The sequence below is a fragment of the Pan paniscus genome, chromosome 4 (genome assembly GCF_029289425.2).
Source record: "Pan paniscus chromosome 4, NHGRI_mPanPan1-v2.0_pri, whole genome shotgun sequence".
In the NCBI taxonomy this organism is placed as follows: Eukaryota; Metazoa; Chordata; class Mammalia; order Primates; family Hominidae; genus Pan; species Pan paniscus.
The window spans coordinates 80,400,201-80,472,289 of record NC_073253.2 but is presented as its reverse complement, the minus strand read 5'-3'; the positions used below and the strand labels follow the sequence as shown (position 1 = coordinate 80,472,289).

General features: G+C 34.2%; 2 pseudogenes; both read right to left on the bottom strand.

Moving 5' to 3' along the window:
• Positions 1-28,005: 28,005 nt before the first annotated feature.
• LOC100971129 (zinc finger CCHC domain-containing protein 10-like) lies at positions 28,006-28,589 on the bottom strand (annotated as a pseudogene).
• Positions 28,590-59,345: 30,756 nt separating this feature from the next.
• Positions 59,346-60,605, bottom strand: LOC134730478 (piggyBac transposable element-derived protein 3-like; annotated as a pseudogene).
• Between the last annotated feature and the right edge of the window lie 11,484 nt (positions 60,606-72,089).

Sequence of the window (72,089 nt, the reverse complement as noted above, 5' to 3'; positions counted from 1 at the left end):
AATTGTTTTCTTAATTTCTTTTTCAATTATGTATTGTTATGTATAGAATTGCAACAGATTCTGTGTGTTTATTTTATATCCTGCAAATTTACTTAATTCATTTATTAGTTCTAATACTATTTTGGAGGAGTCTTTTGGGTTTCTTACATATAAAATAATATCATTCGTGAAAATAGATCATATTATTTATTTCTAATCTACATTCCTTTTATTTCATTTTCTTGCCTAACTGCTCTAGTTGGGACTTCTATTATCATGCTAAATAGAAGTGGTGAAAGAAGTCATCCTTGTCCTTTTTTAATATTAGAGAAAAAGCTTTCATTTTTCACTATTGAACATCAAGATAGCTGTAAGTTTTTCATATATGACCTTATTCATATCGAAGTAATTTTCTTTTGCTTCTAGTTTGTTGAATGCTTTTATTTTGAAAGGGTATTGAATGTTGTGAAATATTTTTTCTGCATCAATTGAGATTTTTATGTGTTTTTTAAATTCATTCTCATTATATAGGATATTACTCTGATTTATTTTCATATACTCAACCATCCTTACATTCCAGAAATAAGTCCTACTTGGTCATGGTATAAGTAGATAGAATTTTTAAGGAAATGAAATATAAAAGTTTTTAAATTATGAAAAACTTCCAACATTTACCAAAGAAGTTCAATAACACTTATGAATTAATAACCCAGTTTTAACAAACACTTACGTTTTGCCAGAAGTTTTAAATATACTTTCTGAAATCTATTCTTTAGAACAAAGAATTTTTAAGTTAATGTAAACTTTTTTTTTTTTTTTTTTTTTTTTTTTTTTTACAGAGTCTCACTCTGTCACCTAGGCGCAATCTCGGCTCACTGCAACCTCCGCCTCGGGGGTTCAGGCAATTTGCCTGTGCAACCTCCGCCTCCCAGGTTCAAGCAATTCTTCTGTCTCTGCCTCCCGAGTAGCAGGGACTACAGAGTATCTCCTCTGTCGCCCAGGCTGAAGTGCAGTGGCATTATCTCTGGTCACTGCAACCTCTATCTCCTGGGTTCAAGTGATTCTCCTGCCTCAGCCTCCCAAGTACCTGGGATTACAGGCATGTGCCACCACACCCGGTTAATTTTTGTATTTTTAGTGAAGATGAGGTTTCAAATGTTGGTCAAGCTGGTATCGAACTCTTGACCTCAGGTGTTTATATAATGTCTAAGAACAGATAATCCTTAGAGCTATTTGACTCTCTCGTAAATAGTTACTACAAGAAAGACAATAAAATAATTACTTATTTATCTTGATTTTCAGACTAATGAGTTGATGCTTTAGCAAACTCAAATGATTTTATTATTTTTATTGGTTACTTTTTTCTTCTTTTTCTGAATATATTTGTAAACTCACTTTCTATATTTAAAGAACTTGAATCAACTGTAGCTATTAAAAAAAAATCAAAATGCCTTGTCAGTGGTCTACAGGATTTTATTAAACCTGACTCTTGAGTTCTCTTACAAGTCTCTGTTATTTCCTGGTAGCTTATCCCTTCCAGGCACTACAGCATGCATGAAATTCATCTTGTACATTTCCTGCATCAAATACAGAACCAGCCATTTTCCTAAGCCAAATCTCAGGCCCTTTTAATTGGGTGAATTGTATTAGAGACAACAATCTTGGCATTGGGACACCTGTTACGCCATTGTAAAAAGTGCTATTCCCTGCTTCTTCACAAAAATTGCATTTCAAAATCTGACAAACTAGAACAAGTAAAATGACTGAATACAGTCTTCTCTGATATCATTATATTATTTTATGTAATTTGGATGTATTTTTTTCTTTTGACCCTCACAGAACTTTCAGTTCTAACGAGATACAGAAGCCAATCTTTTCATTTTAAAGAGAGATGGATTAATACATTGGTTTAAAAATCTGACACATCTTCTATTATTCAGCAACACAGAGAAAAATACCTTCTGAACTTACTAAATGTATGTAACCATATGTAGTGATACGTGCAAATTTTGTGTGTGTGTCTCTAATATTTATACACAATTCATTCTGTATTCATGGCTGAATAAATAGATATCATCACGGTTTGGCTGCAAGTTATTGTACCCTTATTTCTAATGACAAATCCTGTAACAAGAAAAAAATGAAGGATATTTCTGCCACGTAAAGCCTGTAGCGTTTTTCCAAAAATCTTCCCCTCTAGCGTTACATTGTTCAGAGTATGCCAGCATTCTGTATGAAATGATTTTCTCAGCTGTAAATTCAGAGAAAGAAAAATTTTACTTTCAGTTGATGAAAATTAAAAGGATTATCTTAGATAATCATCTCTGGAGTTGCATTCAGTATTCTAGACCCTTCACTTCATCCCCTGCCTATTATTCAAGCAAGAAAGCTGACTGACGTGGAGGCTTGTGATGGCAGCCCTGGTGAACTCTTTCAGTTTCATACACAGCAATTACTTCTACTTAGAATCTGTGGCATTGGACAGTGAGTGCCTGTCATGTCTGTCATCTAGCTTGCCTTAATTGGAAAAAATGATGGATCGATGGAAAGACAGGAGGCAGGAAGATGGACAGAAAGATGGAAAGCACCAAATAAAAACAGCAGTGCACAGATTAAAATATATGTTAAGCTTTGCAAACACTGCAAGCGTCCAGACAGCTTGAAAGATGCTTATGTTCAGTTTACAGATTTATGACTTGCTTTCTCCAATATTCATGAACATGGAGAGTATTTGCTTAAGGCATGATACAGTGGCAAAGCATTAAAACTGACAATAATTGCCTAACACAATGAACAACATAATTATAAACTTTTGGTTGTTTTATCCAGTGAATTAAAGATATATCCACTACTCTTAAATGTATTCATTTAAAACAAAAGTCAGTTGCCTACAAGATTTTTAAATCTTTTTGTCTCTTAACCAATGCTATTGCATTCTTTTCATTTTGTTTGCAGCATATAAATTGCAGTTTTACTTAATTCAAAAGAATCTTGACTAACTGGCTGTCAATTCCATTGTAAATGCTATATTCAATAAACTATAATTATAAATCCTTCAGAGTCTTATTATTCAAAGTAAGGTGTAAACAAAGTAACATAAACTTTCATATTCAACAAAGAATGTGGTACTTTGCAGCAAAGTTTTCAGATAATATAAAAGTAACTGAAACCATTTTATTTATTTCCATATATTTTTACAGGGCAAGGACAATGCTCTATTATTCTTTTGGCCAGTCAATTTCCTTGCAGATGTGAAAGCATATTTTACTTTAAAAAAAGGAAGCAATTATTATTGACTATACATCTTTTTCCAGGTAGATTGTACTTTTCCCTTCTAGTTAATGACCAAACTTCTTGAATAAGTTATCTACATATACTTTTTTTCAAATCATTGCCCCAAAACAATTCAATCAAATACAATTTGACATCCTCCTCTTTACACTGCTAAAACTGCTCGTTGGAGGACTCCAAAAAACCCTGTGTTGTGAAATCTAGGACCATTTCTGTGTCAATATTTTACTGCATATAATCTCAGTCTTAGTACTTGATCTTTATCAAATCATTCTCTTCCTTTGGTTTCTGGGTCACTGCAGGAACTAGGGCTTCCTTCTTCCTCCAATCTGTGGGATAGCTGTAATAAATACTTTTACTTAACTGGTACTGGTGATTTTTTCCTCTCTTTTTTTTTTCTATCTCTTTTCTTAAAGTCTTATTAGAAGTCTATCCATTTTATTTTTTTCCCAAAATGACATTTGTCTCTGTTAATTTTATGTACATTGAATATTTTCTATTTTATAGCTTTCAATTCATTTTCATTGCTTGAGAACAGTTATGTATTGCAATTATTTTGGCTTAATGTAGAGAGTTCAACCAAATTAAAAGCAAGGGAAGTTTTACTTGGCTTTTCAAAAAATAATTAAAATCACTCTTTTTGTTTTGTTCCTCCCTGTACATACGAGTTCCACTGTATGACATTTTCCTTCAGCTTGAAGAACACCCTTTGTATTTCTGTTAACACTATCACTGCTGACGAGAAAATCTCTCTGCTTCTATTTTTCTGAATTCACCTCTAATTTGCATTTATTCTTGTTGTATATTTTATCTGGCTGTAGTGTTCTGAATTGACAAGCCTTTGTTTGATACTTGGTTTGTGCTGTATTATGTGTCAAAACCTACGTGCCTTCAGGAACCATTCTTTTGTCTTGGCTAGTTGAGGGAACCCACCAACAATAACCTAACCCCAGATAAGGAAATGGAAGTCTCTTACAAGATCACAGATGGAGTGAAGCTTGGATGTAGATAAGGAAGGAGTTATCTTTCTCCCTAATCAGACCATACCCCACTAAAGGGACCAAAGATAATGGACCCAGATGTAAAATTCTTGGCTTTTAGGGCCAACCTTGTCTACTCTCTACCCAATGGGCTGTGTCCCAGTGCCGGGCTACCATGATGCATGTTGTGGAAGTTGAGCTAGTTCTAGGAAACATGTTATGACTTTTGGCCTATTGTCAGGCCCATGCTACACTCTACCACCTTTTCCAGCACTAGAACAGTTCCCTCCCTGTCCCTGCGACTTTCTGGTACATAAGCTTCTCATCATAACCAATAAAAAGTTTCTGGTTTGTAGAAAAACAAGCAAGCAAAGAGAAACTTTCCTAGTGGCATTAAGTTTACAGCAAAATGCCAAAAATTAATTAATTTTTCAAATTTGAATCACATTGAATTTTAATATAATTTTGGCAGAATTGACATTTTTACAAACATTTATGTTTTCACCAAATAATAGAATATATCCTTCCCATTGTTCTGATCTCGTTTTATGTTCTTCAACAAAACTGCATTGCCTTTTCATAAAAATCAAGTACTTTTTCTTCAAGTTTATTCCAAATTATCTTACCTACTTTCTATTACTTTGAATGCTTTTGTAAAATTATAGCACTTCTAACAGGGAAGATCTAATTATATATTATTTTTGCATCTATTTACTTTTCCTAGGTGCCTTAACATACTTTTAAGGAATTTACTTGAGACCTTAGTTATTTTATGTATAAAAATAATACAATCAAAATGATATATTTCATCCATGCATTTTTATATGACTATAAAGACTACTTTATGTTATCTTATTAATTGTAATGGAAAACTTATACTGCATGATATTGTAGATTCCATTCTTGCCTGTCTAATCTATTTCTCTTGGTTTTCCATGATGATGGCTTTAGAGTTCCAATTCTGAAGTGGTGTTTGCTATTATAATTTTATAAATTATCCTTTTTATACATTTCTATTTTGCTTAGATATTTTATTACAAATTTCAAATGACAACAGGAACTTTGCCCGATACACTGAAATGTATTAATGTCTTATTTTACTGATATGAGATGTATTGGTAGTATTCCTGTTATTGAGCTAACTCTTCATTCTTGCAATAAGTCCTACTTTGGCATAACACACTGTGATCTTGATACATAGCTATAGTTTACTATAGTATAGGTGAACGTATTCATTATAATCTGATGTAGGACTGAGCTTTAACCATAACCATTTTCATGTTGTAATATTTTTATTTTACAAAATGAGTTTTAAAACTCTACATTTTGTTTCATGGCCTAGAATGACTATTATCATTACATATTATTTAAAGCTTAGACAAAAGTTTACTATACACATATGTTTACGTAACTCATTTTTTGTTGTTATTTTTAATAGCAGGTATTTTAATCTTTTCTCTCTGCTTATGGATCCATTCAAGTTTCCCACTTGATTTTAAATCAAGATTGGTATTTTATCAAAAAAAGTACATTATTACATTTCCAAGCTTATTGTAAAAGAGTTCTAGATATTATTTTATTGTAATTTTAAATTGTTTTCTGTGGAGTTTTGCCTTATTTTTCCTGTAGAGTATAGCTCCTGTTGTTCAACAATAGCAGATTCCAATATACGGTTTTTAAACAGAGGTGTATGGCTCTAAAAGGATATTTATGTGTGGCATAAGATATTTACTCTCTAATCTTTTATGGAAAACATTTGCTGATCTTTTTAATAAACAAATATATAGAAAAAATAATCATTATCATTTTATTATATTTATTTTAGTTTCTTCCCTTGAAATTTTCAGGTAGAAAATAATTGTATCAGCCAATAAATCTATCCTGTTTCTCTTTGATTCTAATTATACCAAATTTCACTTTCTTTTTTTAAATTAAACATTCTTTTTCTTTTTCATAAACATTGCTCCACCATTTTTACCCAGTTATACACATCAGAAAACTGAGTGTCAACTTAGATACATTCTCCTCCTACACACACTAGCAAGTATGTTGTTTGTATATTAATTTATTAAACAAGTATTGTTGAATTTAACTATGATTTAGATGTTGAGAAAAATACTGTGGAAAAACATAATTTCCTATATCAGACTTTTTCAATATGTGAAGTGGTTACTACACTCATAACTAATCTATAACTGACACACTGCCAATGTAATCCAAGTTTTTACACATTCAGAATCCCTGTTTCTTCAGCTTTATCTTGTGTTTCTTCCTTCTTCCATGCACAGCATCTTTCTTCCAGTTTCTCTAGTGCAAAAAGCTCGTTCCTAAATTTAGGCATCTGTGAAGAATGTTTCTTCTCCCTGAAAAGCCCACTCTTCTCTACAAATTGTTCTTTAAACTTTATTAAAAACATTAGTTTCCCATAAAGGACTTTTTCTTACTGCAAAACACATAATTGTTTCCCATTTTTATTTTTTAATGGAATACTACACATTTTTGGGTAATATTTATCACACAAAAATGCAATTGTGGGATTTTCTATCATGTCTCTCTTCACTACTGTGATAATGGAGACTGAATTACTTAATGAATACTGAAAGTTTAGCCTAAAACACGAGGCACCATGCACAAGGTAAAAACTAAAATGATATTTGATTGAATGCTACTGATTTATGAATAAAATATCCATAAAAGCATGACAGATAGAAGCAAAGAACTTTAAAGAAATGGTTCTGGGAATATGGCAGAGTAGGAAGCACTAGGAATCTATCTCTTTACCTAGACAATTGGATTGGCAGAATCTGGCTAATATATCTTTTCTTTGTTTTGGAACTCTGATGTCTATTGAAGACTGGCAACTTCTAGGGGAAGGCTTAGATAGATAAATTGTGGTAAATTTTGTTCAAATTTAGATCTTAGCACAGTAGCAGCTACCTATCCCTCACCCCCTGCTGATGGCAGGCAGCTGTGCATATTCTCCTGCAGCAGCTTGCACAAAAGCTTGCTGGGGCCAGGGTAGACCCATATCACCCTGTACTACAAATATTGGGACTCTGTGCTCTGATCATTAATCAGGTGTACCTGATCACGAGGGGCAGAAAAAAAAGCAAGTGGCATTTTATGTTACGCCTGACCCCACTGTTGCAAACCTCTCTCCCTCTAACTGAAGTAAATTTCAGGTGATTTAAAGGGCTGGTATCCTTTAAAAAAAAAAAAAAAACTTTTAATTTTTTTCTTTTTCCCCTTGTGAAGGCCACGTATTAAAGCATAAAACATTCAAAAGGAATCATATATATGGAAAAAATTAGAAAGTACTCAAACTTGCATAGGAAAAGGTATAAGTACATGGTCAAAGGAGACCTGAAAAGGCCTTAAATTTTCCCTTCAGACTGATCCTTACTTATTTATATTTATTGATGTAGGTTTTCACGGGAAAAAATAAATAAATAAAACAAACAAAAACAATCAAAAAAATAACAAACCCTGGAGGAAAAAGGAAAGCCTCATTTTCAGAGTTATCATATTAGTAGATTGAAATATGCAGATTTTAAAAAAGTATAAGGCATACAAAAAACAGAAAAGTATTGCCTAGTCAAAGGAAAAAATATTAATAGAAATTATCCCTAAAAATACACGATGGCAGATCTACTAGTAGACGATAACGTTAAAGCAACTCTCTTAAAGATGCACAAAGAACTGATGAAATACCTGCAGAGTCAAGAAAACAATGTAAGAAAAAAATAGATGTATCAATAAAGAGATAGAAAATCTGAAAATAAATCAGAAAGAAATTCTCAGGCTGAAAAGTACAATAAATAAATGAAAATTTTACTAGAAAAAATCGACAGTAGATTTAATTAGGCATCATCAAGAATAAGTGGACTCAAAATAGGACAATACAGGTTACAGAGACTGACAAATATTAAAAAAAAAGATTAAAGAAAAATGAACAGAGTCTAAAAGACTTGTGGAACACTATTAGGCAAACTAAGATACATGTATTTTGGGAATCCCAAAAGAAGAAGAAAAAGGAAAGCAGATACACAGAATGCCATTAGCCCTCGGGGATCTTTTGGGTTCATTTTTAGATTGCTGCATTAAAACAACTATTGTAATAAAGCAAGTAACAGAAATCATTTGGTTTCATAGTACTTATAGGAGTTATAGTTAGATAATACTATGGTCTACTAAGTGTGAAATGGCATTACATCTACAATACAAAGTACATACCTGAGCTAAAAAATAATTTATTGGTAAAAAAAATACTAATGGTCATCTGAGCCTTCAGTCAGTTAATGGTGGAGGAATTTGCCTCAATGTTGATGTTTGTTGACTCATCAGAGTGGTGATTGCTGAAAGTTGGGGTGGCTGTGGCAATTTCATAAAGTAGGACAATCATAACATTTTCTGCATTGATTAATTTTTCTTTTCATGAAATATTTCTTTGTGGTATGCTGTGTTTTTTCATAGCATTTTACTCTCAGTAGAACTTCTTTCAAATCTAGAACCACTCAAACTCTGCCACTCACTGCTTTATCAACTAAGTTTGTGTAATATTCTAAATTTTTTGTTGTCGTTTTATCAGTGTTCATGGCATCTTCATCAGGAGTAGATTTTCCCTCAAGAAAACAATTTATATGGTCATCCATAAGAAGCCACACCTCATCTGTTCAAGTTTTATCATGAGATTGCATCAATTAAGTCATATCTTCAGGCTGCAGTTCTAATTCTACTTCTTTTGTTACTTCTACCACATTGGCCATTACTTCCTCCACTGAAGTCTTGAAGCCCTCAAGGTCATTCAGGGAGGTTCAAATCCACTTACTCAAAATTCATATCAATATTTATATTTTGACCTATGCCCATGAATCATGATTGTTCTTAATGACATCTATAACAATGAATTGCTTCCAAAAAGTCTTAATTTTAACTAAATCCATCAAAATAATTAGTCCTATGTCAGATATGCTGTTATAAGATGTACTTCCGAAATACAAATCCTTGAAAGTCAAAATTATTACTTGATTCATGAACTACAGAATGGATGTTGTGTGAGTAGACATGAAGACAACACTAATCTCTTTGTATCTTGCTACGTGAGCTACGTAGATGGCTAGGTTCATTCTAAATGTGCAGTGTTAGTATTATTTTGAAAGGAATCCTTTTTCTCTTAAAAGTAGGCCTGAACAGTGAGTTTTTGTTTTGTTTATTGTAGCCACCTTCATCAATGATCTTAGCTAGATAGTCTGGATAACTTGCTGCAGCTTCTCCAACAGCATTTGCTGCTTCACCTTTCATTTTTATGCTATGGAGATGGTTTCCGTCCTTAAATCTCATGAACTAACCTCTGCTAGCTTCAAACTTTTTTTTTTTTCTGCAGCTTCTTTACCTCATTCAATCTTCATAGAATTGAAGAGAGTTAGGGTCTTCCTCTGGATTAGGCTTTAGCTTAAGGGACTGTTTTGCCTGGTTTAATTTTTCTGTACGGACCATTCAAACATTCTCTATATTAGAAATAAGGCTGTTTCAACTTCTTATCATTTGTCTGTCACTGGAGTAGCATCCTTAATTTCTTTCAAGAACTTTTTCTTTGCATTCACAACCTGGCTAACTGTTTGGCATAAGAGGCCTGGCTTTCAACTTTTCTCAGCTTTCAACATACCATTCTCACTAACCTTAATCATTTCTAACTTTTGATTTCAAGTGAGAAACATACAACTCTTTCTTTCACTTGAACACTCAGAGGCCACCTCATGGTTATTAAGTAACCTAATTTCAATTTTGTTATGTGTTTCAGGGAATAGGGACATCAAAGAAGAGGAAACAAGATGGAGAAACAGCCAGATGGTGGAGCAGTTAGAACACATAAAATATTTGTTAATTAAATTTGCCATGTTATGTTGAAACAGTTTGTGGCACTCCAAAACAATTACAATAGTAACAAGTATCAAGATCATGGATCATGATTACAGATACAATAATAATGAAAATATTTGAAATATTATGAGAATTAATAAAGTAATACACAGAGATATGATGCAAGCACATGCTGCTGGAAAAATGAAAAATGATTCCAATAAAAATATCTCAACAGAGGATTGTTGCAAACCCTCAATTTGTAAAACATGCAGTATCTAGAAAGCATAATAAAGAAAAGGACAATTCAATTAGGAATGCCTGTGTTCAATAAAATAATGCTGAAAACTTTCCAAATTTTATTAAAAACATGAACGTAAGCATCCAAAAAGCTCAATGATGTACATATAAGATGAACTGAAAGAGAAACACATGGAGACACATTATAATCAAACTTTCAAATGACAAAGACAAAAGAGAATTTTGAAGGTAGCAAGACAAAAACAACACATTATGTACAGGAGAATTCAACAATATTATCAAAGATTTCTCCTTAGAAACTTTAACACCCAGGCAGCAGTGGGCTGATATATTCAAATTACTACAATAAACAATAACAAAAACAATACAAAAACAACAACAGCAACAAAACTGTCAACCCAGAATTCTATCCAGCAAAACTGTTCTACAAAATGGAGGGAGAAAAAAAGACATTCCTAGATAAACAACACCTTAAGGAGTCTGTGATCACTAAACTTGCCCTGTAAGAAATGCTCATGGAAGTCCTTCATGTTGAAATAAAAGAGCACTAGACTGTGACTTGAAGCCATATGAAGAAACAAAGAATAACAGCATTATTATTTTCATATATGAGAAAATGTTATATTGTTTTGGTTATTAATGTCCTCTCAATAGACAACTCTATTAACAAACATAAAATGAAATAAAAAATTCTGTCATGGTCTCTCCAGACATTGAAATAAATACACAGTCTAGTTTTTGCTCTTCATGGAAATCTGAATTCACATGGCTAAGTATATGAAAGTCCAAAATGGGGTCCAGGCATGTCCATACCAGCTTGTTTTGTGAGAGATCATCAGATAAGTGGACAGGATAAAATAAAAAGTACTAGTTATCCTGCAACAGTGGACCACTAAGATGTCAGATATGTGGAACAACTGTGGATGCACCTGGAAAATTAACTTGTGTAGAATTTCTTTACAACAACCCTCTGGGTTTCCCAGAAGCAATAAACAGAGGGAAATATATATTATTTAATTTGTTTGGCTTAATAATAGGAAGCCTAATTTAAACTTGCTAAAACAATGAGAAAATTTATTCTCTCAAAGAACTAGAAATAGAGCAAGTTTCTAAACTCATTGAAGAGATGGTGATGAGGTCATCACAGTCATTGGTTTTATCTGTCTCTTGACTCTTCTATCCTCAAGATTGTCTTATTCTAAGACTAGTTGCCCTCAGGGTTACCAGGGGACTGCCACTAGCGATCAGTATTATAGGTTTACTCATATTCCTAAGGGCCCTTACTAAAGAGCAAGAAAGAACTCTCCCATAAGCTCCCAGCAGACTTCTCAAATCATATGATTGTGAATAAATCCCATGTCTATTTTCCAATCAATCACTGACAAGTGAAAAGATAAATACTATTATCGATTTAGACTAAACAGCTAACTTAGTTTCTACTAAGTTATATAAACTGCACAGAAAGGGGTATATATTTAGAAAAAATTGGTTCATTTCTACTAAGAAAATGGCAGAAGGAATATGAAAGGTGGCTGGCTGAGCAACTATCAAAATCCAATGTTATAAGCTTTTTGATTATCCAAGAACTTATTTCATATTTATCTATCTACCTATATGTGGATGTGGAATAAGCACTTCAGTATCTCTCTCTCTCTCTCTCTCTCTCTCTCTCTATATATATATATATATATATGTATGTGTGTGTGTATATGTATATATATGTGTATATATATACACATATGTGTGTGTGTGTGTATATATATATATACACACACACACACACACACACACACACACACAATTGCTACCTGAGCTATGTAGACGGCTAGGTTCATTCCTAATGTGCAGTGTTAGTATTATTTTGAAAGGAATCCTTTTTTTCTTAAAAGTAGGTCTGAACAGTGGGTTTTTGTTTCGTTTTTTGTAGCCACCTTCATCAATGATCTTAGCAAGACAGCATGATCACAAAATATATAGCATGTATATATTTTAATATATACATATATACACACAGTTTGGAAACATGATTCTCATATAATTATATATATACACATATATTCACATGCATACAGTTTGGCAATATAATTCTTTTAAAACTAATTGTCTAGTCTACTTGTTTTCAATCAAGTCTATAACTAAAAATACACAATCAGAAATTGTTTAGGGCTATGAATATGGAAGGTTCTGGTTTATCATGACAATTGCTGTGCTCTGTTTGGGTCATGAGACCTTAATTTAATACCTTGCTTTTCTCTTGGTCTCACCTACCAGGTGATTTTACCATTTGCCTCTGGAAGAAACACACTTGGTTTTTAGAGAGCTGTATTCTGGTTGTCCATTTTTTTTTCAGTTACATAACACTTTAGAGGAGGTACTTGAGAGAGCTTTGTGGATTAGTACTTTTTTGTTGTTTCAATCTTATTTTACTCCAATTCCTAAACTTTTGTATGGCTCTTGAAAGCTTTTCTGAATCCTCCTAGCTCCTGGTGACTACACTTTAAATTTGCTTTACTATAATCCATAGGTAAAGACAGCTTATCTTAAGAGAAACATATTTTTTCTCTCTCGGATTTCAAATGAGACATATGCAGATCAAAGTTTTCTTCACATTTAAAAATGTTATATAATGCCATAGAAAGGATTCAAATTGGTCTAATGTTTTATTTTCTCTGCTACGATTCCTGATGATTCAGCCATTGTCAGAAGTTGATATATCTCAATGTAAAACAACAAAAAAATTATAGAATACTAGTATTCCTAAATTCCTATGACAGAAAAAGGGGAACCTTATTGTCTGACATCAATTTTACTCAAGTAATTTTATATCCTAGAATGTTATTTTCAGGTTTCCATTTCTGATACAAACATCTGACTTATTAGGATGGTGCCTCAAGAAACCCTGGCTCAAATAGCTTAAACATGGTGGTGGTGGCTTTGTAAAAGTGTAGGGAAAGTCTAGGAGAAAGGCTGTCTTCTCGGTTGTCAATTCAGTAGTTCATTAACATTACAAAGGGTCAGGTGTCTCTAACTCCAAGCTCTGCTGGCCACAGTATTGTCATTATCCTAAAATTAGCTCTATATGTAGCTGTAGAGTTACTGCTAAAAATTATTTGGATTACTTGCTTTCTTCTTCACATTAATGGTAGAACAAGAAATGTACCTGCAAAGCATTGTTGAATACAGAGGAAGAAATTTTCCAAAAGCAAATTTCTTTTTGTATCTGTATACTCTGATTTTTATTATATTCTTATTCCCCCACCCCTGCAAAAAAAAAAAAAAATCACTGGCAAGTAGAACAACTTAGCTCAACCAGGATTTCCAATGAAGAATGTATAGTTTCCAGTCTGCCACACATAATCCTGTGGGATATCCATATTTCCTATGGTAAAGTTCAACCTAATCAAAATTGGAGTTATTTGAAATAAAAGGAAGGCACACTATAGTTTAACCAAACAACTGTATTTACTGTAGGAATGCTAGGAAGTTATTGGATTTCTTGATAGAATAATTGAGGAAGACTCATTGCATGAAGGTCAATTGAATTCCTGAAAATATAACATACCAGTACTACCTAGTGAGTGGGGCCAGGAGTCAGAGACTCCATATATAGTCTTCATGATTACAAGACTGTAAGAAATTTCAAGCATATATAGATATATTTTTCTTTGAAAAATTATGTTGTATTTTCTCCTTCACCATTTCATTATATTTTTATTAAACTTAAAATAGTTATGTGGTAAAAACATACCTTTTGAAAAATACTGTTTTTATTATAAAGTATAATTAAGTCAGTTTCTGAAAGGATGCATTCTATAATACAACTAGAGACAAGATAAAATGCAATCAACATAAGGGTTAATATATTGCTAAGATTGCAATAAAATAAGGTAAGGGACTAAGTGCCCCTGCCAAAGAAATAGAACATAAGACAACAAAAACAGCTAAAGGTGACTCATAATCAAAGAAGTGATATTACTCAAGGAAGAAAGTTGATTTTGTTTTCTAGGCAAATTCATTATCAGTTTAGGAAAAATCAGATAAATTATGCACTTCTCTTAAGTTGTGGAACTGAATCTGAGACACATATTAAGTGTAGACTCTCACTGGGAGCCAAACGCTTAATAAAACAAGAGTCAAAAAATATACCTATCAGCAAAAGGAGGTTACAAGAAATCATTGTATTCTGCTATGGCCATTGGTTAATAATAACAAATCCAGAGTATTTAAAATTATGGATTCCACTGGGATCTGAAATTCAAATTAGTAGTAGATATTTAATGATAGAAATCATATAATGATGAACAAAAGTAAAGTTTAAGATAGTTTCCCAAGTTAGCAATGTTGCTTGTAACTTAGCAGGTGCAACTGAAGCCCATTTTAAAGGAAATTGTTCTGTGTTCAAGCCCTCAGGATTTCAGCAGATTAAATTGAAAAAAAAAAAAAAAGAAAAATGATCTCGGTATCGAAAATGAACTACTGTATATAAAAAGAAGTCAAATGTAAGGAAAAGTCAGCAGAAAAAAAGTAGGAACTAATATACATACCCAGTCCATCAATAAATCCAATGATTTTTTGAATTATCAGTTCCAAAATACAGAGAAATTATTTTAAATAATTTTAAATCAAAAGGCAAAAATCTATGAAAGTCTTTACCTGTTTGCAAAGATCCAATACACTTTTTGGATAGTGGAAATATAAATGTTAAAATTACAATTACAATAAGTACATTAAACATAAAATTTAACTTAGCTAAAGAGACAATTAATGAATCATTTGTTATTTATTCTTAACTGACACAGTTTATGAGTACATGAAAGAATAAGCACCAGAAAATATCCAAGGGAAGCATATTGATTTAGAAAACTGATTTAGTTATATTAGTATTAGCAAATTAAGTATGATCAGGGTTTGAAAATGTAGCTAATTGATAAAATTTTTAACTATTAAGACAACCTAATCACTCTAATTTAAAAATTTTCCATAAATGTAGCCAAACAATCATCACTACGAAAACATAAAAAAATCACAAATTGGAACATTTTCTTACACTTCTTTCACAAAGAGAGATGCAGGTGTGTGTGTGTGCATGTGTATATGCGTGTGTGTGTATGTTACTAGCTCTTTAAATCGGAAACTGGAATTTTGAGTCTAAAACTGACCTACAATAAATGAGTGGAGGTATAAGAATACCCATGACATTGTATTGGAGAATATACAAGAAAATTTAGGGCTGCTGTAATGTGGCAATCAACAGTTCATGCTCAAACACCTAATTTAGGCAATAATGAAATGCAGTGGAAATGACAATAAAGATCTACTGTGAGATGACTTAGCAGTGCTTGACATCTTTTAAGCCAAAGTCAAAAATGAAGTGCACTCTCTTGGATTTGTGCTTTCAATTATCAGTGGATATGATAGAACCATAGAATAACAGAGGTCAGATAGTGCACTTAAAACCTAGAAGCAGAATAAATATAATTCTACAATTAGAGTGCCTTTGTTAATAGAGATATTTGGTGGTAAACCAGGGAATGTATGGAGTTGAGAGAGATAGAAAAACATCTTGTGTGTACCAAGTTTCAATTAACAGTAAAAACAATGAGAGTTAGCAAGTGAAATGAGACATCAGATATTTTAATGGAAAAACATAGCTAGTGTGTAGATCTGAACCAATTCACTGAATGCTTATTAATTTAATGGGAAGCAGGCTTCCCTTGAGGAGGGAACTTGAAACCTCATCAAAAATATGCCTAGTAAAATAGTTTGTTGATTCTTCCTCAAAAGAGTCTGCAGCCAATTGTCAGGGCAACTTCACAGAGGCAAAATAACTATTACTCAGACTCTTCAAGAATTTTTAGACAAAAGTATCAAAAATATCTACTAAGCAAGAATGATACCTTGTTAGGTGGTTCACTTGGGAAATACAGAGGTCAAACAGTTAAGTTGAGTTCTGGATCAAGCCAAACTCACAGTGTGTTCTTTGGGACCATAATGAACCCTGAAGATACTTCTTATTTTTCTAAATTTACTGAACATATAAGTGGAATAAACTTGTTTAGTGACAGAAGGTCCCCTGTCTGGTTTCCAGAATTATGGGGTAGATGCTGTTGCTATAGGAGGACCAAATGAAACAAAACTGAAACCGTTCCCCACTGTAATAAGCTTGAAATCAAAAGCAGTATTGCATTTCTGGAATTATTGAAGACATGACTTTCACCATGAAAGATATGAAAGATTTGGTATTGGTGTATCCCTACATATCTCCATTCAATTTTCTCTTTTCTTCCTTCCTTCCTTCTTTCCTCCCTCCCTTCCTTCCTTCTTTCCTCCCTCCCTTCCTTCCTTCCTTCCTTGCTTCCTCCCTCCCTTCCTTCCTTCTTTCCTCCCTCCCTTCCTTCCTTCCTTCCTTGCTTCCTCCCTCCCTTCCTTCTTTCCTGTCTTTTCTTTCCTTCTTTTCTTTCTTTCTTTTTTTCTTTCTTTCTTTCTTTCCTTCTCTCTCTTTTCTTTCTTTCTCTCTTTTTTCTTTCTTTCTTTGTTTCTTTCTTTCTTTCCTTCCTTCCTTCTTTCCTTCTTTCCTTCCTTCTTTCCTTCTTTCTTTTTTCATGCAGTCTCACTTTATTGCCCAGACTGGAGTGCAACGGTGCTATCTTGGCTCACTGCAACCTCCACCTCCTGGGTTCAAGTGATTCTCCTGACTCATCCTTCCAAGTAGCTGGGATTACAGGCATGCACCACTACACCAGGCTAATTTTTGTATTTTTAATAGAGACGAGGTTTCACTATGTTGGTCAGGCTGGTCTTGAACTCCTAACTTCAGGTGATCCACCCACCTTGGCTTCCCAAATTGCTGGGATTACAGGCATCAGCCACCATGGCTGGCCTCCATTCAATTATCTTAGATGGCTTTAGCAGAACCATGATGGAAAATGACAGATAAATATAAACCCTTGTGTGCTTAACCAGGTGGTAGCTTGGTTTTGAAACTGCTATTTCTACATGTGAGACCTTAACTTAAAAAGTGTATTGTAGCCATTGTCACTGGGACTTTGGGAATGCATTTTTTGGTTTCATTATTCATTAAAAAGAAACACACATACACACACATACATGCATGTGAACACACCATATTTCATATGGTTATATGGCAAGAACAACAATCCACCTTAATGGTTTTATTTCGGGTTTATGTCAATTTTCTCATGCCCTGCATAATAGTTTAGAGAGGAACATTTATGACCTTGACAATCAACAGCAGATACCAGAAATTTGTAACAGTGATGACTTCAAATTAAATAAATCTGTGAAATTGGAAGTGTCAGGTTCTCTAGACACCATGTAAGACACATGTATAATCTCAATAAAGTTTTTGTGTCATTTTATATGTCCTTCTACATGGACACTTTTTATCTAGCCATCAAGGACATGCTGGTACAAATCCTTTAAGATAAAGAGCAATTTCTTGCTCCTTGCACCTCCAATCACTGTGAATGAAACCTACGTCTTAGAAGACAACTCTAGATTTTGAAACAACATTGACTATACTTAAAATACTGCTCCAGCTTATTTACTGATTTACCTGGAATGTGGCCAAGTTCAAGTAATGTCCAGGGGAAAAGAGACCTCTGCCACAGTTCCAGGATATGGTAAAACTATTTTGTTCTTGTGTTGTATAACGTAGCATATTTAGTAAGATACCATGATATGTATATAATTGTCAAGGCCTAATGGGAATTACAGAGATTTTTAGAGTTTGGGGAAAAGTATATGCATTCCGTGTCAGAAAACTACTATTTCCTTATAGTATCTGCGATGCTACCAGGCCCTAGATGTTAATGACTTCCTAACCAGGATCATAAATTATTGCTGAGACCTAAAGCTGCTTATCACGAACTGAGTTTTAACTCATCAGCCATGTTATTAAGCTATATTTGTACAAAGGTAATTCATCATTTAACTCAAACTTAAGTAGTTCCAGAAAGCCCAGGAACAGATTCCCATGACAACTACCTCTGCCACACTGTTACCTAACTGTAGTCTATACCTAGAGCTTTAAGAATGCTCTCCTAAAGTCAATTTACATAAAAAGAAGAAACTTCGGGCTGGTTCACAAATGAGTCTTCACAATGTGTGTGTATTAATTAGATGATTAATGGAGATGCGTAGTAGTCTCTTTTACGAATGATCCAAAAATATAATACTTAAAAAAAAAACTTCACAATGAGAAGGGTTATGATGAATAGACTTTCTATCTACATTGTATGGATTACAGGTAGTTTAGGGTTTTCATTTACATTAATTTCTGTATTATGAATGATTTCAAGGCCATTTCATCAAGGTCTGGACTAAACAAGATGGAACAATTGAAAAATGTCAGAGAATAAATTTATTATGTACCTATGAGAGAGGTATGAACTATGAAGATTTTTATTTACAATAATGCCTCCGAGAAAGCATTTTCTGCAGAATCATCTGTGAGGATCACCTATACTTGAATGTCAAACAACCTCTATATCAAGCCTCTTACAACCCCATGAACAGAAGGTGGCAGTTAAGGAGAATATTTAGAGTCAAAAATATAAAATTTCCCCCAGTAAGGCTAATTTGGTTACTCCTATTGTTTAATTTCTAACATGATAGCAGAGACAGATACTGAATTTCAAAATGGCACCATTCTTACGGGACCAACTAGTCACCTGAAAAAGAGCAATTATATTAGACTAGTCCCAACACAGAAAAAGCAGTAATTTGTCCTTAACAGAGTTGTTATCTACTCCAAATACGGGTTTACCCTCTCTGTTTACAGTGTCTTCATCAGCACCAAAGTTTATTGCCTCCAAATGCCTGTTGTTACAATGTGGCTTTGTACAACTATTGACTGAGACAAATGTGTAGCACTGAACTCATCTGCACAAGTCTTAATATGAACCCCCTGTCTCGAAAACAGTTACCCTCATGGAACCTTAGAATAGAGAGTTAACCCTCACCTAAGTTACAAGTTCTTGGAAAGTACTGTCAGTTTATGGAATACTCTTCTTGGACCTGGTACATACCTTGAACAACAACAACAACAAAAAGCCTAACATATAGAACCATTTATTGTAGCTACAATACATGCCTTTGGGAGTCAAAGGAGTTGAGGAAGTATAGAATGTTTTCTATCAGAATCACCCTCAGATATCCATTTTTGACATCTTGTTCATTTTCCCCAATATTACATTAGTCTGGGTTAAGATTTCTGGTTCCCTTGAACCAGAAATGAGAAACATTTCTGCTAGGGAACATAATAGGATGCTCTATTAAATTGGAAGTTGTGTCTACAAATTAGGGACTTTGATTACCTCATGTCAATTGTCCTACAGGCCAAAAAGGAGTTATATTGGCTAGGGCAAACAATACAAAGAGTATGACTGTAATTTGGAGATTATTGAAACACACATATGGTAGTGACTACCCAAGATGCAACTAAAGGATCAGGATCCTTGGGAAAAATGATCTTGATTGCTCTACCAAACAAACAAAACAGACTAGCCAAAGCGATAGCTAATGATGAGACTCTTAATTACTAAGTTTCCTAGGCAATGACACTTGACCAGCAACTTGGGGAAGACTCTGATTTATTATACTTGTATTTCCCTTCTCAGTGATGAAGTGGGAGTGACTTTATTAACACAAGGAAAATATAGGTAGTATACAACTAAGATAAAATGAGAGGTCATAAAGGCATCCAAATGGCACAAGAAGTAGATTGAATTGGGCAAAGTTGTGTGTGTCTGTGTAGCTTCCATTCTTCTGAATGCCTTCTTCTTTAATTTTTCGTTGGGGCCCCACTCTGATACAGTCTTCTCTCCAGTCTTGGCCTTGAATGACATACTACCCTATTGGGCAACCAATAGGACTTCTTGATCAGAGAGACAGTGCAACCATTAAGTCTGGTGTTGTTGCTGCATCCTTGAACACTCAATGGTGATTAATCAGAAACAAGAAAAAGGAGGAAGTTGAGCATATAGTTTTATCCTCAGTTCTCTATTCTGTGGACAATTCTGAGATGAACTAGTCTCTCATGCCCAACCGAGCAGACGTCTACTAAGTAATTTGCTAGATTTTTAAAATGGATTATTGCTATAAACCTTTCCTTGCCTCATTTATTATTTTTTCCACACATCTTTACCACCCTCTATGTGTCCCCTTGAAATTCAGGGTCAGCTTTGTAATCTTTGTCTTAGGCTTGAAAAGCAAACCATATTCTTTTCTTTCAAGAAGTCTAATAAAATAGAAATACATCTCATGTAATCAATCAAGAATTTTACAGCACATATGAAAACTGATAAAACAAAAAGGAAGACACCTTTTTAGTCAGAGTTTTCCACAGACAGAAAACCCACAGTATATGGGTATATATATATATATATATATATATATATATATACCCACCGTATATGGGTATATATATATATATATATATATACCCACAGTATATGGGTATATATATATATATATATATATATATATATATACACACACACACACACATACTTATACACACACATATATACACATACATACATAATATATGTATTATATATGTAAATATATACTTTTTTTTAAGAAATTGGCTCATGCAATTGTGGAGTTTGGCAAGTCCAAAATCTCTATGGTGGGTAGGTAAGCTGGAGTTGTGGGGAGAGACAATGAAGACCATCTGCCATACAATTCCCTCTTGCTCAGGGAAGGACATTCTTTTGTTCTATTCAGGCTTTCAACTGATGGGGCCCACCTACATTATGGAAGGCAATCTGCTTTACCCATTCTACCAATTAAAATATCGATCTCACTCAAAAACACCCTCGCAGAAGCATCCAGAATAATGTCTGGGCACATATCTGAGCACTGTGGCCCAGCCTAGTTGACATATATAATTAACCACCACAACATTCTGAAGTTATGACCATATTTTTTTTATTATACTTTAAGTTCTAGGGTACATGTGCACAACGTGCCGGTTTGTTACATGTGTATACATGTGCCATGTTGGTGTGTTGCACCCACTAACTGGTCATTTACATTAGGTATATCTCCTAATGCTATCCCTCCCCCCTCTCCCCACCCCACGACGATATTTAAAATTATTTAAAAAAATAATTTAACAGTGGCCTTATTACACATAAAGCTATGAAGTTTATGCCAAAAAATGGAGAAACTTTGATAACATGGGCAATTTACTGGGAAATAACAATGAATATAACTGACTCAAAGATAATTAGAAATACTGAATAATATTCAACTACTGACGAAATTGAAGAAGCTGTAAAATCTCCTACAAATAAAATATTGTTAACAAATGGCTTTACAAAAAATGTATATTATTCCACTTATACCACAAACCTTATCTTTAATATTAAAATAACAAAAAGACAGAAGTAGGAAGGACATTTATGTCCATAACTCACTTATGAGCAAAAATGCAAAATTGCAAACAAAATATTAGCAAATTAAAACAAGAAAAGTGTTAGAAAATAAGGCACTTGAATAAAGCAATATGTTGTTCTCAAATTTGGTTTATGCCAAAATGATAGATTGGGTAAGCACACAGATTTTTAAAATGTCACTGAATTCATTAAGAAATTAAATGATTAAAGAAGTAGATAATTTTAATAGATACAGAAAAACAATATAGTAAAAATTAACATAAACTCATAACTAAAATAGTTCTGTGAGCAATATATACTTTAAAAATATATGCTTCATTTACAATGAGAAAGATTCAAATTAGGACCAAAATGAGACAAATTTTATAACCAAATTATTGTCAAATTAAAAATATGAAAATAGCAAATATTAACAAGCACTTAGAGATTCCATACAATATTTCTGAGAGTGTAACTTGCCTCATAATACAAAAATAATTTGAAATTTTTTAGTGTGCTTTGGCCGTGACACATCCATCTAATTACCTATTTAAAACTGAGTGAAACTCTTGCATATTTATTGAATTAGGCTACAAATTTACATACATATCCATATTAATTTCTGTATTACATATTTTATAGTAAACCTTAGTATATTAAAATATTAAAAAGTTGCCAATCTATAATTAAGCCATATGTAAAAGAAATCTTGCTATTAAAGAAAGAACTCTTATTTCAAGATAGCTTGCTATGTTTTTATTAAAATAAAAATGTGTATCATGAAACTTATTGAAAATTTGATATACTTATACAGTGGAAGGATTTCATAATATGTGAGAGAAAGCAGGTATATTATTTATCCTGAAATTATGTAAAATAATATCTAGGTATTTTCTCAGCATTCTGATGCATTTTTTTATTGAACCAGGAAAATATTCTGATTATTCTTAAATAATTGATATAAATTTGGAGTTACCTCTTTTTCATAATTGTTGAAGGTCTACATATAAGGTAAAATATTACAGTTAGACAAGAATTTAGGAAATTTTTTTGCTATGGTTAATCTCACTTCTAAAGATTATATTTCTAATCAAATTTCTGGCTTGAAGTTGTGTAGTTAGGTGGTGATGATAAGTAGATAATAGATCAGTAGGTAGGTAAGTAGATGATAGATAGATAGATAGATAGATAATAGAAAAAAAAGGAAAGAGAGAAGGAAGAACAGAGAGAGAGGAAGAGAGAGAGAAAGGAAAGGAGAAAGAAATGAAGAAAGGGAGGGCAGGAAGAAGGAAAGAAGGGAGGAAGTATGAAAAAATGAAATACATTATTAATCACCTCTTGATGAGTAGTTAATTATGGATATCTACAGTCTATAATACTTCATCTCATTTTTATTAAAAGGAATATCTACTCATTATATGTTGTATCATGGTGAATTCCAAAATATGCTGAAAAATATGGAAGCTAAATGTTGTATAAAACTTACATTTTACTACAATGGACATATTAAGGGTGTAGAAATTTTGTTTCTACGAATACTCTTAACATCCAGCGGCTGGGAACATCAAAAATAGATGTGTGAAATATCCAATATATCCCAATCATTTAAACCTCCGACTTCACAATTGTATATTTCAGTACTTATATAAAGTCCTGGAAAGTCCTGAGACTCTGAATTGTGAGTAAAAATACTTGGAAACCTTGTAGGTTTGTGAATTGAGGATAATGGAATGCAAAACACCACTTCTTACTAACTTGAGACTGACAAGAGTCATTTGTAAATTTCCCGATAAGTTCAGGTGATTGTAAGAACAGTGTTCCTGTTACACATGCATTCAATCACTGTGTATTTTGTGACAACCAAAGTTACCTCTCTCTGGTACAGACATCAGAGATATAAGACATAAGGCATACAGACATAAGAGGCAAGAAAAGCTGTTTGCTGAGAACACATGCTTTGGAGTAGAACAGAAGTTCCACCCCTGAATATATGTTCAACAAGTTCAATTTTCTCTTATCTAAAAGAGAGGCCCGTAGTCTTGCCTTATTGGTTCTTAATTAATTAATTCATTCACTCATTCATGAAAATTAAGTGAACTAATCTTCTTAAGGCCTCCAGAGACTACAGATCACATAATATGCATTCAAGAAATGTAGGCTATTATATTAACAGTGATACACAGATGTTGATGATGTGGCCTTTATATTATTGATGCCTTTTATAGTATAGATTTTGAACTATGAGTGTATTTCAAAAGAAATTCTGTTATTCATTTTCTTTCTTTTTTTTTTTTTTTGAGACTGCGTCTCGCTCTGTCGCCCAGGCTGGAGTGCAGTGGCACAATCTCGGCTCACTGCAAGCTCCGCCTCCCGGGTTCACGCCATTCTCCTGCCTCAGCCTCCCGAGTAGCTGGGACTACAGGTGCCCGCCACCACACCCGACTAATTTTTTCTATTTTTTAGTAGAGATGGAGTTTCACCGTGTTAGCCAGGATGGTCTCGATCTCTTGACCTCGTGATCCGCCCGCCTCGGCCTCCCAAAGTGCTGGGATTACAGGCATGAGCCACCACGCTCGGCCAATGTTATTCATTTTCTTAAGTTTTCTGAGCTGGAAACAAGTATCCTCAAGTGATCCCTTTTCTGGCTAGGCTAGAGAAGCAATCTCTAAGGTGACTAAATCCCAAACAATATCAGAGTTTAGAAATAGAAATATGTACCTTAAATTTCACTAAGAAGCAAAGGGTTATGGGTAACATTTTGCAGCTCAATAGCAGTACACTCTGTTTAGTCAATCCTCTATTTATCCAGTTTTCAAGGTTAATAACCAATTATTACTGGCTTCATTCTAACAGCAATGCAATTCAATTTAAGTGAAACTCAATTCCTTCAGAACTATTCTGTTTGTATTTAGAAATTTTGGTTTCTTTAATTTACTAGCTAGATCACTGAATTTTGCTTTTATAATTTTATGAATAACTCAAAATTGACAATTGTAAAATATTGTGCAATATCTGATAACACTTAATGACTACATATCCTATTCCAGGTACCATATTAGTTATAATAAGGTTTATGTTATTCAGAAAATAAATTCCAATTGAGTGAAACAGTTGTATATACTGGATCTCTTACCTTAAATCTGATGAAACATTTGGGTGAGGTGAATACATAATTCTCTTAAAAATAAGAAAATACATGTTTTTCTTTTTTATTTTTATAATCTCTGAAATAAAGTTCTAATGTTAATGCGTTATATTCCAACATAGGTTTTGGGTTATAAATCCTCATATTATATAATACAACACATCTCGTGTATTTCTATAGAATTTTCAAATCCAATATACCCAATGCTTTCTATATATTTGCCGAATTAATCATAAAGTCCTGAATTTATCCTTTTTTCCTAATGTCAAAGAAGATGCTTATTTTCCAAGTAGTTAAAAAAAAAAAAGCTAGTGCATTCTTCAACTTACAACTTGCCCAAACACTTATTTTATGCTAGCCCCAACACACCAAAGTTTAGGCAATAAAGTATTTTAAAAGACAATATCGTAATATTAGGGGAGCTATTTTTTGTCTATAATACAATAAAAACTGTTAATACATTTAACGTCACTCAAGCAACATTAAGTATGCCACAGTATTACTATATATTATTGGCAATTATATTATTGATTCAAATATATCATGAACTTTGAAAGATTGAGGAAATTGATTTTTTTTCCACAGCATTTGTAGGCATGTATTAAGTGAAACATATACATGCTTAAAATGATCTTCATAAAAAATTTCACAAAACCAATGGGGAAAAAAAAGGACAAATTTTGACCTGTGTAAGATATAAAGATCACTTTAATCAGCGAAGGTACCAGTTTGATCCTTAACTATGGAATTCAGATAAATAAAAATAACTCCATTGTCTCTTCTATATTTGAAGATTGTATTGGCGACAATCAGAATGTGTAAAGTTTTATGAGAATTGTTCTAATTTCTAGATAGATAGATTACACAATTTTAAAGCATTTCAATAGTTCATAATGTGTGACTTTTGTGCTATTTAACATTTACAAACAATATATTTTATGTAAAGGAAATCATAAGGAAGTGACAAAATATGGAAACTTTTTGTAGCTTGTGGCTTGAGCATAATAAGAATTAGACTGTATTATAAGCGCTTGTTTAGCTTTCAGAAAACTTGCTGTTATATTTTGCTATGTGGCTGAGCCATTTTACATGTTCAGGTTCTCCATGTCCTCTCCAGCATTTGGTGACATTGTTACATTCTACTTCAGCTATTCTGATATTTGTGTAATAGTACCTGATCATGCTTTTTCGTATGTCATGAGCATCGTTTTATTTACTTATTTAAGATCTATGTATCCTATTCATTCAAATGTTGACTCATGTCTTTTGCTCAATTTTTAATTGGACTGTTTATATTTTTCTGCTTAATTTTGAGAGTTATTCATAACGTCTAAATACAGGTGCTACGTAAGATATATAGTTTACAAATATTTTCTTCCAGTCAGTGTACAAACATGTCTTTCCATCCTCTTTATAGGGTACTTTCAGAACAAAACTTCCGGTTTTTGTTTATGTCTTAATTTTGAGGAGTAGCAGTTTATAAAATTTTAAATTATTATTATTATATTTTAAGCTTGTGAGCACAAATTGTGAGTTTTATTTAACTGCAAATGATGCAACCTATGTAACACATTCTTTTCTCATCCATGTTCTTCAACTGCTAACATTACCTTTACATAGCCAAACATTATAAAATGTGCCTGATTGTTAATTTATTAACTCTATCTGTCAAGTGATAATATTCCGCAGGCAGCCTTTGAAATGATGTTTTGAGAATTTATTTACAGCCATTGAACACAGATGGTTTTGTAAATCTGGCAAGTAATTACAGGCTCCTTAAACTCACAACACATATATATTTTAATATTTAAATAGCTCATTTTCTTCAAAAGTAATTTTCTACTGCTTTTTTCATAAAAATATAGAAAAGACAATATTTACAGTTTTAAAAACCTATATTTAACCCAAATCAAAATTTTTCTATAAATGATACCTCTTTCCAAAAGTTAAAAAGACATCACAGAATAATGTGATGTTAAACCAAAGACTCCCGCCATAATAACAGCATTTTACTTTTAGGTAACATCGTGCGGTATTTCCTTTTTAACCTTTCATTCTAGATTTCAACTATGTATATCCTATGTAAACACACCAGATTAATCCTAGTAATTCATATTTATGCAGAAGACTCTCATATATATGACCAGTTAGCATATAAACTATAATACCACAATTGCAAAAATAGCAAAAGGCAATCTTTACGAAAGCTTAAAGAAAAGCTTTTAATAAAAGTCTACCAACATTGCCCTAATTTTCAGTAAAAGTTACCTCTTCCTCCTACCTTTCCCTCTGCTTTGAATGGCACCTTTTATTGCATGTTAATACACAAAGATATTTCTAGCACTTGTACTTAAGTTGGCCACTTACATGGCTGCTTTCTTTTCTGATACACTGAGTTTATCAGAAGGCACCAAGATTAGACTCCTAAGGAGTTTCAGATTTTTTGTCCCTTTTCAGGTTCCTCTAGAATAATTTTCCTCAGAAAAGGATAACTTGAAAAACTTAAGGAACCAGAAGAAAAGGAATGATGTAACACCAAATTGAAACTTGTAGCATTCAATAACTGTAAATATAGTAATAGGCTCCTTGAACATATCACTTAGGACAAAAAGTCAGAATAACTTTCTGAACATAAATGTAAAAATAGAGCACATTTATTAACCGTAGTGAAACTCTTAAGCTTACAGTAACAACATATTAAATCTTACATCATAACACACAGCCAAAAGCATTAGAAATTCACTGCCAGATATTCTGATGCACCATCCTGAAAATATGTCTGAAACATACCACTAACATATATAACAAGTAACAAAATATGGCGTTTATTTCACAGAAAGAAAAGATAGTTTCATCACACAAACAGATTTGCATATTTCAGCTTTAAGTTCTAGAGATATATTTTAAAGATTAAAAAGAAAAACAAGATTCACCCTTCAAATAAAATAGTCTCTTTATATATATAATTCATTATTAATAGTTTTTATGCTCTTACAATGTAAAACATTTAGAAACTTTTGAATTCTAGAAATTTTCAACAGTTAACCTAGTCGGCCTTAACATATTCTAAATTCCCTTTCGAGAATCACATTAATGTTTTCAGTCCATTGGTCCAATATGGATGGAGAAACTCTTTCTTTTTCTTGCTCTTTGGTGGTTCATCCTTGGAGCTGCTATCTGTGCTGGTGCTGCTGCTACTGGAAGAGCTGGAATCTGAGTCTGAATCAGAGGAGGAGGAAGAGGTTGTGGAGGAGGCTGAGGATGAGGAATTAGAAGAGCTTTCATCAATGTCACTGCCCTCTGAGGAGGATGAGGTAGATGTTTCTTCTCTCTCTGATGAAGAATCACTGGCTGAACTGTCACTGCTACTGCTACTGGAACTAATTACACTTTTAGACCATTTTTTCTTGGTCTTTCTACATTGGTTGCTCCAATGCCAATAAACACGAGTGGGGAAGAAAGCTTCGTTGTAATAATAATCTGTTTTCTTTTTCTTTTAAAGTTTTCTTTAGTTCTACTGTCCTTGAGGGCCTATGTAGGTATTTACTTTTTAATGTGCATTCACAAGTCCAATAGCCAAATTCCAAGCATTTCTGACATCTTACATGTTGCTTATTTGCTTCATTACCCTCGTCTCCGGGCTATGAGCCGATGCATGGGAGTCGCCATCTTAGCAAAACAAATTTTTTAAATAATGCTTTTGCTGTCAACTCAGAAATTTTAACCTTCAGTTGAATCTTAAGGAGGAGAATTTCTGGTAAAATGTCAAGATTTCACTTGAAACTTTAGAAGAGAATCACTCTAGAAATAAAAGCGTCTAGAAACAGAAAAGCCACATAAAATCTGGACCATCTCAATCTAGGACTACATTAAAATGATGGACCCATATTCTAAGTGTGTGTGAGGAAATAAAATCACAAAAGTATCTAAGTTCTTTATACATAATGTCCATCATCCATATAGCAGGACCGGATGACTTAAGCAAAATAAAATAGAAGGAAAATAAAAACAGTACCACAGATGATACCGATATCAAAGTGAGAAGACGTAAATGTCAAAATAACTATCATTGATTAATAAAATCAGTAAAAATAATAATAAAGGAGTATTTTTCCTAAAGAACTAGAGTCTATAAAAAAGAAGAAATGGCCTTAGGCTTCTAGAAAGGTGCTGAATATCATTAACCTTTAATTATCATTAATGCAAATTACTGAAACGGGAAAGTTCCCTTATTCCCCTTGCAGGGCGTACAACAAGTGGATTGCTTGTTTGGTGCCCTACTGCTCAAACCCCTATGGGGAGCATGCAGACAGACAGGTGCAGAGGCCATGAAGACTGTTTTTGGGCTCTGGCCCCATGGCAACATCTAGGACTACGGATGCCCACTTTTAGCTATGCTGTCTGCAGATGGCTTGTGTTAATCAGCTCGATAGACCGTCTGCCTTATTGCAAGGATAAGGGGCCAGTGTGACAGCCTGAGTTTTTGCCCAGAGTACCAGAAGAATCAGATCACATGTGGGCCCAAAGGTTGAGTGCGAAGTTTTATTGAGTGGTGGAGGTGGCTCTCAGTGAAATGGATGGGGAGCCAGAAAGGGGTATGGAGTGGGAAAGTGGTCTTCCCCTGGGGTCAGGCTGCCCAGTGGCTGGACTCTTCTCCAACTTCCACCAGCTGAACTCCCCTTGGCGTCCACATCATTTCAACCTTAACTGATCTGCTGGTGTCTGCTGGTGTCTACCGATATGTTCCTCTTGACATCCAGCCACTTGTGTCTGTACCTGCTTAAGGTCTCAGGTTTATATGGGCACAGGATCAGGGGTGTGGTGGCCAGATTGATCTTGGAAAATGTAACATTTTGGAGTGAAAACAGGAGTGCCTGTTCTCATTTAGGTCCGTGGGCACAGGCCCAAGGGTGAAGCCCCTGCCAGGGACCCTGGCATGAGATTAATAGTTCTTTTGAGTCTTCCTGTTGATTTATTCAAGAATTCTGAGGCTGAGGTAGAAGGGAGTGTCAACCAGATTCACAGCAATTGCAGATAGGATATCTAAAGTGTAATTTAAATGGTCAAAGACCATTACTAATCTATAAAAGACAGTAGAGATGGTTGTACATGAAAAATGCCAATTCAAATTTTGCCAGATTTTGTTTCTACTTCCTAATGCATAACTTCAGGGACCTCTATAAAGCTGTTGTTCCAAGTATATTTAGAAGTGCTCATAAACTTCTCTCAAAGGATTAGACATAATTTTGTTCTACCAGGATGAAAACACTAGTTATACGGAGTTCAAATGGACAGTCTGCAGTGGCAGAGGGGATTGAGGAATTCTCAAAAAAAAAATGCTCAGGCTGCTGCATGTAGTAATAATAATAATATCAATAAACAGTAATAATAGCTACAATAATATAATAGTAATAGCAAGAAGAAGGAGGAGAAGGAAAGAGGGGAGAAGGAAACAGAAATGCATCTTCTGTATGAGGCACTCTGCTAAGCCTTTACATTCATTATCTCCTGTTATTCTATATGATAAACTTATGGGAGGAGAAATATTCACCTGTGTTGTTAATGGATCATAACTGGAGACTTAGGAAAATTTAATTATTTGCTTGGGGTCCTACATGTAGTCAATTTCAGACTGGACATTTGAACTGATGCTTATTTGCTATCATAAGCCACTTATTTAGAACATTTTTCCTTATTTCGTATCATACACAATGAAGAGTTTCCAAAAGTGTAGCTGTTTATTCATGCAGTTTTAATGCCAATATTCATAGAGTTTTAGGGATAATAACTTTTTTATGGCATGAAAACTACTACTGCTCCAACAATTAGTTTTCATCTGAAGCTACTTTTTAAAACATTTTTGTAAGTTCTACAAACTGTTGAGGACTTGTGACTTATAGCAGAGAAAGTCGATGTTTCTCTAATATTCTCTCTTTCATTATCATGCTATTAGAATCCTTGATTTAAGTTAGTTTTCTGGGAAGCAGATAAGAAGGTGGAATTATTCATGCAAAAAATACTGAGGGGAAGAGCCTGTGAAGAATAAAATGGAGCGAGATCTTGAGAAGACTGAGAGAGGCTTCAATTGGGGATTCAGTATGACATTTAGGAAATGAGAAAGGGAGGGAAGGAAGAGCTTCAGAGTGCAGCTCAGCAGTAAGAAAAACTTACCAGCATGATCAAAGATGTCTGTTAGAGGCCAGGCGCTGTGGCTCATGCCTGTAATCCCAGCACTTGGGGAGGTCAAGGCAGGTGGATTGCTTGAGGCCAGGAGTTCAAGACCAGTTTGGCCAACATGGTGAAACCCTGTCTTTACTAAGAACACACACACAAAAAAAAGCCAGGTGTGGTGGCACACGCCTGTAATCCCAACTACTCAGGAGGCTGAGGCAGGAGGATCGCTTGAACCCAGGAGGTGGAGGTTGGAGTGAGCCGAAATCTCACCACTGCACTCCAGCCTGGGTGACAGGGTGAGATCCCATCTCGAAAACAAACGAACAAAAACAACAACAAAATATATCTGATAGAGAAACTGTCAGGAATGGTGGGCAGGAATGGCTGTCAAAAGTTGGTACAACTACCCAGTTGTCTGTAAATCTACGTATGCTTATATATTACTAAGATTAAGCTAATGAGATAGGTTGTAAAATGATGTGCTCAATACTTATGCTTACCCTTTAACTTCCTCCTCCATCTTTACCTTGCTCCGCATTTACAGTAGCAAGCCATCTTGAGTGATGCTTGGGAGAGTGAATAAAGAGGATAGAAAGAGTCAGAGTCCCCGGATAACTTCCAGAAGTGTCATCACACCAGCCCAGTTAGACGCAAAAAAGAAATGTCTAAACTCATTTTTAAATGCTATTATAGGACTCTTTACACACACAGCTGTGTTTCAACCTTAACTGATAAACCTAATCATATTTAGAGATGATCTATAATTTTGCTGAAGCAGCAATGCTTAGAGTATACCAGAAAAAGAGATTTTTAAAAGTAAGTTAGCCTGTACAAAAATACTGTGACAGTACAAACATGTTTTAACATTGGCCTTGATGTTGCTGTTTTAATGGAAAGAAAAAGAAAGTTAAATACTTTGTCAAATTGAAACCAATAGGATTTGCTGACATTGTGAAAGAGAAGAAAAATTAATGAAGGATCCAAGATCTTGAAATTGTTGATTGGGTGAATGATGATACCATTAAACCAAACAGGAAGCATGGAGATGGATCAGGACTATTGGGAAGAAAATGATGAGTTTCGTTTTTGTTGAATTAGATTGAATTGCTGATGAAACATTTAAACTTGGTTGTCCCGTGTAAGGGGAAGATTGAATCTGCTCAGCAAGTGAAACAGATTCTTTATGAGCATAATATCTTTTCCTCTAAAACTTTCCTAAATCATTAGAGAAAGTTGTGGGTATAAAATAAAGTCATAATGTAGTATTCAGGCTTCCCATTTGTAATGGATGACAGTTTTTTTTTGTTTTGTTTTTGTTTTACATTTACCACATATGGAAAATATCTTTGGGTTGTACAATGACATTTTGTGTATTCTGTACATTTTCTGGTTTAACCATTATAAATCAAGAGTTAGAGCAAAGGCATAACATTCTTTCTTTCATACTATATCTGTATCCAGAGATGCCTAATTCCTTTACACCTTCTTCTCATCTGCCTCCGTGTTAGAAATTTAGGGAAAATTTTAGGTAAGGCAAAAATTCTATCTTTTCTCTTATTTATTATTACTTTTAAAACAATCTATTATAAAACTTTCTAAAAATTAAAAATAATTAATCTTCATCAAATATTATGAATGCTTTTGGTTTAAAAGTCAATTTGTATTTTATGTTACAAAAATAGCATTTACTTTTTTTAATCTTGATTTTATATGACAGAGCTGTGAGATGTGTGATGGTAAATCAGAGTTGTATGATGGTAAATCTCAACATGATTTCAGTTTATATTTATAGATTTAAATTTTTCCACTAGTTAAAAGATATTGAGCACCTGTATTCATTATTTAACCTCCCTCATTTTAGTTATTGTTTTTTTTTAATCTTTGTAGTTCTTACTGTCGTGATTTTTTGCCCCAGGTGGAATTAAATAGGAGTAGATCCAGCCATGTCTTTTGGTGATTGATCTAGGGATTTCCTGACATCTCAGAACATATTCAGTAATTACACCACTCAGACCTGAATATTGCATTATCTCCAACTGCCTGGAATGAAAATAATTTATCCAACTTGCTGCAAGAAATTCATTTTCACCATAAAGTGATCACTTTTCTTCCTAAATTGCATTATCTACTAGTAAAAGTCCAGGGGCCCTTCATCTACAGTCTTTTTCTATTCTGTTCATTTTTATTATCTTTGGCCATTTAATAGCTGAAGGAGAAGGTAAACAATGTTTTGGGCCTGCATTGTTTATCTTACTATCTGTCAGTGCAATAGAGATTTAGATTGTGTAACTTGATACAACAGTGCAAGACAAGTTAAGCAATAGGATTTCAGAATGTCTCCACCGAAGTTATACCTGTCCTACACAATTAAGTTCTCCAAGATACTTTTAATTATGAAGTAAAGGCTATGAAAAAAAATACCACAATCCAAAGAAATTAGTTTCCAATCTTATTCTGCTGAATCTTCAATAACCAAATCGACTTTATATATTTCCTCAGATCTTGGTAAAAGAGGAAAACAAACATTACAAATTGACATTGTTTTTCCATTTTAATACTTACATGAGATTAACTTGTGAGGATTTTATTTACACCTCATTGAACAAGTAAAAATAAAATAAATTAGGGATAATAAAATATACACATTAGAGGCACATATTATTCTTTGTACTATAGAAGACATTAAATGTTTAAAAACAAATTCAGCTTAAAAAGTTTAAAGAACTTTTGAGAAACTTTATTTTAGTGCTTATCTAGGAATCCAGATATTGTACATTTTTTATGTAGGTGAATAAGATTAAGACGTAACAAATTTAATATGTTGATACATTTTAATTTACCCAACTGCCTTAGATTATAAAAATTAATTAAAGAGATTTCTATGATGTTCTTATATTGTAATGAATTAACTGCTCTTTAAATGTTTCCTCTTTAAATTTTCAATAGAATACTTAGTAGCTTTTAATTTTTACATGTATTATATATTCTCAAGCTGCCATTTCTATTACAAAATGTGTTTGTGCTTGGGAGTATAATATATGATCCAAATAAGAGCTTTCCTTAGTTTTAAGAATAATATGATTAACTTTATGAAAATATATTGACTAGTATCCATTGAAATAGGATATAAATATAAAATGTGATATATATTTCATGAATAATAATGTAAGCATAAAAACATGGTATAATAATATATAATGTTTAACAAATCTTTTTGACTTCATGAATTTCAAATTTTTTTATTATACTTTAAGTTTTAGGGTACATGTGCACAATGTGCAGGTTAGTTACATATGTATACATGTGCCATGTTGTGTGCTGAACCCAGTAACTCGTCATTTAGCATTAGGTATATCTCCAAATGCTATCCCTCCCCCCTCCCCCCACCCCACAACAGACCCCAGTGTGTGATGTTCCCCTTCCTGTGTCCATGTGTTCTCATTGTTCAATTCCCACCTATGAGTAAGAACATGTGGTGTTTTGTTTTTTTCCCTTGGGATAGTTTGCTGAGAATGATGGTTTCCCCCTTCAATCATGATTTATCTACAGCACATTTTTATGTCTATAATGCCAAGACACACAGATATCCCCCAGAGGCTGCAAAAGGCAAGGAAGCGGATTTTCTACTACAGCCTTCAGAAAGAAATACCAACTTGCTGATACTTTAATTTTTGCCCAGTGAGATCCATGTTAGACTTCTGACTCCCAGAATTGTAGGTTGATAAATTTACGTTGTTGTAAGCACTTTTTACAGTAAATTACATTAGCTATAAATGATAAAAAAGGAGACAGTCACTGAAGGATAAAATAGGAAGAAATTTCAGGCAGAGGAATTAAGATATAAAGGGCCTTAGTATGTGAAACGACTTGAACTGGACGAAATGTTTTGCAAATCTGCAACTATTTTAAAATACAAAATTGATTTTTAAAATTTCCAATGACAAAACAAGTTTTTATGAATCTTTTAGGGTTTTTACTATGAAGACTCTCTGAGACTTTATTCCTTTTTATAGGCCTCATTTATGTATTTACTCATTTGTTCAAGAATATAGGTATTTTACAAATAAAGACATAGATATCACAAATTTGATTTATAAAATTTCTTATGTTTCTTCTGCTGGAAAATATTTTGAAAACAGGTATTTCTATCCTTTCTTTTGTGGTACATGCATTTGTGACTTTTCTCTTTTTTTTTTACTTTGGGATGAGAATTTTTTAAATATCATTATACTTTAAGTTCTGGGATACATATGCAGAATGTGCAGGTTTGTTACATAGGTATACATGTGCCATAGTGGTTTGCTGCACCCATCGACCCATCATCTACCTTAGGTATTTCTCCTAATGCAATCCCTCCCCTAGCCCTCCACCCCCTGACAAGCCCTGGTGTGTGATGTTCCCCTCCTTGTGTCCATGTGTTCTCATTGTTCAACCCCCACTTATGAGTGAGAACATGTGGTGTTTGGTTTTCTGTTCCTGTGTTAGCTTGCTGAGAATGATGGTTTCCAGCTTTATGTCACTGCAAAAAAACATGAACTCATCTTTTTTATGGCTGCATAGTATTCCATGGTGTACATGTGCCACATTTTCTTTATCCAGTCTCATTGATGGGCATTTGGATTGGTTCCAAGTCTTTGCTGTTGTGAATAGTGCTGCAGTAAACATATGTATGCATGTGTCTTTATAATAGAATGATTTATAATTCTTTGGGTATATACCCATTAATGGGATTGCTGGGTCAATGAAATTTCTGGTTCTAGATCCTTGAGGAATTGCCACACTATCTTCCATAATGGTTGAACTAATTTACACTCCCACCAACAGTGTAAAAGCATTCCTATTTCTCCACATATTCTCCAGCATCTGTTGTTTCCTGACTTTTTAATGATTCCCATTCTAACTGGTGTGAGATGGTATCTCATTGTGGTTTTGATTTGCAGTTTCTCTAATGACCAGTGATGATGAACTTTTTTTTAAATGTTTGTTGGTCACATAAATGTCTTCTTTTGAGAAGAGTCTGTTCATATCCTTTACCCACTTTTTGATTTTTTTTTGTAAATTTGTTTAAGTTTCTTGTATATTCTGGATATTAGCCCTTTGTCAGATGGATAGATTGCAAACATTTTCTCCCATCCTTAAGGTTGCCTGTTCAGTCTGATGATAGTTTCTTTTGCTGTGCAGAAGCTCTTTAATTTAATTAGATCCCATTGGTCAATTCTGGCTTTCATTGCCATTGCTTTTGGTGTTTTAGTCATGAAGTCTTTGCCCATGCCTATGTCCTGAATGGTATTGCCTAGTTTTCTTCTAGGGTTTTTATGGTTTTAGGTTTTATGTTTAAGTCTTTAATCCTTCTTGAGTTACTTTTTGTATAAGGTGCAAGGAAGGGTTCCAGTTACAGTTTTCTGCATATGGCTACCCAGTTTTCCAAACAGCATTAATTAAATAGGGAATCATTCTCCCTGTGCTTGTTTTTGTCAGGTTTGTTAAAGATCAGATGGTTGTAGATGTGTGACGTTATTTCTGAGTCCTCTGTTCTGTTTCATTGCTCTATATTTTTGTTTTGGTATCAGTACCATGCTGTTTTGGTTACTGTAGCCTTGTAGTACAGTTTGAAGTCAGATAGGGTGATACCTCCATCTTTGTTTGTTTGTTTGTTTGTTTGTTTGTTTGTTTTTCTAGGATTGTCTTTGCTATGTGGGCTTTTTTTTGGTTCCATATGAAATTTAAAGTAGTTTTTTTTTTTTTCTAATTCTGTGAAGAAATTCAGTGGTGCTTGACAGGGATACCATTGAATCTATAAATTACTTTGGGCAGTATGGACAGTTTCACAATATTAATTCTTCCTATCCATGAACATGGAATGTTTTTCCATTTGTTTGTGTCCTCTCTTATTTCCTTGAGCAGTGGTTTGTAGTTCTCCTTGAAGAGGTCTTTCACATCCCTTTTAAGTTGTATTCCTAGGTATTTTATTCTCTTTGTAGCAATTGTGAATGGGAGTTCACTCATGATTTATCTCTCTGTCTATTACTGGTGTATAGGAGTGCTCGTGATTTCTGTGCATTCATTTCATATCCTGAGACTTTGCTGAAGTTGCTTATCAGGTTAAGGAGATTTTGGGCTGAGAAGATGGGGTTTTCTAAATATGCAATCATGTCATCTGCAAACAGAGACAATTTGACTTCCTCTGTTCCTATTTGAATACCATTTATTTATTTTTCTTGCCTGATTGCCCTGGCCAGAACTTCCAATATTATGTTGAATAGGAGTGGTGAGAGAGTGCATCCTTGTCTTGTACTGGTTTTCAAAGGGAATGCTTTCAGCTTTTGCCCATTCAGTATGATATTGGCTGCAGAACAAAGTGAGAAAGATCTAAAATTGACACCCTAACATCACAATTAAACAAACTAGAGAAGCAAGAGCACACAAATTTAAAAGTTAGCAGAAGACAAGAAATAACAGATCAGAGCAGAACTGAAGGAAATAGAGACATAAAAAATGCTTCAAAACATCAATGAATCCAGGAGCTGTTTTTTTGAGAAGATTAACAAAATAGAGAGGCCACTAGCCCAACTAATAAAGACGAAAAGTGAGAAGAATCAAATAGACACAATAAAAAATGATAAAGGAGCTATCACCACTGATCCCACAGAAATACAAACTACCATCAGAGAATACAATAAACACTTCAATGCAAATAAACTAGAAAATCTAGAATAAATGGATAAATTCCTGGACACATATACCTTCCCAAGACCAAACCAGAAAGAAGTCAAATCCTGGAATAGACCAATAAGAAGTACTGAAATTGGGGCAGTAATTAATAGCCTACCAACCAAAAAAGCCCAGGACCAGACAGAATCACAGCCGAATTCTTCCAGAAGTTCAAAGAGGAGCTGGTACTGTTCCTTCTGAAACTATTCCAAACAATAGAAAAAGAGTGACTCCTCCGTAACTAATTTTATAAGGCCAGCGTTATCCTGATACCAAAACCTGGCAGAGACACGACAAAAAAAGGAAATTTCAGGCCAATATCCCTGATGAACATCAATGTGAAAGTCCTCAATAAAATACTGGCAAATTGAATCCAGCAGCACATCAAAAAGCTTATCCACCACGATCAAGTTGGCTTCATCACTGGGATGCAAGGTTGGTTCATCACACACAAATCAATAAACATAATCTATCACATAAGCAGAACCAATGAGAAAAATCACATGATTATCTCAATAGATGCAGAAAAGGCCTTCGAAAACATTTAACACCCCTTCATGCTAAAATCTTTCAATAAACTAGGTATTGAGGGAATGTATCTCAAAATAATAAGAGCTATTTATGACAAACCCACAGTGACTTCTCTCTTTGATTCATAGAGTGGCAATTCCAAACATTTCTTTTAAAGTGTGGAATAAAGATGTCTGCCATGATGTGTCAGTGTAACCTGAATGTTACATCCCTGGGATAAATGACTTTACTTCTTCTATTAGTGCCAAGATAATTGACAACAATATTAATTGTCACAGTTATGCAAAAATAAGTTTACACATCATTTTTGGGACATTGAGAGATGGAAAAGACTAAGGACTTGGAATATCAGGAGGTGGAAAGATAGATTACCATTTATAAAGGCTCTCCATTTCAAGTTCAAGGAATCATTGTCACATGACAAATGACTTAGAGTTTGGTTTTATAAGGCAAGGATTTTCAAGAACATCTCAAAACAGATATCTTGAGGTAACTCAGAAGCTTTTTAACACTGAGAAGCTGTGAAGAGGAATTGAAGCCAATGGAGGACATTGAAGTGTTATGTAATATTAGGGTGAAAAGTGGAGAGTATGCCATCAGAGGAAACAACATAGAAAGCTGAGACTGGAATATGGGGTGGAGGCAGAGCACATAAGACTGATCTTTTACATTTTATACAGTGCAATACTAATGCCTAATTTAATAATTATGTGAACGTATGACTTACATTTAAAAATTATTGTTAAAACTTTACTTTTTAAGTGTATTTACATGTCTAGCTATTTTTATCCCCTGAAACTGAAACTTCATTGAAAGGATATCATTGATATTGCCAAAAGAAAATATAAGAAAATATAATATTTTTCATGTTTGATATATGTGAAGTTGATTTAAAATAGCTGGTGTGGCTGTTTGTACACATATACTAACATGTACTAATTGAACGGCATTTTCTTTAAAATAATTTCCTGACAGCACCATTTTTCTGTGTGACGGCAAAGAGCACTTATGGCTGTTTCCTTTCTCTCTACTTTTCCTTGGTGTCACACTTTGGTCTTGCTTCCCATTTCTTGTTCTTACATTGCATTAATTTGTTTCTGTTTATTCTTATATTCTCCCTGAGATGTCAATAATGATATGGTCCTACCAAATCAGCTTGACATAGACAAAACAAATATAACCAGCTGTTGTCATCATGTCTCTCTGCTGTGCACTTTTCAAGCTGAACTGCCTAGAAAAATTACTTGTAAACTTCCCCAACTGCTTTACAATAAAACAAGAATTATCCTTATATAATAGAGAGAGAGCAAAGTTTCACACAGCACAAAATGTTGTTAGAGTCCATATCAAAACAGTGAATAATTAAGGTGCATATCTAATGTAAATTGCAAAATATATTTATACTATCAGCATCTTCATGTATCAGTCAATTTTTACACTGCTTATAAAGACATACCTGACACTGGGTTATTTATGAAGAAAAAAAGTTTAATGGACTCACAGTTCCATGTGGCTGCGGATGCCTCACCTTCATGGAGGAAAGTGAAACGCACATTTTACACGGTGGCAGACAAGAGAATGAGAACCAAGCAAAAGGGGTTTCCCCTTAAAAAACCATTCTATCTTGTGAGACTTATTTACTACCAGGAGAACAGTATGGGGGAAACTGCCCCCAAGACTCAGTTACCTCCCACTGGGTCCCTCTCACAATATGTGGGAATTATGGGAGCTACAATTCAAGATGAAATTTGGATGAGGATACAGCCAAACCCTATAACTCCATAACTTCAGGAATTATAGAATCAATCCAATTGAAATTAAACATGCCTAGTTTTCTATTTGTTTTTCTGAAGACTGTTAAAACCCAGATACACTGAAGGGTTCTTGGAGGCAGTTAACGGCAAGTGAAGAAAAGCTCTCCTCACTGTAATTCAGTGTCACTAGTTTGTCTACTCTGGCAGTCGGACTAGGGAGCACAGTGTTTCACAGCAGGTGGGACTTTTAATGCTCAGTCAGCTAGTGACAGTGGGTAGACCTGCAAAAGCAGCCCCTTGGAGGTATATTTAATGTGACACAAGATTTGGTTGAGAGACCTGTAACCGTTAGAGACGAAGGTTATAAAAGTCAATTCATAGAGTGAAATCAAAATGAGTCGGAATAATGGGCTGAAGCAGTCACATTGAAATGTATTTTCACTTTTCCAATTTTCTTTATGTTTCTAAACTTATAATCTTACTCTCTCTATTACACATGTACTTTTATCTATCACTTTTCTTCCAAGGAATTTAGAATGCCAGATCATCAATCATCCAAACAGACTTAGAAGACACAAAAAGTTATTGCTATTCCCCTTTTTCAGATAAAAAAAGAAAATTGAAGGGGCAGCTAAATAATTTTTCCCCTAGATCACTCCAAGAAGTCACTGGCAAAATCAAGAGGGATTTCAAGGTCTTTTGTGACCCATATCCACAAGTATAAGATGAAAGTGTGAGATAATAACACGAACAGAATTCAAATAAGCTATCAATGAAGTTCAAATTTCTCTTGCTCTTCTGCTGGGAATAAACAAAAAACAGATTTTGTTTATCAACGTGTGTTCATTTTGTGTTTATATGAATAATGTTCTTGAAATAGAAGGTGCTATAAAGAAGTATATATGTTCATATATATACCTATATGTTTTGACATAATTATACTTTTGTTTTTTTCTCAAATATGCTATTTTCCCCCACATATTTCCATTCTAAATCCTTTTTTGAATATTCACTATACTATGTTCAGAATTCAGTTGTAAAATTCTGTTATATCTAATATTCTATTTTACTGATTATAAAATTACAGGACAATTTTACAATATTGGGAAATATACAAAGGCTCAGTATGTGAGTCTACAGATACTGCTGCCTTTGAAATGAAGTGACCCTTTTTCCTATTTATCTATGTATTTTCTTACAAAATTAAATTATTGGACTTCAGGATTCAGAGGAAAGGTTTAAAGCTCTCATGAGTGTTACTGTCAGGTTTATTAAGAAAGGTGCTTCTTATTGCAAATTATAAATTACCTTTCTCTTGAAGACATGAGAAAACTGACATTATAAGGCTGACAACTAATCCTAAACCTGAAGAGAGACAGGCATTATCTGGGAGAAAAAAGATTCCATCATTTGCTTTCTTCAGGCAAATGCTGTGGAACCCCATATAAGCGTAAAATGATTCAGCTAGAAGTGTTTAACAAATTGCCAAAGGATAAGTGTGGAATAGTGAACCAATGTGAAGACTCTAGTTTCTGCAGACATATGGGAGTTGTATGTCTGCAGAAGCCAGGATCTTCACACTGGTACACTATTCAACACTTGTTACATTATTACACTGAGAAGTTTTTTGCAGGTTTTCCCAGTATGATTACCACCGGGTGCTCCCAGATTAGATAAGGAGACATTCATTAGCCAGAAAGAAAACAGTTTTGTTTCAACTTGTATATCTTCAAAGAGATAATATGCTTCAGAAATGAAATGAATGAAGATGAAATATAATATTTTAATTTTACTTTTAATTTCTCTAAAATAAACTTTTTTCATAAAAAGTTGTGGAAATATAGTATGTTCATAACATGAAAACTTGAAAGTTTTGACTGTAATGACACATAGAAGGGGATGGATTTATTGGGAATATTATGGTACAAGTCTACTATTCTATAAATAAAACCATATAGTATTATTTAAGGGTGGATTCAGATTATTTCAAAATATAAGTTGAAAACCCAAGACGATCACTTAAAGAAATTTTTTTAAAAGATGGATATATTGTCCTAGTTAAAGAGGGTAATGACATGACGGTCAGGTTTCAAGAAGCCATAATAATCTTAATTATGTATATAATATACACTAATACATCAAACTATATGAGGTAAAAATAAACAGATTTGAACAGAGAAATATCCACAATTATAATTGGAAATTTTAACACTACTGTCCCAGAAATTGATAAGCCCATTAGGCAGAATGTCAATACAGATATAGATAACCTGAAAAACACTATCAGCCAACTTGACATGATTGACATTTGCAGAACATTTTACCCAACAACAAATGAATATACATTCTTCTCCTGTGCACATGCAGCATTTATAAAGAAAGATCATCTTCTGGCTGCAACACAAACCTTAGCAAGCTTAAAATAATGCAAATCATATAGTGCATATTTTTAAAAGATAATATAATTAAACCTTGTTGACCAAAGTGACAGACGAAAGCAGGAGTCTTAATCAAAGGAGGTTATTATGCCAAGCTTGAGGATGTGCACCCAGGAATAACATGAGCTTTCCAGATATGTGTCCTCAAGCTCAGCATAATAAATTTCACTTGATTTAGATACCTGCTATGGTTTCTCATTTGGATTGACATTATTGTCATCCCAGATGAGACCCCTGAGTGGGGTCTAGCTTTCCTGAAACACAGTAAATCTCTGCTCAGTGCTCAGTACCAAATGAGAGACTTTCTTCATTTGATTACGCTGTATAACCTACCAAGGATCAAGGGCTTCTCCTTGCTAAGGTCTCCATCTCCCAATCTTTGGTTTAGATCTCAAAATTTGATTGCCATGAATACCCCATGGAAATTTGTTGGCTTCCAATAAAGAGAGACAGTCTCCCACTTCTATGAGGACAGACAGCAATCTTCAGCTCATTAACTTCATCTCTAAGTAAGGAGTTGGGTTGGAGTATTATCTTAAGTTTGTTTGCTGAATTTTTGCCAGTCCTAACTTCTTTTTCTTCTGCAATTGCTTTTTCTTGTTTGGTTGCTTGGTTTTGGTTTTCCTTCTTCTGGATTTGACCAACTTTTAATGACCTATAGTGTATGAATGTGGAATTTCCACTCCAAAGACAAAAGAGAACTTACTTCCAGGGCATTCTCAGGCAGTGGATAATCTCATGAGGGTGTCTGAGAGGAAGCTCCTGCAATGTGTAGTAGCCCTAGCCAGATTCCATTCTTGGAAGAACAGATGAGTCTGTTTTCCATTATTTTATCTACTTTGCTAAAAAACTAGGACAATATTGCAGAATGTCAGCAGATAACTATTAAAAAAACAAAAATCACACATTATTAAATTCAAATTTCCAAAACGGTTTCTGTGATAAATTAGGCATTCTTGTCAAACGTCATATGACTAAGTGAGCTATGACCAAAACTAGTGACCTGGACTACTTAGCTGACCAGTTGTCCTGTATAATGGTATGAAAGGAAAAGCAAAAGACTGCTGAAGTTATGAAGCAAAAGACAGCTGTTACAATTGCAACAGCTGACCTCTTGAAACTTCCAGGCCAATAAGAAAATTAGGTCCACTGGCCCTGGGAGTTTTCTCCTGCAAGAAACCAGGGCATTTTGAAATAAACTGCAAGAAACTGAAAAGGAAACAGGTTGATAAGCTCAAATTAAACTAGGGCTTCTCTGAGGGAATAAGTGGTTTTCATGTCTCCCAATACTCTGCTTTAACCACTTTGGAGAAATTAACAAAATAACAAATAATAACTCTCATCAGCCCTTACAGTCAAGGGAACTATTCTATCAGTTATAAATCCCGCCTTATCTGAAAAGCCTGTTCCTCAGAATAATCAAAGGTTAATACAGTGGGTCCACCTAATAAACCTATTCTTTGCTTTAAATCGAAACCTTTGCCCTACTGGTCCATTGAGTCTGGCCTTCCTCCTACGGGCTATGAATGTGATACCCTCAGCTAATCCCATGTATTCCTGATATGCCCCAAAAGCCCCAGTTAACCTTCTGGGTCAATATTTCCTCATTATCCATAATACTCACGTCTATTTTTCCCCAAAGGGGAAAATATTTTTAGAACTCAAACAATGGGATTGGGGGAAGCAAAGAAGAAATATCACCCTGATAATATGCCACATGTTGGCATTAGTGGCACAAGATGCCCTCATGTGATTGGGAAAATAAATGGAAAAACAATAATGCAATAAAGAGAAGGAGAGTATAAGAATCCTTTTAAGCTCTCTATTTTTTCTGTTAACCCCAAATATTGAGCAGTTAGTTGAAGCTGCTCCTTCCTGGGTATGATCTACCCCACTTGTGAAGATAACCCACTCTGCCATTTTAATACCTTAAAATGAAAAGAAAGCTACCAGGAAGTTATCAAGATACGTGGCGGCATACACGTCTGAGATATTGTTCTCAGACATGGGGAATATGCTAATAGAGATATGATAAAAAAAATCTGTCAGCCACAATAGGACAGATCGCTTAAGATACTCCAAAGAGCATTGCAGTACAACAAATGTCTCTGAATTCCTTGGATCAAATAGTGCTGAATAAAAGAATTGCTGTAGACTTTCTCCTAACCAAACCAGCAAGTATCTGTGCAGTAGATCACACCATCAGCTTCACTCACATCACCATTTCAGGTGAACTAGAGACTTATATTGAAATAATTACCAAGTGAGCTAAGTGGTTACAAGAGATACAAAATATTCAACTTCTTAATGTGCTGTACTCTTGTCTTTCTATGAAAGTGGAAAATTTCTTTTAGTCTGCAACTCAAACCTTTGTTATAATCATAGCCTGTATCCCACTTATCTATTATCAATGAAATCGTTTATGTTATAAATAACCAACTGCTATATGTCATCTACTAAAACCAAAATTATGGTCGCACAGAGTACAGAATAGATAGATAGACTGAACCCATTAGCCTAGCTGCAGTTCCATTTTATACTTCTAGAAAGCCCAATTTGTCTCAGGCCTAGATTAATCTCATTATCATTCACCTTTTTGCCTCCAACATGAGACATGACTTTCCAGGAATGAGCCTTTTCAGAACCAAGGGCCAAAAAGGACTTTTAAGTGTGATCATCTATGTTCTTTAAAGAGAAATCTCAGTCTAAAGGAGAAAATATGAAAATAAGTGAACAGAAAAACTGATCAGCACAGGCCCCTTCTAAATTTCTGTTCTGACCCAGGAATGTGTGTTCATGTTAAAACCCATAGAATATATAACACCAAAAGTAAACCCAAATGCAAGCTATGAACTTAGGAAAATAATGATATGTCAGTGTAGGTTCACTGACTATAAAAATGTACTACTCAGGTGCAGGATATTGACAGTGGGGGAGGCTGTACATGTGTGGAGGCAAGAAGTATATGATAACTTTCTGTATTTTTGCATAATTTTGGTGTAAACATAAAATACTCTAAAAATAAAGGTATTATATATAATATATATAACAATATATACAATATATAATATATATATAACTTAATAATATATACAATATATAAAATATATATAATATAACCCACAAACATACTTGTGTGTGTGTGCATGTGTGTGTGTGGATCTGTGTGTATACACCATTTTATATATCCATTCATGTATGCATGGACACTTAGGTGGATCCCATATCTTGGCTATTGTGAATAATGGTGCAGTGAACATGGAAATGCAGATTATCTTTTCAGCATACTCATTTTATTTCCTCTGGATTCATATCCAATAGTAGAATTCCTGGATTATATGGTAGCTACATTTTTAAGTTTTTGAGGAACACCCATACTATTTTTCATAATGGCTGTATTAATTTACATTCCCATGAATAGTGCTCAAGCTTTCTCTTTTCTCCACATCCTCACCAAGACATGTTTTCTTTCATGTTTTGGATGATAGCCATTCTAACAGGTGTGAAATGATATCTCATTGTGGTTTTAATTTGCATTTTTCTGATTAGTGGTTTGAAGCATTGGTTTATATACTCATTGGCCATTTGTATATCTTCTTTAGAGGAATTTCTATTCAGGTGCTTTGAGAAATTTGTAATGGGGTTATTTGTTTTCTTAGCATCAAGTTGCTTGGGTTCCTTATATATTTTGGATATTAACCCCTTATCAGATACATGGTTTGCAAATATTTTTTTCTTATTCCATAGGGTGTATCTTCACTTTGTTAATTATCAAAAAATGACAATTCTGTAATTTGCAAAAAAAATGAATGAACTCGAAGGATATTATGTTAAGTGAAATCAACCAGGCACAGAAAGACAACTACTGCATGGTCTTATGTATATGTGGAATATCAAAAGGTGAACTTACAGACATAGAAAGTAAAATGGTGGTTACTGGGAGCTGGGACAAAGGGAGGAGTGGTGAGATTTTGGTTAAAGAATACGAGATTTTACTTAGAGTAATAAGTTGAAGAGATCTATTTACAACATGGCGACTACAACTAATAACAATGTATTGCACTCTCAAAAATTACCAAGAGAGTAGATTTTAAGTATTTTCACCATTAAAAAATGTTTGAAGTAAGGAATGTGTTAATTAACTCTAGTTATTGCACAATGTATACATATTTTGAAATATGTATTACACAATAAATATGTGTAATTTTTATTTGTCTATTAAGATTTAATTAAAAATAAAATGCAAAACTATATTTATTATAGTACTTCAAAAATAGAATATTTAGATATAAATCTACAAACATTTGTGCATAATCTGTATATTGAGAACTACAAAACATTAAGGTAAAATATCAATGCAAATCTAAGTAAATGGAGAGATATGGCATACTTGTAGATAGGAAGACTCCATATTTTTAAGATGTTCCCAATTGCATCTATAAATTCCATGCAGTACAAATATAAACCCCAGCAAGCTCTTTTTGTATCACCATTTACAACAAGTGGATTCTAAAATGTATACGGAAAGGCAAAGAAACTAGAATTTCCAAAACTATTCTGAAAAAGTTTACCATAAAGTTGCATTAGACAGATTGCTGCATTAGCTAAAGAACAGACATATTAGTTGATAGGAACAAAATAGCCCAGAAAAAGAACACAGGAATATACTGAACTAATACTTGAAAAAAAGTATAAAGAAAATTCAAGGAAAACAAATAGTATTTGCAATAAATGTACTAGAACAATTGGATATCCATGTGTTGAAAACAAAAATAACTTGACTATACACCTCATACCTTACACAAAAATCAGCTGAAATGAATCATAGTTCTCAATGTATAAATTAAAACTATAAAACTTCTAGAACAAAACAATGAATAAAATCTGTATGGCTTTGGCAACATACGACACTAACATCATGCTTCATAAAAGAAAAATTGAATACATTGGATTTTATTAGAATAAAAACCTTTGTTATTTAAATAACATTAATGGAATAAAAAGGCAAGCCACAAAACAGAAGAAAATATGTGTTTTTCATATATTTGGAAAAAGACATATCTAGGATTTACAAACATTACTAAAAACTCAACAAAATTTAACTGCTTATTTTAGCTCTGTTTAAAATGAACAGAACAGACTGGACAAGGTGATTCATGCCTGCAATCTCAGCACTTGGGGAGGCCAAGGCAGGATGTTCACTTGAGGCCAAGAGTTTGAGACCAGCCTGGGCAATACAGAAAGACCCCATTTTGTTTTGTTTAAAAAAATGTAAAAAATAGTCAGGCATGGTAGTACACACCTATAGTCCTAGCTTCTCAAGAGGCTGAAGCAAGAGGATTGCTTGAGCCCAGTAGTTCGAGGCTGCAGTGAGCTATGATCATGCCACTGTACTCCAATCTGGGTGACAGACAGAGATCCTGTCTGGGAAAAAGAAAAAAAAAGCAGAATACAATATGAACAGACGATTCATTTCGCCATATGAGATATTCAGATGACAAATAATCATGTTAAAATATGCTCAACACATTAGCCATTGGGGAAATGCGAGATAGATATAGAAAGGAAAGCTACTGCATACCCATTAGAGTGACCATACAAAAAAAATGGTTTGTTGGTCAGAATTCTTCAGAGACAAAGAACCAACAGAATGGGTAGATGAATGATAGATAGGTGATAGATAGATAGATAGATACATAGATAGATACATGATAGATAGATAGATAGATAGATAGATAGATAGATAGATAGATAGATAGATAGAAACACAAGAGGGGATATATTAAGAGATTTGGCTCATGCAACTATGGCAGCTTTGAAGTCCCACAACAGGCCATCTGAAAGCTGGAGGCCCTGTGATGTCAGTAGCATGGTTCAGTCCAAGCCTGAAGGCATCAGAACCAGAGGAGTTGAAGGTGTAACTCTAAGACTGAGGCCCAATGCTGCTAGTGTAAGTCCTGAAGTCAAAAAGGTGGAGAGCATGGAGTTCTAATATCTAAGGGTATGAGAAAAACTATGTCTTTGCTCCAGGAAAGAGAGAGAAAATTGCTTTTCTCTGCCTTTTTTGTTCTATAAGGGCCCAAAGTTGATTGAGTGATGTCCTCTCACATTGAGAGCAGATCTTCTCACTCTCTCTACCCACTCACACAAATCTCCTCTGGAAACACCCTCACAGACACATGAAGAATTAATGCTTTACCAGTTCTCTGGATATTTCTTAATCCAGTCAAGTTGATACCTAAAATGAGTCATCCCAGATGACAATATGAAATGAATTGCAGAGTAAAAGAAACTCACCCATTTCTTATGGAAATTAAGTTTCCACTTTAGAAAACAGTGTTATACTTTCTTACAAAGGTAAACAGACAGCATCCACACTTTTAAATACTTACCAAAATCAGTTGAAAACATATTTACAACCAAATCTGTAATAAATATGTATAACAGTTTTATTCATAATAACCCAAAATAGTATAACAAAGAGGCACATTCTCATGACTAAAACATAGCCAGACCATATCTCTACACAAAATTTTTAAAATATTAGTAGAGTATGTTGGTCCATGCCTGTAGTTCCAGCTATTTTGGAGGTTGAAGCAGTGAAGCGAGAGGATTCCTTGAGCCCATGAGTTCGAGGCTGCATTGAGCTATAATTGCACGACTACACTCCAGCCTGAGTGAAAGAGCTAGACACTGTCTAAGAAAATTAAAAATTAATTAATTAATCAGGATAGCAGATCCCAGAATGGATTGCAGATGGTGCCAACTAATTACAACTCTCTTAGAAATGCATGATATCAACCTCATGGAAAGAGGTGGGGAAAAGAAAATGATTGTAGTAGCATTGTAAACAGTGTTTTGACTGGAGTTTTAAAGGCTAAAGCCAGAGGGACAGTATATAAACACTGTCATGTAGATGAAACTGTGTTTCTCACTGTGTAATGGTATAGCTATTCTAAAACTTCTGTATGTGTACACTAGGCTTGAACAAAACAGCCAACATTGTCTACATTGTAGACAATGAGAGTCAGAGTCTTCACTGCTAGAGAAAGAAGTTATAATTAAGTAAGGAGGGGAAGGGCTAGAATGAGATCTTTGCTGCAAAATTAGAGAAATGAGCACATACATGTATACACACACACACACTCATACAAATAGAAATGGAAATAAACTCAGATACGCATATATACATAGGTAAGTAGACATAAAATATGCTTTCTAGTTTGGAAAACTGATAGGTTCTAGAAATAGTGACACTTAGTAACAGTCAGCAATGTAGCATCCAGATCAGTTCTTAAATACCATTTTCCAATGAAAGAAACCATGGTTCCCTAAAAAATAGCTGAATCTAAGACTGTGGCAAGATAAATATAAATTTAGTTTGAAACATATTATAGTGACAGATAGAAAAATGTTCTCTAACAAACAATGAAATAAATAATAAAAAATTAATAAGATGCAAAGAAAAAAATGAGAGCTGGTGAAAGAAACAGTCACCAACCAGAATGAGCTACCAATAGCCAAAGTTGGAACAATCCAATCAAAAAAATAAATAGCAATATTGTTGGATTATAGCCCCCAAAATAAAATATATCTGCAAGTCCATACTGATATAAATAAATGATTGTATTAATAACTTATGGGGAAAATTGTTTTTCTTTACAGGAAATATTTGATGAAAAAAATTTTAAATTGACAGTACACCAGAGTCATAATTGCTGCTGGCATAATACGTGAATAGTCCAAAAGTTGGAGAATCTTTAGGGAAAAACAACATATTTTCATAGTCTCAAAATATATTTTTCAAGGTGTTTTTTAATTGTCATGGTTGTTTTGACATACATCAACAAATTCTTTGATACTGGTTTCACCAGGATAATCCACACTGTTGAAGAGCACTGAACTTTGTCACTTGTTTTTAATAAGTAGAAAGGTAAAAATAGTAACTCTGCAGTGGAGAAATCTGATAGCGATCACTTTAACCAAGTGTTGAAGATAACATATCCAATAATGCTATGTTGACACCATATGATATGATGCAATGAGAAGGGAGGTAATCTTTGTGGTATTCTTCCCAAAAAGCCATACCTCCCTGAAACACTTATTGAGTGTTATTCAGAAGTGTCAAGGTGTGAACAAAGAAAAAATCTCAAGAAATTGTAATATATTGGAAAAGACTACGGAAACATGATGGCGAAAAGTGATGTCTTCTCAACTGAACCTAAGAGCGATATATATGTAGAAAAATTGGTAAAATCAAAATTGTGGGAGTTTTATGTAGAGTACGTGAAAAATAATGTATTAGTTTTGGTAACTGTACCATCACTGTATAAGCTGTGAGAAAGGCATTTGGGAACACTCTTAGCTATTTATTCAACTATTCTCTAAATCTAAAATTATCTCAATAAACACATTTTTAAAATAAAATTATTGTGTTCTTTCTCCTTCTTCTCAGTCTTGCCAGCATTTGTTATTTTTTGAACTCTTTTTGATAATAGCTATTTTAACTCAGTTAAGGTGTTATATCATTGTGTTATTGATTTGTATTTTCCTAATGAGGAGTGATGTTGAGCATTTTTATATACCTGCTGGTTATTTTTATGTTTCCTTTTGAGAAATATCTAATTAAATCTTTGCTCACTTTTTAATGGGAATTTTTTGTTTATTGATTGAATGACAGAAGGATGAAATTAGACTATCGCCGTATACAAAATTCAACTCAAAATGAATTAAGGCTTTAAATGTAAGACCTGAAATGATAAAACTACTAGAAGAAAACTTGAGAGAAACACTTGATGACATGGCTCTGGGTAAATATTTTTTGGGATAAGACCTCAAAAGCCCAGGCAACAAGAGCAATAATAGACAAATGGTATTATGTCAAACTATAACCCTTCTGCATATCAAAGAAAATAATTAACAGAGTGAAGAGACAACTTTCAGAATGGCAGAAAATATCACAGATTATAAGGTATCTGCCAAAGGTTAATATCCATAATATATAGGAACTCAATAGCAAAAAACCCCAAAATGAAAAATGAATAATTTTATTTTAAAAATTAGCAAAACCACTAAATAGATATTTATCAAAAGAAGATATACAAGTGCCCAAAAGTTATATGTAAAAATGTTCAAAATTACTAATCATCAAATTAGTGTAAATCAAAACCACAATGAGATATCACCTCACATCTATAATTATGACTGTTACAAAAAAGACTAACAGAAAAAATGCTGGAGTGAATGTGTTGGGCAGCAGTGACCTGGCTCTAATACTCCTGCAAAGCTCAGTAATTCACTAGCTGGGAGTATTCTGGAGGAAGTGTGGCCTCAGTATGAATGTCTCAATGAATGCAAAGTGTAACAGATAAAAACACAAAGTCACCTTTCCTATGCTGTTGCAGATTGTCTTAAAGAGAGAACTAAGTGTTATACATCATCAGGTCATGGTCTTCCTCTGAGAAAAAGTGAACACTATTTCTATTATGAATCACGAAATGGAGGGATAATGTGTTCCGGTTCACAGGACTCTAGGGAAATGTCTAATTGATCACAGCACCCCTACCAGGGGGTTTCTAGACCTCTATATGCAGAAAAATGATGGTGAGGGGAATCTGATTAAATGCACCATGGAGACTCATAGTCTTTTACTCAGTTTTTAGATATAAGCCAACTTTTAAATCTATTATCTCCATGATTGAGAACAATTCCTTCTGAGAAACGACCCTGTAGTTTGGCTAAAAATATACTCAAAAGCTTCCTTCAAGCCTTTTCCAGAAAAACTCTACAGCCATTTTTCCAGCACTATGCATTGAGGAAAAGGAGATTCACAGACCATCTGAGAGTATTTGATTACTGGTTCTCACTTCTGCATATCTCTGAAACTTTAATTGAATGCCATAAACCCCAAACTATTTCTATATATATTTTCCTGATACTAGAATGTATAGCAGTAATTAACTCACAATTCCAGTGCTTGCTTCCAGTCATTAGTTCCCACATTATTTTACTAAACAGAAAACTAGGCATTCTTACACTAAGACAAGGCAAGTGGAAGCCAGGGGAAATACTCAACCACTCACTGGCCAGAACCAAACCAAAATAATATCAAAAATCCAAAGAAGATAAAGAGTATCATTAGTGTCTTGAAAAACACAGGAGTTGAGATTATATCATATTCCCTTTAATTCACATTTCTGGTGGCAGACACCAGATTCATCAAGTTGTAGAATAACTAGATTGATGTCAATATTGGGTATTGATGCTGATGGCAGCTGCTGGTTGTATATGTGATATCTTACTTGAGCAAATAAAGCCAATCACCATAAAGTGGTATACAGCAATTTAGTTCAAACTTTTTTCAATCCTGATGAGTTAAGATAATCAGGAGCAGGGAGAGCAGTATAAATTTGCTCTCCAGTATATCATAGTCTAGAGGAATTTGATTGTCTTAATTTCCCATAGAACATCACAATAGCCCATCACATAGACAAAATCATGACAGTTAGATATGGAAGATATAAAATAACAAACTATATAGATGTATCAGTAAAATGAATGTAGGTCTGAGGATGGGAGCTAAATCCCCCAAATATTGAGGTACCTAGCAATTCTTTTTTTGGATCCTTTGGTCTGATGTGCATTAAATATCCCACTTAAATTCATGAACAATTTGCTTCTCCTTGCACAATACTTGTGGGCAATATATATGATTTTGGAAGCAACATATGTCATATCTGAGTGTGATGATCAACCTGTTAATGAATAACTCAAAGTGTTGCTAGTTTTGATGTGGTTTAGACCAAAGAAGAAGTTTTAGCAGCACAGGGCTGACATTCAAGCTTCTCTGTCATTTAAACCTATGGCACAATTGACCCTATTATTTCTGAAATAATTTTGGAAGATAGGTATACTGCATTGAGTCTGTGGTAAGGTTAATAGAAAGCAATTCTGACATTATTTGAAAAGTAGCTTTAGCTTTCAGTGGTCCCTGATAGAGAATTAATATCTGATCAGAAGACACCAAGTGACCATGTAATCCAAATTTCCTTTTAAGTGTTATGTGGTACAACAAATTATACATTTCACACATATAGCAGCATACCCTTCTTTTCTTTTCTTTTCTTTTTCTTTTTTTTTTTTTTTTTTTGAGACGGAGTCTTGCTCTGTCGCCCAGGCTGGACTGCAGTGGCACGATCTCAGATCTCAGCTCACTGCAAGCTCCGCCTCCCGGGTTCACACCATTCTCCTGCCTCAGCCTCCCAAGTAGCTGGGACTACAGGCGCCCACCACCACGCCCAGCTAATTGTTTGTATTTTTAGTAGAGACGGGGTTTCACCGTGTTAGCCAGGATGGTCTCAAGCTCCTGACCTCGTGATCCACCTGCCTCGGCCTCCCAAAGTGCTGGGATTACAGGTGTGAGCAACCGCGCCCAGCCGCAGCACACCCTTCTTAAATGAATATGGTATGTATTCGTTCAGGCTTAAGCTCATGTGGAACACATACATCTATTACCTTAAAATTGGCACATATTCTCATGATATATGTTTATCCTGCCTCACCACCTTTCTCTCAACTCACAACTTTCATACAATAAAAGTAATATATCACCAGATTAAAGGAGGAAAAAGTGCAAGTGTGACTCAGATGATCCTGCATGGGATTCTGGCCACAGCTGTTAATAGATCATCACTGCACTAAAGCCTCTCTTAGAGACAAACCTAAAGTACAATGGTGAAGAGAAGTCTTCCTAACTGGAATAACTTGGGTAATGCTTAGGATTCTCTGTTTTGTGTAAATGTTGACATAACCTGAATTGTAAGTTAATTCATGGGTAGTGGCTAATGCATTGGTCAAATGATCAAAAACTTTGGAATGTTGTGATTAGAAGGTTGAAGCAAGACAGTCTGTCAGAGAGATATGTGAATGAGTCTATCAGGAAGGGCACAGAATGTGATGTCTGTAGCATGCATTAATGACCTTCACAAGATATTCACGGCAGAGAATACTATCAATCCATGTATAAGAAAATTTGTCTTTTGAATTTCAGTGAACTTCTCTTCCAAGTCACACTAATGTTTGCTCAATGGGTCTATGTACAAAACTTCTGTGACAGAAGGATGGACTATGCATAGTTTTATGTGGTGGACTTCCCTTCACAAAAGCAGATCCACCAAAGCTATTTATTGTCCAACCTTCCAACACCAAAGCCTAAAACTATAATCCAAGACACCATGGTCTTCCATTAGTGGTCAGTTTCTTGGTAGAAGGTTGATTACATTGATTCTTACTATCATGGAGAGGACAGCCATGAGTTCTATGAACTGTATTGGCAGTAACCAGGTACGACAAACCTAAACCACTATGTCTTGGGACCACCAAGACATGAATCCTGTGGGAATCAAAATTATGTAATTGTTCCAGCCAAGCTAATAACAATGGATGAGGGGACTCAGAATGGTGGTAGAAAAAGGAAGGGTATTAACATCAACTTAGGGAGTATTATCAGCTACAGAAATAAGAACTGAAGCACCTACATTTTATGAGTATTGTCTCTTTATTTGATGTTTATATGATGAAGGCTGGTGGATGCTAATATTTATCTAAAGGTTTCAAGTTTTAATACTGAATTGATATGGCCTGTGGCAATATAATAGTTAGTGAAAGTTTGTCCTGCATTGAACGTATGTTCCTGATTATATCATCATTCTCTCTCCCCCAAAAGAAATTATTTCTCCTCCACAGTACTTTATGACTATATTCTGTCACAGTATTTCAGATAAATTTGTGAAAATGTCTAACTGCTTTGCTAACATATAAAATTATTAAGAACAGATATTTCTTACTCTAAAATGGTATTCACCTACAACACTCATCATAGTGCTTTGAGCAGTTTCACCTTTAATAAAGTTTTAATAAAGTTTTTATTTGTGGTCATCTCATTTCTAAATAAAACTGTCATAAATAGAAAAGGTCCAGTGAAGGACAATGAAAAGGATTGTAATCATGGGTAATACTACAGGAGGGTGCTCTGAATGAGGGGGAGATTAAAAAGACTAGACTGAATTGCTCTAAAGAAATGAAAGGGAAAAGGTGATAAAATGCAGGCATATTAAGTCAAGAAGTGAATAAAATAGATGCACAGAAATTTTACTTTTCCACCCTTCTTTACAATTCAAGGACAGTGGATAAAATCAGAGTGCTTAAAATATAAAAATAAAGGTCCTCCTTGGAATAAATTGTCAAAAAATAGTTTCAGTGTTTCTGTCTGGTCCATTGCTAATTGGAAAACTAAATCAATTCTATGCTTCCATTTTCCAATATTTATTTGTATAAAAGAATGTTAAATATTGAAAGAACTTTAGATATTATTGTATTCTAAAAGTTTTCCATTTAAAAAGAGAAAATTCATGCTCAGACAGCTTTGTTACCCATATGCTTTCATAACTCTAATTAGTTGGAGTCCTCTTTCCAGTGTTCTTATGTCAGAGGCCTTTTTAGTACTCTATGGGTAGCTTCACAGTAGTCATTATATATTGTAATTCATGTAGTTAACGTACATGTATATATAAATATATGCATACACTATTAGTATGCATGGTATATTCTATATCCACGCAAATATATTAGATAAAACAAAAATTTAACATGGGCTTAGGTTTATATTTTAACACTTTTTACTACTTATCTTTTTATTCCCAGGTATTAAGTAAATACACTATTTGGTTTTCATCAATTCACATACAAAATGATTTATATAAACTCGCATTTTAATTTATATATATTTTAAACACACAATGTAGAATATCCATAGAAAATATATTGCTACTACAAAATTAATTTTTTTATTCTGAAATAAGCTGAACAATGGACACCATGAAGTCCTTCTGAAGTTTTTCATATCCATTAATTTTTGAAATTTTCTCACATTTTCTTAGTCAGCATTAAATTTAAATTGTTGTCATTATTAAGCATGCCTCGGAATCTTGATTTTCCCAAGTTATTGGTTTTTATAGAAAACTATCTATTATTTCCACATAATAAATGAAGAATATATTTACAGTAAAATCTGAACTGAAGGAAATTACAAAATGGCCTACATTAAAACATAGTACATAGCCTCAGAGACTATATTAAAAATCTAGTGTAGGCAGTCCTATAAATTGATTTTCCTAAATGTCTCGTTTTTCTTTTGACTTTCAAGTTTTCTAGTTCCTGATTTACTCCAGATCTATTTCATGACCCTCTGAAGTGAAGATCAGTTTTTTGTTACATCTGAGTCAAGGCAGTTTCCTTCACTTGCTCCTATTAAGAACACCACATACTTAGCCTTCCATACCAGTATCACAATGCATAATAAGTTCTTATTACTTACTTTCCATTTGCATACTATGTGATAATTACATTAGTTCAGGGTTAATATCTGTTAAAGTTTGTATAACTAAATGCCTGTCATTAAGAGCTATGCAATAAACATTTATTGAATAACTAGAAAATTGAGAAATAAATGCTCAATTGTTGCTGTTTTTAAAAACTATTCTGTTATAGTACTTTCGGGGTAATTAACACTTGGCGTATGCCTCCATAACTTAGAGTCTACATAGTGGTAGAGTAGTTGTCTTATTGACTCTGACTATTCTTTCCTTCACTATAAAAGAGTATTATTCAATCTTGATCACTGCAAGATGTGTCTTGCAGTGACTCCCATGAGGCACGTGCTTCCTCCCCAACTGACACTGGTCTTGATCGTGTAATTTCTTTTGTCTATTGGTATGTTAGCAGAAGTGACATTGTGCCATTTCCTTGAAAATGCCATAAAATACACCACCTGCTTTTACCATCTCTCTTGCTGTTTTTTCTCTAACATGAGACCAAATAGCTCAAATAATGGCTGCTCCTTTGGATTTTATTCAGGAATAAGAAGATGGTAAAGCAGAGCTGAGCAGAAATTTCATACCTGAAGCCAATAGCGGACAATATGTACATATAAGAACAATAGATATTATACCCAAAAAATCATTGCCAAGATCAATGTCAAGAAGCTTTCCCTTTATGTTTGTATCTACAACTCAGTGAGTTAATTATTCTATGTAAGGTAAGATCAGTGTCCAATCTCATTATTTTGCAAGCAGATATTTCAGTTTTCCCAGCACTACTCATTAAACAGACTTTTTCTTCATTGTATATTCTTTGCACTTATGTCAAAGATCAGTCGAATGTACAAGCATGGTATTATTTCTGAGCTCTCCATTCTCTTCCACTGGTCTGTATGTCTTTTTTATGCTGGTACTATATAATTTTGATTACTGTAGCTATGCAATATATTTTAAAATCCAGAAGTGTGATTTCTCCAGGTTTTCTCTTGTTTGTTTTGTTTGATTTTGTATTTAATTGAGACATAACAATTGTACATATTTTGAGGGTACAGTGTGATGTTTCAAAACACGTATACAATGTGTAATGATCAAACTCAGGTAATTAGCATATCCATAACCTCAAACACTAATCATTTCTTTGTGCTGAGATCATTCAATATCTTCTCTTCTAGTTACTTTGAAATACATAATTGTTAACTACAGTCACATTGTTATGCAATGGAACACTAGAATTTATTCCTCCTATATTACTGGAACTTTGTACGTTTTGACCAACCTTTCCCCATCCACCCTACCCTCAACCCTTCAAAGCTTCCAGTGAAACAACTATGCTGCTCTCCACTTCGATGAGATCAACTTTTTAAAATTTTACATGCGAGTAAGATTATGCGGTATTTGTCTTGATGTGTCTGGTTTATTTCAATTAACATAATGTCCTCCAGGCTTATCCAAGTTGCCATAAATGATAATATTTAAGTCATTTTTCATTGCAGAATAGTATTTTGTAGTACAAATATTCTGCATTTTCTTTATCCATTCATTTATTGATGGATAATTAGGTTGATTCCATATTTTGGCTACTGCAAATAGTGCTACATAATAAATGTAGGAGTACAGATATTTCTTTGGTATGCTGATTTTATTTATTTAGATATATACTAAGTGGCGGGATTGCTAATCATATGGTAGTTATATTTTTAATATTTGAGGAACCTAAATACTATTTTCCACAATGGATTTATGAAATTGCACTTTCTTTATGTGTTAAGGGATAAAAGATATACAATCTTAAAAAATAAATAAAAAATTCAAAATGTGTATCGGGCAATTGTTAAAGTGTAGGATTTTTTCTTTGTATGTTTTTTCTTTTATTTGTGATCAAACTTAAGTTTTTATACACTTACAATTACTTGTTATAAGATATTTTGTGAGCTTCATGATAACATAAAGCAAAAACCTATAATAATACACTAAAAATTTTTTTAAAAAGTGGAATCAAAACATACTACTTGACAAAGCCACTTAACCGCAAAGGAAGATAGTAAGAGTTGAAGAAAAGAAACAACTTACAAAGCAACTAGAAAGCAAACAACAACATGGCAGGAGTAAGCCATTACCTGTCAATAACTACCTTGAATGTAACTGGATTAAATTTTCCAATTCAGAGAAATAGAGTAGCTTAATGGATGAAAAATAATACCCAACAAGAAACACTTCACTCATAAAGACACACATAGACTAAAACTATAGGGATGAAAGATAATATTCCACGTAAATGGAAACCAAGAAAAAGAGTAAGAGTAGCTATACTTACATGAGATAAAATAGATTTTAAGCCAAAAGCTATAACAAGAGACAAAGGTCATTACATAATGATAAAGAAGTCAATACAGAAAGAGGATATAATACTCATAAATATATATGTGCCCAATATTGGAGCACTTAAATATATAAAGAAAATATCAATCTGCAGACAACATTGCCTTTGCCATCAATTCCGTAATTGAATACGATTTCTTTTTTCTTTAGAGCTACATCTGATTCCAGTGGGGCTTTGTTAATGCGATCCTTTCTCACTGTACCTGTTGCCTGATGTTCCATTGAACTGAGCTTATCAAGAAGTGCAATACTGGTGAAAAAGTTATCGAATACAAAATGATATTGTCCAGGGTGTGCGTAAGTCCCTCACTAAACTTATGAATAAGTGACGCACCAACACCGTATTCTTCATATTTAGTATTTGGGTTTTTACCCTGATACGGCTGAAAGCAGCAAATGTAGCACAGACATGTGGCACCACAACAAAACTTACAGCCAAACATAATGGGCTTTCCCTGAATAAATTGTTTGCACCTGTGACAACCAGAATAAGGAACCATGGATTCATTAAAGCTGAAATATGTCTCATTTGGAACAAATTTCATACATCTCTCATTACGTTTGCTTATGAGAAGTCGCAACTTGGAAAATTTGTCCATTGGATCCAAATTTGCATCGTCAGCAACATGCAAATTAGAAAATTTAGTTTCAAAGCGGTCACGCCTCATGGCAGCAATAACCAGTACATTATGCGCATCTGGTTTGTTGTTGTTGTTGTTCCCAAAACATACGGCTTCTAGGAACTGAGATGTAACCACTCAGAAAAATAATTCCCAGAAAATATTTGAATTCGGAGCTAGTCAAGCCAAGATGTACACCCTTAACTTCGAGCCTGTAAGTTGGAGTACTTGACAATGAGTTCAACGACTTCGTCATCATGAAAAAGTTCCAGAATTTCTGTGGGAGTTCTCAATTCGGTGAATAAATCGTTTGGTGGTTCTGTAATTCTACCTGCTACAAGTTGTGCAGTTAGGTCCCTCTCTTCCATTTGCAAACAATTTTTGTCACTTTCCTCCTCCTTGATGGTGGAAGTTGCTGCGCGGTAGACGTAGATGGATCTTCGTCAGGAGAGTCAAATTTAAGTGCATATGAGGGATCATCAGAGTTAGACTCTGCATCAGAATCACCTTTATAAGATTTGCAGTTGCGCGCAACAAAGAACCTGGCAGATTTTTTATTGTTCCACTTTCTTCGTCCCCGGAGTCCTCATCAGAAACAGGTGCTGTAGCATTTTCAGGTGGTTGTATCAGAATAGTACTTGCTTCTATGCTGTCATCTGTATTTAGAGGTTATTTCATGTAAACTTAGAGTTTGAGACATCTTGGGACTAAAACTCAAAAAAGTGATTATTTGTCCTAGTGGTAGTGGTTTGCCGAGTGTTCCAAAAATGGAACATACAAAATGTCAAACCCATAACTAATGCAACAATAATAATTTTGGTATTTTCTTTTTGCAGCACAATTACTAGCATAGGATATAGTGCAGTAAAGTTGCATGTACTTGTCTTTTGATATTGCTTCAAAAATGTTTCCAAAAACTCACATCACTACTTGACAAGCTCCCAGCACGCCAGTATCTGCAGCAGTGACTAACTCTGCGCACTATGTGATAATATGTACCCCAGAAGGCAGACATTTGTGAAAAATCAGACCTTGGAGATGACCTTGAACAGTAGGATATAAATAACTCCCACATGCTTAGAGTTCCAATAATGGAACACTGGGCATATTAAAAAAGATAAAATCAACAACCCTTTAGACTAACGGGAAAAAAAGGAGAGACAACTAAAATAAATAAAATAAGGAATAAAAAGGAGACATTACAACTGACACCACAGAAATACAATGGCTTACTAGAGATTATTATAAACAAATGTAAACCAACAAATTGAAAAGCCTATAAGTGGACAAATTCCTAAACAGCATTGTTCTTATTACTTATAATTGTTTTGGTTATTTAAAGTAACATGCAAAAAAACAAAAATAGGTAAGTGGAACTATATCAAACTAAAAACTTCTGCACAACAAAGAAAATAATGAACAAAATGAAAAGGCAACCTGTGGAATGGAATAAAATATTGGCAAGCCATATATTTGATAGAACATCAACATCTAAAATATGCACGAACCTCCTACAACTCAAGAGCTAAATAAATAAATAATAACACAAATAAAAATTTAACCTGACTAAAAAAAAATGAGCAAAGGAACTGAATAGATATTTCTACAAAGAAGTCATACATATATAAGACGATGTTCTGCATCACTAGTCATCAAGGAAATTCAAATCAAACCACAATAAGATGTCACCTCACACCTGTTAGAATGGCTCTTACATAAAAGGCAGATAAAAAGTATTGGTAAGGGTGTGGAGAAAAAGGAAACTTTGTACACTATTAGTGGGAATATAAAATGGTATAGCCACTGTAAAAAATGTGTGTAATTTACTTTAAAAATTAAACTAGAACTACCATATGATCCAAAAATCCCATTTTGGGGTATATATTTTAAAAAATTAAAATTACTGTCTCAAAAAATATCTGTATTCCATGCTGAGTTCAGTATTATTTACAATAGTGAAAATATAAAACAAACTAATGGTCCCTCAACAGACAAATGAATAAATAAATTGGTATATAAAGACGATAGAACATTCAACTGTTGCATCTACAGCGAAATAAAAGAGAGAAAATTCTTCCATGTGCAATAATGTGGATGAATCTGAAGGACACTATGCTAAGTAAAATATGTCAGAACAAATACATAATACCACTTACATAAAGAATCTAAAATAGATCAAACTCTTAAAAGTGGATAGTAGAATGATAGCTGCCAGGGGCTGGGGGTAGGAGGAAATAGGGAGTTATTAGTCAAAAGGTACAAAATTTCAGTCAAGCAAGATGAATAAGTCCTAGAGATCTATCGTACAGCATAGTGCTGATAGCTAACAATACTGTATTGTGCACTGAACAATTTTCTAGAAGTTATGTCTTATATTAAGTGCTGTTATTATAAATAATAATAAGGAAGGCAAGAGGAAACTTCAGGAAGTAATGGATATGTTTATGTCATAGATTTTGATGAGGGTTTCATAGATGTAGACTTATCTCCAAACTCATCAGGTTGTGTACATTTAATATGCACTGTCTTTTGCCAATCACATGTAAAGTGTTTTTTTAAAAATAACAAATGTTCTATAAGCCACTGATTTTTTTGCTCTTAAAAATGTTACTTCATTATGTTTATTCATGATGTTACTGCTGCAGTCTTTTTATTGTTTATTATTATATAAACTCTGACTTGAATACAAAATTTACTACCAAACATTGGATGTTGCTATTACAAAATGTTCAAAAGATCAATTAACTGCTAAAAAAGCCTGAGAATATTTTTTTTCAGTTTAGTTTCAGAAATATCAGATTAAGAAAGCTGCTCTGCCATGAAGGTGATACTCTCTCCAGTATACTCTTTGATGGGGCCAAGAAAAATTGGGAGAAGAAAAGGATATAACAGCACTCATAAAAAAATTCTAAGATCAGTAGGCCAGGAAGCTATGCAAGGGAGGCAGACTAAGGGCAAACTTTCAGTATAAGGAAAACACGTGATATTTGGCCAGTAGGATTTCAGAATTGCTATGGCCCTGTGACTGCTGGGCACTTCCCTTTCTTCCCCCTTTGCAATCCAAACTGTTACTGGGGTTTATTCTGTTCCAGTTTTATATGTTCTCTATGGCTTTGTGTGTGGTGGGTGTCATGGTGGGATACTCACTGTTTTAGCATACAAGTCTCTGAATCAAAAGACACTATATAAAGACATAAAGTAGAATATATCAAGAAATTCTGGATCTTGAGTTGATGCCACAATCGATTGAAATTTTTGTTGTCGTTGTTCTTGTTTTTGGTTTTTTGAGGCAAGATCTTGCTCTATCACCCAGGCTGGAGTGCAGTGGCACAATCTCGGCTCACTGCAACTTCTGCCTCCTGAGCTCAAGCGATTCTCATGCCTCAGCCTCCCAAGTAGCCAGGATTATAGGAGTTCACCACCACGTCTGGCACATTTTTTTTTTTTTTTGTATTTTCAATAGAGACAGTGTTTCACCATGATAGCCAGACTGGTCTCGAATGCTTGACCTCAAGTGATCAGCCCACTTCGGCCTCCCAAAGTACTGGGATTACAGGGGTGAGCCACCGTGCCAGACCGGACGGAAATATTGAGTGCTCCTTGGAAAGAATGGTAGTGTGTTTCTCGTACAAAAAGCAAATAAGTAAATATTTTTGACCAGTAATAAAATTTCTTATTACTTTCCATTATTATTTCTCATTTATGTTTTCTTTTTGTAAGGTCTTACACACAAACATATACATATATACATATATAATGTATTCACATATAAATATGCCTACATTATATATAAATTATTATATATTATTTATTATATATTAATATATATTTTATATAAACCTACTCTCTTCTTATTTGCTGTTCCTTCTGTGAAAGGAGTTAGAGTTCATTGCTATCAAGATTGGTGAAATGAATTAAGGTAATGAAATGTGAGCCAAAGTAACAATCAGCCAGATATGAGCTGAAACTTTAGAATGCATCCTGTTTTTCTGTCATTAATCTTGCTCTGTCATGAGACAAGCATGTTTCAAATAGAAGCTGTTCATTTAAGTTGGGTACTGGAATGGAAAACACATAAAGCAGAGTGTTCAGAGGCTCATAGAGCTTAACAGAACTGCAGCAGCCAAAGCTGACTTGCAGCCACCAAAATATTATGTGTAAATGAAAAGTAAATGTCTGCTGTTGCAAGCTATGAAGTTTTCTGCGCTTTAAGCTACCATGGCAAAATGGAGTGATATGAAAGACCACCATTTATTGGTGAAACTGATACTCTATCCTCCATGAATAAAAATAATGCTTACTGAGTTGCCCCAGTGTTTCAGGAATTACATTAAACTTTTGGCTATAAAGATTTTTTAAAGACATTATTTTTATTGCTCATAATAAAGTGGATATTGCTGTGGTAGACAAACACAACAGAATGTGATAAATGCCATAATATAATTATATTGTGGTTAACATTTGTCTGGAGTCAGAGGATCACCTAACTCTACCTAGGATACAGAACTTGGGGGAGGATTTGCAGAACAAGTAATACTTAATGTGAATTGTGAAATTATGCAAGAGTTCATGGAAAGGAAGTATTGAAGGACAAACTGAAGTATTACAGACTTAGGGAAACATAGAAATGAAAGTTAAGGATGCAACAAATGTGGAGTTTGTAAATCAGCTATAGAAGATTGGGGTTTTAGTAGGCACCGTACAAAAAAGTCAGTCAGTACCAAATTAAAATGGACCTTTCTCATTGCACTAATGAGCTTGCACTTTGCCCAGTAGGATGAATAATAGGTGGATGAAAATTGATTATAAATTCAGAGAGACAGATAAAAAATGAGTTGTAAAAGTTACTGTAAAAAATTGAACTAATATCCTGTCATTAGGCAATTAGAGAGATAAGTCTCCTGCTTGCTTGGAGGAGAAGGACCAGAGGAAATTCAGTTTCATTCTGGTGCACAAATGCTACTGTTAGTTGAAGAGCAAAGCTAACGTTGAGGATATTGCATCCGCTCTCCATGGGTAACCCAAAACCCACCATACTTCTCTACCTCTTGATGAGAAAGTAAAGTTAGAAATATGCACAACTGAGCCAAAGTCAAAGTCTAGGGATATAGAGTAACCCTGCAGCCTCTCTAAGCCACATTTTTTCCCAGGGTAACTCTGGGCCTCTGTCGATATCCTGTGATCAGGGTAAGAAGAATGTAACAGGTCATTACTGGGGAGAAGCTGGGTATAAGGAGGTTGGGGGAAGCGAAGGAGGGGAAGAAGCTTTGGATATTGATATCATTTGTATTTTTATGTTACTTTGTCCACATACCCAATAATTTGGACCTCTTAATCTTTGAAGTCCTCAGCATTCATTCTAAATGTGTTTGCCCCAATCAGGAGATAGAAGAAAAACAAATTGTTTCTGGTTCAAGAAGTATGGGTTTATCCAAGAAGGCTTGTGCTACATTAGTTATAGGAAAGAAGCATTGTATTTTAAGGTTTCTGCAAATAAGTTTGAGGAGAAGAGTTGTGACATCTTTAAAAACTGGGGATAAATATTCTGCCAATGGCTGTAGCAGTGAAATGGACAGTTTATCAAATAAAAGGAAAGCCTTGAGCCATTCTTAAGCAGACTGGTATGTTCAAAAGTCATGTGTATATATTTGACTTCCTATTTTACAGAAGGGTCAAAGAGAATATAAAGTACCAATCAGAGTAACAATAAAGGGATCAAGTGTCATCTCAAGAAGAACACGGAACATCAAAATCAGGCCAGAAGCATTTTCTTTCAGTCCTTCACACATAAGCAGAACTTTCCTAGACACTAGACTTGTTTAAACTGAGAGGAACATGGACATTTTCATGTTTCTCTTCTGCCATTGTAAGGGGGGAAAAGCATCTATTTTTATATAGGCTGACAAGTCCAGGTTTATCAGTAATGGCAGTCATAACATTATAAACAATGTAGAAATTTTTCCAGAGGAATTTATGACTGCTCTAACTTTCAAATAAAAATAAAAGAAATAAAAATCACATTCCCTGTTTTCATAGGACGAAAAATTAATTATTATTTCTTTCACTGGAAGAAAACGAATTTTTAAATTTTTCTAACATCTAGTTGTTTACAGCGACTAGAAAGAGAACTAAAGGAGAAGATCTTGAAATAAGAAAGACAGAAAAGAGAGAAAAGGAAGGACTTGAGAATTCTAAGAGCACAGGGTTACCTTAGGACAAAAATGACTGACAGAAGAATTAGAAGATAATATAAAGAACCAAGGAAGTAAGGAGACCTTTGTTGAAGAGACAGCAAATTCATTTTGGGAACAGGAGGTCTGGGCTCCCCTATAGAGAGTGATGATAAAGGCAGGAACAGATCAATAAAAGATTTGAGACCTGAGGGATGGCTAGCATTTTGATTTGTGGGACAATTTCACTCAGAAAGTTTGTGAGATAAAATCAATATTATTTACATAAACTGTCATATGTGGAAGATGAGTTGGTCCCATGACTAAGACTGATGTTAAAAACCTGAAAGTTTCTGAGAATATAATTGCAGGATCTTCATAGATGATGACCAGAACTTCAAAATAAGAACCAAGCAAATACTTAATTTTACACATTGTATAGAAGGATGTGTATAAAACCTACTTATTTGATCTAGGTTTGTATATATAAGCAGAGCATGGAATATTTTAAAATTAGATTTTATCCTCATAAATCAAATGTGAGTAGAGAAAGTACAGAAAAAAATCCATAAAACAGTCTGATAAAATGATGAGCAAGTCTGTTGTAACTAGTGTTTGGGGCTTTTTTGTGTGTGTGCGTATCGTATTTTCTGCTTCACATCCAGTACCCTATGAGAGTGAATGCCTTCCAAACAAAGGCCTTTCTTTGGTTTTGCCTGTCAATTACTTTCTATAGTAGCTTCTTGTTCTTTTACCTTCCACAGTAATATTTACGATTCATGAGTCTGGAGGTTAAGACAGCAAGTGCCTGCCTGCATGGCATAAATTAATGCTATCTGTATAGAATTCATTACCCTGCTTTCACGCACTCAAAAGGAATAATACTAATCAAAAAATTGCTGTCATCGTCTGTGTCCTTTGCTGGCTGAGGCTGATGTGTAACAGCAGGTGCTTCAGAAAGAAATGCCGTTGGCACTTGTACAGGCTGGCCAGACACAGCTATGTCCTTTTTGCTTAGAGAAAGAACACTGTTTCTTTTGATGGTGGATTGTCTGAAGGAATTTTCGCAGAATAGTTCAGGCAAACAAAGTGGCACAATATGAAAATGATTTCAGAAGCCAAGCTTGACTGTAGAATTTGAGAACATCACCAGTCAACAATCACACAAAGAATGATCTCTCTTTGGTCTGTCTTTGAATAAACTTGCTAATCATAAAAATCTCTGTCCTTCATTGATTCCACTTGTGAGAGGTATCACTGGATAAATTTACACAGCCCTAAAGCTCTGCATATAATGTGTAAATAAAAGCATGTCTATCAACATTATATTGAAATATCTAAGATTAAATGATAGGGTTATGTTTAATCAGATGGTCATTTAAAAATGACAATGTCATTTTCAAAACAATTCCAGCAAGTATAGTAAAATCTTATATTTCTTTAGATCTTGCAGATTTCAAAGTGCTTTTACTTGTTATTTTATTTGATCCTTAAAGAAAAGCCATGAGAAAAAATATTAGAGAGCCAGTTTGCCCTATGAACAATCTGAGAATCAGAGGCAAAGTGTTCTGGCCAAGTCACATACTTGGTAAGGACAAGAGTTGACATTAGAATCATAATTTTAATGCAGCCCTGGGACAGTTTTCCATCCATTAATGTGTCCAAATATTCTGAGATATTTCCAAGAAAATGTGGAGTTATGGTAGGTGGGAGAGAAAGCTGATACCTGTTGTATTCACAGGTTTGACCAGGTCTACACTCATTCTTACACCTTCTATCGTGACACAGAAGCCCTTTATCCAGCTGCATATGTCATCATCATTTTAACCTTAGCACAGGAAGTCCCTGGTGCATTAAAGTTTCCCAATACACATTTGCTAAAATACCCTGGCTGAATAGACGTATAAACAATAAGATTTATTTAAAATTATTGCTTCCAAAAAAAGGTAAAAACTGTAAATCCTAGGAGACTACTGAATCATTATTCATTTCCCAGTGCCCATTTCCACACCACTCCCCCACTGCACAGTAATCCACGAAAATCAAAGGTAACATGTTCGGAATCAAATCATTTGTTTAGGGCAGGCCTTTCTGTGATCTGAAAACCATTGACTCAGTAACTTTAGCTATCAAATGCTAAAAATATGTTAAGAAACACAGATTTAAAGAGAAGATGAGATGATAGAAAGGGACAATGTCTCTAGCAATCATTTGATTCTCATGAGATCTTTGCTCTCAAAAACACAGTTTGTATCTTCTCATTTCACAAACAAGGCTAAAAGTTATAATATAAAGTGGAATTAAAGTTCTAAATCTGAGTAACAACCATGGCTCCTCATCTGTATTTCAATTTTGTTTTTGTTACACAATAAAAGGGTTAATATTTTAGTAGTGTTCTATAAATCTTTAGTAATAACTTCTTTTTCATTTGCAAATCCCAAACAACATTTCTATTTCATTATTAAGGCTAGGTACCTAATAATATATAAACCTTAATAAGTTCAGACAAGAATGGATTATGTTAAGTGTTTATATGTATGGTCTCAAGAACACCAAATCCTCTGTTTTGACTTTTAACCTAGATTGCATGTCTCTTTGGTGTTTATGGAGTGTGTGTGTGTGTGTGTGTATCTGTGAGTTTGTGTAGAGATAAAGGACCATACTTAATGAGTCTGTCCAAATTAATATTCTTTTAATTATTATTAGAGATTTGGCTTCAAATTTCTAATTCACCTTGTAGAAGATGAGCAGCTTAATATAGCATGGTAAGCCATCAGATATATTTTATGCAATTTACAGTGTTTGTTTTCCTGAAAGCTTAATTTTTCATTATCTTATAGTACATAGTAGGTGCAGTTACAGTACTGGTATGTTTACAGCATATTGATTCCACGTTCCATCATGACTAAATAATATAAATGTGTAAAATGAGATTCAAATGTTAAGACATTCCCAATTCCACACACAAGAAAAATCTAAAAACATCTTCTTGTTTGCAAATAATCACAAAAAAGCATAGTTCAAAAAATGATAAAACTGATTTTTCCTGTTTCTACTTACGTTTGCTGTTGTCTCTTACTGGTATAATCTTTGTCTTTCTCTTTCATGAATTTCCAATCAAGCACTAAGACTCATTTTAAACGTCATTTTTCCCAGCAAGTATTTTTTGATTGTTCTAGACAAAGCTAATCATCCCCTTAGTACTTGTGAGCATCAACTCACAGTGTTTCAAGCATACTTACAGCAGTCACTAGTGTGATTCATGTTAAGGGGAAAATCTGCATCCTACTTATCTTTTTGTACCTTTCACCTAACATATCTCCAGACACTCAGTCAATGCTAACTGAATACTTGTTGAATAAATATAAGAAAAAAGTGAAATAATTCATCCTTTTTAAGCATGAATTGTGTACCAGGTACTATGCGAGGCAGCAAGCGTATACAAATATTGCCCTTAACAGTTGTCATGCTGTTGTCAGGATTCTTATTAGTCAGAATCCTCAAGTTATGCCTTTCTGTGTCTTAGAATCTCTATCTGAGCACTTGAGAGAATAGTTGGAAAATATTGTTTATTGAGGCCAAACACACTACATGTTACTTCCTTTATCCCATAAATGCCAGTGAGAGGATCTCTGCATATGCTGACTTTTCTTTTTTGCATGCCTCTCTCTCCATAATTATCAGCAATGTGACCCAATATAGCTGCAATGTGCTCCATTTGCATCTTCCCTTACCACTGTTTCTTTCCTCAGCCACCCTAATCAATAACCTTCCTCATAAGAAGGTTCTGATCACCAAGTACAAAGGTCATTTTTTACTCTATTTTCTTAAACATCTCTACTGCTTAGTACCTCTGCTTACCTCTACTACTTTATTTTATAAGAATAAACTATTATTTTGTTGTCTTTACTTAGGTAACCCTTTCTGATCACTTATTATGGACTGGATAAGTTGTTTCAGGCTATATACATTCTTATAATTTAATCTAACAAGGTGTAATTAAGAAAATGTATCTTTATTCCAAAAACTTTGTCTATATTTTATAAAGGAAGAAACTGAGTCTCAAAGAAGTGAAAAAATTTGCTCAAACAGCTGTTTACTGGAGGAATTGGGATTCCAATGTAAATCTGCAATCTGATCCCAAACACTCTATATTTTTAAACCACTGTATCATATTGACCCAGCATCTGAGACTACTTCTCTGTCTCTGAATGGGCTGTTCCTTCTTTGTGTTTTTCAATTTGGTGAGTCCTTGTCCTTGGTTTTGTTATTATAGTAATGCTTTATATACGTTCTCCATATTCTTATGACATTATCTTTCACATTTAGGCTGAATGGTGAAATTTTAAGCCATCCATCCAGCTCCTGCTACTTTCTCTGAGTATTGTCTGTCACCTGGAGACCCTGATGAAAGGTGGACGTGACCTTTAACTAATTATAAATGGCTTTACCTCCTAGCTACATATGATTTGATAAGAGATAAACACCTGATCTAGTCCTTGCAATGTAGTAGCTTCAAGATAGTTGTTTCTGTTATGTAAATAATTCATACATAAGAGACAGAGTCATGAGTCCATGCTGCCTAAGAGACAGAGAGGAACCCTAGCTCCTGAATTGCCAGATCTCGGGTCATGTCATTTAGTAGGGTTAGGTTCTATATAGTCATTGACTATATATAGCCAAATCAAGCCTATTAATTCCTCATTATTTTTTTCAGCTAGTTTTAGTAGCCATTATCTTTTCAAGAAAATCACCACTATAAGAGAGAGAGAACTTAGCTGCAAGTATCAAACACTTGAAAGTGAGAAAACATGGAGCAGAGTGAAGTTTCCCTGATTCTAGGACATAAATCTATCACCACCAAATAACAGAGTACAAATGAACTGATTAACCTGCCTTCTGAAATTTTCAGGACTCTAGACCTTGTGTTACATTAAGTTAATGTTTTAGGGGAAGGAAAGACAATAGACTTATTTATTAGGGGAAAAATCTAGTCTCAGGTTTCTAAACTAATACAAATGTGAAACTGTGGACCTCACACTTTGCTGGAAAAAGACGCTGTGGTTTGAAGTGATGCTCTGCCAGAAATCAATCATTTATCATTCTAAACTAGGGTATGTATTATTGCTTGACCCATATTTAAAGGGCTACTGATAAATATTTACAAGGTCTTGTTGTCACTCTAAAAGGATAAGGTGACAACTGTATAAATTTTATTGGCAAGTAGGATCGTTCTGGCAGGTTAAATAAGGGCATATGATAGAGGCGCTTATGGGGCTGTAGAAACACAACTACCTGGATTCTTCTAGTTCATCCTGTCTAGAAGTTTCCTGTAGATATATCCCCTTGTAAGCTTAATTAGTGCTGCTAAGCCCCAGGGGATCCGAGGAAACAAGCTAAAACACAGTACAGTGGAAAAAGTCTCTGCATCCCATTCTTAAAGAACACTATATAACACTGGCTTCCTCAGACAAAAAGAGGCATGGTGCAGGAAGCACTTGGTTGCTAATTGATGAAGCTTTTCTTTTTGGTTATCCTAAAACAGTTACTTGCCAATCTCCAAGCTAGACTGTGACTCATAGACAGATCTAATCAGAAAAAATAACTGGAAATGGTAGAGGGTCCTGCCCAAGAAGCGAAGTTAAGACAAAACACAGCATATGCACGGGAGTGCCTGTAGACGTGCGCACGTACACACACACACACACACACACACACACACCCAAACACAGAGGTTTAGCACATATGGGCACATGCTTTCATTGAACCAAGGAAAGAAGAGCATCTCAGCTCCTTAGGCAAACAAAACCCTGAAGACAATTTTAATGATGTGGGTATTCACAATTGTATAGCCCTCTCCAGTACCCTCTCTTTAGAGGAATTTGTAAGCATCAGAGACCAGGAGAGCACTCCTGCTAAATGACCCATGAGACCATCAAATTTTCTAACCAAGATTACCCTCCGTTGCAGGATGTGGAATTTTCTCTGAACTGATGGCCAAGGCTTGTTGCTGACTT